The sequence below is a fragment of the Eschscholzia californica genome, unplaced genomic scaffold (assembly GCF_041429995.1).
Source record: "Eschscholzia californica isolate CP2 unplaced genomic scaffold, dmEscCali1.0.p SCAF_1, whole genome shotgun sequence".
In the NCBI taxonomy this organism is placed as follows: Eukaryota; Viridiplantae; Streptophyta; class Magnoliopsida; order Ranunculales; family Papaveraceae; genus Eschscholzia; species Eschscholzia californica.
In genome coordinates, this window is record NW_028238198.1 from 5780396 (window position 1) to 5841343 (window position 60948).

The 60948-nt window shown below is 34.7% G+C and overlaps 4 protein-coding genes across 6 annotated transcripts; all 4 read right to left on the reverse strand.

The window, feature by feature from the left end:
• Positions 1-4434: 4434 nt before the first annotated feature.
• Positions 4435-10126, reverse strand: LOC147563572 (uncharacterized). The gene is made up of 3 exons (XM_086664784.1): positions 9880-10126; positions 9582-9711; positions 4435-5113 (listed from the first exon to the last, which is right to left on the reverse strand). The coding sequence occupies exons 1-3, from the start codon at positions 10013-10015 to the stop codon at positions 4570-4572; spliced, it is 810 nt and encodes a 269-aa protein (XP_086520910.1). The 5' UTR covers positions 10016-10126; the 3' UTR covers positions 4435-4569.
• Positions 10127-41948: 31822 nt separating this feature from the next.
• PMEAMT (S-adenosyl-L-methionine-dependent methyltransferases superfamily protein) lies at positions 41949-47220 on the reverse strand. Of its 3 annotated transcripts, none has more exons than XM_086638731.1 (12): positions 46814-47220; positions 46608-46726; positions 45172-45309; positions 44923-45060; positions 44585-44728; positions 44008-44118; positions 43751-43892; positions 43279-43559; positions 42958-43119; positions 42818-42871; positions 42631-42705; positions 41949-42207 (listed from the first exon to the last, which is right to left on the reverse strand). In XM_086638731.1, the coding sequence occupies exons 1-12, from the start codon at positions 46824-46826 to the stop codon at positions 42109-42111; spliced, it is 1476 nt and encodes a 491-aa protein (XP_086494857.1). In that variant the 5' UTR covers positions 46827-47220; the 3' UTR covers positions 41949-42108. The 3 variants fall into 3 exon arrangements, with proteins under 3 accessions (XP_086494857.1, XP_086494875.1, XP_086494865.1); XM_086638749.1 differs by having other exon boundaries at positions 45172-46280; positions 46328-46726; positions 46814-47184; XM_086638739.1 differs by having other exon boundaries at positions 46608-46720; positions 46814-47166.
• Positions 47221-52135: 4915 nt separating this feature from the next.
• Positions 52136-56868, reverse strand: LOC147563574 (phosphoglucomutase, putative / glucose phosphomutase). Its single transcript, XM_086638719.1, has 8 exons — positions 55634-56868; positions 55081-55347; positions 54255-54564; positions 53833-54039; positions 53329-53528; positions 53105-53217; positions 52562-52702; positions 52136-52433 (listed from the first exon to the last, which is right to left on the reverse strand). Exons 1-8 carry the CDS (start codon positions 56165-56167, stop codon positions 52352-52354), a joined length of 1854 nt encoding a protein of 617 aa, XP_086494845.1. The 5' UTR covers positions 56168-56868; the 3' UTR covers positions 52136-52351.
• Positions 56869-57259: 391 nt separating this feature from the next.
• LOC147563575 (GTPase activating protein 1-like) lies at positions 57260-59461 on the reverse strand. The gene is made up of 3 exons (XM_086638758.1): positions 59204-59461; positions 58242-58337; positions 57260-57728 (listed from the first exon to the last, which is right to left on the reverse strand). Exons 1-3 carry the CDS (start codon positions 59312-59314, stop codon positions 57438-57440), a joined length of 498 nt encoding a protein of 165 aa, XP_086494884.1. The 5' UTR covers positions 59315-59461; the 3' UTR covers positions 57260-57437.
• Positions 59462-60948: the final 1487 nt, after the last annotated feature.

Consider the following 60948-nt stretch of genomic DNA (forward strand, 5'->3'; position numbering starts at 1 on the left):
TTTGGCCTTGTCACTTGGCAATACTGGGATTGGGTGATCATATCAGCTATGCCGGGATCAATGATTCTTTTGTCTCCTCTCTTAACTTATTTGGTTTTCATTTCCCTTTAGTTTGTTGAATCTTTCAACATCACATTAACTGCCAGAGCTCTTCTTAGGGGAATGGAAGTAAAAGAATAAAATGTGTGTAAAACTATTGAAATAGACTAAAGATTCATTTGAAATCTAATTTAGAATTTCAATTTCAGATCTCACTCATTTATAGAGATCCTTTTTTGAATAATCACCAAATTATAGAAACTTTAATCTTAGAAATTCTCAATTTCTTCACATATCTCTGATTTTCAGAAACCATAATTTCAAACATCTCTAAATCATAGAAATCCTAGTTTTAGGAATTTCCAGTTTCAAGTTTCTCCCATTTCCATATACCCTAATTTCTTAATAAGTTAACTCCAAATTTTAGAAACCCTAATTTCAGAAATCCACTTTCATACTTTTGGGGGCCTATCGAGCAACACAAATCGATTTTATTGTGAAAATCGGTTTTATTGTGAAAATTTATTTTCTTATCTTGCTTTCCCATGTAATAAACTGGCCTTAAAATTCACTTTTTATTTGATGATTTTTTTTGGCCAGCGCTTTGGGGAAAGCAACAAAATTTCCGGGGAATAAGGTGCAAAATCAAAAAAATGCAAACCAAACGCACCTCAGAAGTCGCCGGTCGGATGTTGCCGGCGACTCCATCATCTCTCTTCATCCCTTTCTCCCTCTCTCTATGTTCATCCCTTTCTCTCTCTCTCTCTCTCTCTCTCTCTCTCTCTTCTGCCTCTCTCTCCGTTTCCTCCACCATTTCTTCCTATCGTCGTTTTTTTTTTTTGCCCGTAGGTTTTCAAAACCAGAACAAGAGAGAGAAAGAGAACTATCCGAGAGAGAGAGAGAGAGAGAGAGAGAGAGATTGGAGATGGCTTACGCACCACCAGTACCACTAATAGTAATGGGTTCATCGTCAACTAAGCGGCAAGTGAAGTTAGAGAAAGAATGCGAACTAAGGATTGAAGTAGGAACGGAAAACCCTATTCGTCTTCGTCTATTATCTGGTACAGCTGAGATTTTCGGCTCCGAATTACCTCCTGAAATTTGGCTAACTTTTCATCCCAGACTCAAATTCGCTGTACAAAATTCACTTCCTCTCTTTTAATCCCTTCTTAATCATGTCAATTTTATGCATAAAACAGTGGGTTTTGATTTAGAGCAGTAATGAAATTGAAATTTTTGGACTTTTGATTAAGCAATGGATTCGGTACGAACTTCATTGGTTGTGTTAGGGTTTTCAATTGATGAGTAATCAGGGGTTTAGAGAGAGAGAGAGAGAGAGAGAGAGGAAGGAGGGAGAAAGGGACGAAGATAGAGAGAGGGAGAAAGAGATGAAGAGAGAGAGAGGGAGAAAGAGATGAAGAGAGAGAGAGAGAGGAAGGAGGGAGAAAGGGACGAAGATAGAGAGAGGGAGAAAGGGACGAAGATAGAGAGAGGGAGAAAGAGATGAAGAGAGAGAGAGAGGGAGAAAGAGATGAAGAGAGAGAGAGAGGAAGGAGGGAGAAAGGGACGAAGATAGAGAGAGGGAGAAAGGGACGAAGATAGAGAGAGGGAGAAAGAGATGAAGAGAGAGAGAGGGAGAAAGAGATGAAGAGAGAGAGAGGGTCGAGTGTTAATGGCAGAAGTTGCCGGAATCCGGTGGAGATTGTCGGAATATTAGTTGAGGTAGAAGAGAAGAAGAAAAAATAGAAAATAGAAAAAGTGATGTTTGGAGGAAACAAAAAAATTTTGTTTCCACCCAAAATTTATTGCCCCGGAAACTTCGTTGATTTCCCCAAAACACTGGCCTTTTTTCTTTATTTATTGGAAATTGACAAAACAACCAAATGGTAATCCTAAAATTCATTCATGTTTACCCATGTAGGTGATTATCTCATTTGAACGAATAGATTACGGCTTTCAACTATTATTTAACTAAGTATAGGGCAAATTACTAAATCATACAAATGATTATATCCCCTTTGTTTGATAAGGGGTGATTTTGCTTCTTACAGTAGTGAAGTTTTGATTTTAAGATATTTTTTCTTAATACGTCTTCTCATAATGACAAGTCAAAAATCGATATGTTCTCCAAGCAGAGTTTCACAAAATCTTCCTTAGTTGCCTTCAATTATATATGAAAACGATTTGTAATCTTTACTGTGACCGCTCCTCATTGGTTGTCCGCCAATTCCATTATCAAGAAAGTTTATCTACGACTTCATCTTGCACTAGCTAATTTCTCCTCCTCAGTCTGTACGAACGCCCCCGATTAGTACAATAGATTGTGTCTATTTTTCATTCTCTTGACTCGAAATGAGACTCATTGCCTCGTTCTAATATTTCAAACTTTAAAAGAAAACAAATTATATCTTATCATGTGCTTTAAAGGCACATAATAGACAAATTATTTACCCAAAATAAAAAATGGAAATTAAATGAAGTGTACATATAATATATATATATATATATATATATATATGCTTTTTGGAGATGAACTAGAAGAATTATCATAAGGCATTGATACATCGTGAAGAGAAAATATATCAAGATTTATGAATTCAATGAGCGCTATAACAACCTGATTTGCATTTAAGGACCATATATCAACTCTTACATACTATTAAGGAACGTAAACCCATCTGATCTATGTTTACTTTATTAATACTCAATTTCAATAAATTCTATATTCGCACTTCCGTAGAAATGAATTTGGAACCTCCGAGTTGCAGAGTGAGTGACCAACCATGGCACCTGAAAATGGTGGACTAGTGGTGCGTACACTTTGTTAAGTCGTTCAGTAATTAAATCATGTAAGACCATGATATAAAAGTGGAGCACGTAACTGCCTCCACACCTATCACTACGAACTCCAAAATATAATTTCCAAAATTTAAAAGCAGATATTTTAACAGGTTGTATAATTAATTTAGAGGTTGCAATTAATTATCATGTTTCAACCTCCTTTTTCTTTTTTCTTTTCTTTTTTTGAGAATTCGACTACGATCTAGTTGTTACAAGGTATTGATACATCATGAAGATGTGATAAGCACGATAACCGCCTAATTTAAACCATGAATGAAAGAGGTTTAAAGCCCAACAACATGAAAGAGGCCTAAAGCCCGAAAAGTTATTACAATATTTACTTTATTTATAGCCCAAGTTACATGAGATAAATCTTGATGGCAAACTGCTTCCACCAAAACTCAATCCTACGACCTCATGGGCTTAAGAGGGGTGTCCAACCACTACACTAAAGACAGGTGGACATTTCAAATTCCTCTTAATTGGATAGATTAGCGTGATTCCTTGGACACAAATATGGTGCCAAAACCTAATTGATTTGCTATATAAATATTTGATGACTGAGATATTGATGGGGTATCTCTTATTCAAATATGGTCAACACTTGATTGTCCGAGTGGTTAAAGTGTTGACATATACTCCAAAGGTTCCTGGACGTCCCGGGTTCGATCCCCATAGAAGGTGGAATTTCTGGATTATTGAACTTGGGGTTATTAAGGCATAAATAATGTAGATGGGCTTTAGGCCATAGTTAGTAGGGTTCAGGCCATAGTTTAGATGGGTTTAGGCCATTGTTTGATTTGACAGCTACCGCGCTTATCACATCTTTGATGTATCAACGCCTTGTAATGACTATCGTACATCGAAGTCAAATTACCAAAAAAAAATGGTTAAACATGTAACCGTATCTCTATCTCATTTCATAAATTAATAATTAATTAATTAATAATATAATGAAATAAAATTGTTATCTCCTCGCATAAATTAAAGAAGGCCCCCTGCTAATTCTCCATTTGCCTAAACCGAGCCTCAACCTACTGGCCTAGCTATTTGTCTAGGGGTGTTGCCCTCGCCTATTAGACACCACACAAATAGCTTACGTCTTTTTCTTCGGCCCATAAAGCATTTACCTTTTTTTGTTGGAAGGAAAATACTATTAATAGCAAAATGTGGGATTACAATACAATTTACATATACGATGTCAAATGTATTTCCAGAATCTATTTTTCCGTTTCTTCTTGATCCATTTTGCTAGCTTGTCTGCTAAATTATTTTAAGCTTTGTTGATGTAGGAGAACTTGATTCTACTGAACTGCGGGATGAGATTTTTGACCAGTTGAATATGATTCGTTGATTGTTATTGCATCATTTTTCTGGGATCGTGTAAGTGTTGGATCAGACTTCGATTGTCACTTTCTATAATAACAAGTTTATAGTTATTTGCAGCACACCAAATAAAATAGCTTTTGCTTGAGCATAGTCCTTTTACTTTTTTTTTTGTTGAACTATCATAGTCCTTTTACTTGATCACCAGGACTATAATACGCATATATAGCTCTTATTATTTTTCTTTTCAATGGTGAAGACAATATATATGTCATTATGGAATACTAGCTAGGTGAAAACCAAAATAAATAAAAATAATACTAGTTTATTAGAAAAGTACCATTAAAAGAACATACATTAATATCATATCTCTTGATCAAGATTTTCACTGCTCCCAGCTAGAAAATTCCTTACATAATCATCAAAATGAAAGTCATTACTCCAGAAGTCATCGTTAATATCCTTACTTTCGGTATCGTAAAAATTATTTGGACGGCTTCTATTAGTAATGTCCCCCTGAGTAGCAGCATCTTCATTGGTTTCGAAAAGAATACTTTCTAACCAAAGAGAATTAGTACTAATAGTAGTATTAGTTTCTTCATTTCCTGAATTACTACTATTTCTTGGAAGCAGTTTCTGATCAGGAGAGGTTATTAGGACACTCACATTATTATTATTATTATTATTATTATTATTATTATTATTATTATTATTATTATTATTATTATTATTATTATTATTATTATTATTATTATTATTAATGATGACCGTTTTATTACAATAATTAGTTGATCGGTCACATCTTAATCGTGGAGATGAAGAGAGCCTTTTCTTTATGTGAGAGTTGCAGTAGTTCTTGATATCATTTGCTGTCCTCCCTGGTAATCTTCCAGCAATCAATGACCATCTGTACAACAAAATGAGTGAGTACGTGGATAAATTTGACAAAAGTGAAAGTATTAGAAATGAATACGGATTGACAAAGGCCGAGCCTTAGCAGTTAGAGCTGCCCTTTCGCTATAAACTTGCAGTATATGAAGAAGGCAAAAATCAATTATAAATAGCTAGGTAGATGAGAAAGTTATTATAACGATGATCCGTGCTATAATTTAAAAAAAAATAACCAGATATTTAAAGTTAAAAATGGTTATAATCTAAAAACAATCATTATATTACCGAGCTAGAGATGCTTTTTTCACTTAGAATCTTACTCTGCATTCATCTTAGAAGTTGTTGTGATATTGTAAAATAAAAAGATATAGTTAAAAAATGGAATTTTTTGGTTCCTAGTCCAAAAATCTACCCCTAAACACATATTTAGTCCCCCCTAATATTAGTATAGGATTTTAAGCCAAAATAATAATTATAATTGATATTTAGTCCAAATTAGTTAAAGTATGTCTATACTTTAAAGTTACAGTATTTTTCTGTTTAAAAGTTCTTGTTTTGTTTCATAAATTACCTGTTATTTATTGTTAAAGTTTCATACTTTATTTCATGTTTTCCATACTTTATTTCATTTTTTTTTTATATGTGTCATACATAACACGTTATTTATCAACAATGTTTCTTACAAAACGAAAAGGACTAAAAACCTATTTTCTAGGAAGATTGGACCTTAAATTTTTTTTGAAATTTATTTTGGACTTAAAACCCATGGACCCAAATGATTATAATTAAAAATAATCATTATAAAGGTGGGCGATTAGCCTAAAATAAAAAAAAATATATATTAGATTTAAGGTCTAAACTTAATATAAAATAGATAAAAATCCCATTCTTTTAATATTTTATTCTTCGTACAAGTACAAAAATGTAATGGTAAGGTGTTAATTGTATCACCAACATGTTGCTGGAATGGGATAAGTGATTCTTTTAGTGAATGTGTAGATATGGATATTAATAAGTTTGTTTTGTAACAACAAAATCCAAATTGCATGAAATTTACCAGTAAAATGGATAAAGTAATTTAGTTTTTTTTTAACGCAATAAGATAACGATGCTATACTAGAATGATTTATTTAGTAAATACCAAAATATAATATGCACCAAAATGATGTATTTTGTGAATTAGACTCATTGTATTAGGAAGGCCTGGATTTTGTATCTGTCATAAAAATTTAATACTTATTTGAGTTGAAATATTAAAATCTAAAAAAGATAGTACAAGATGTCATTAAGTCCATTATGTGGCTGGATCCTACCCAATGGTGGCTATTATATAGTGATGGGGGTCAAATCTGTAGACTTACCCCAGTAATCATTATCAAATAATTAATACAATCGTACACTGTGGGTAGGACATGGGATCATAGGATGCCAACGACAGAAGATTCTAGTTCCCATTTAATCACAAATTTGAAAAAGCTTGAGTTTTCCTTATTAGGGGAGGCCAAAAACAATTAATTGCACCTTACGTAATATGACTTGTGTATGTTATTTTCGTAATAATAATTCTATTTTAATGAAATATGAGACAATAAGTTAAGATGTAGATCAGTGGTTAATTCATTAGATTTTGAGCAAGAGGTTAATAGTTCAAGTCTTTTTCTAGGAATAATTGAAATTTTCGTTATTCTTTCTTATACTTTTTATAAGGTCCCAATTTTAATTTCGTTGTGGGTCCTCCCAAATGCTTGGGCCCGCTCTGTTCTCTGTGTTATATGCCTATCTATTATATTAAAACAAATCAGTCGGTTATCCAGGAGATAAGTCTGGCCGTCTATTTTAGTTTAAAGATTTAGTTGGGAACATATCCTACGGATAATATAAAATCTTTTTATGTAAATACACTAAAAAAAGAAGGGTATCTATGTGAATCAGTCAAAATTGGTTAGAATAACTACCCACATATTTCTCTCCCTATTTTTATTTTTTTCTCCCACGCATTACATCTTAGAAACTACCAATTTATAGTAGAAAATCGTGGGAGAGATAACTAACCCACTCTCCCATATCTTCCTAATTTCTCTCCGAATTATTTCACTTAAAAATACAGTTTTCCCTCTCTCCTCTTTAAACACACATTTTTTTTCTCTCATGCATTACATCTTAGAAATTTATTTTTCTTTTCTCTCAAGACGGGGAGGAAACCTAGTATCAACTAATGTTAGACGCATTGTATATCATAAATTAAACATTTTTCATTGTAAACGATCCAATTGTTATTTACCATATATGCAATTGATGTTTTTTACTTTTTGGCAGTCAGAAGTTTGTCTATTGTGCATCTAAGCAGATCCATAGACCATAAGTATCATTATATCGAAAAATAATAGGGTTATTTCCCTAATGGTCCCCAACTTTGTGACCAGCTTCCCGCCTAGCCCCCTACTTTACGAGAAATACCCATATGACCCCCAACTTTGTGACCAGCTTCCCGCCTAGCCCCCTACTTTACGAGAAATACCCATATGGCCCCCTTCCGTTATAACACCGTCACTCTCTCTCCTCCATCATGTTTTCTCTCTCTGCCAAGTCATGCCACATCATCTGTTATGCCACCTCATCACTTTCTCCGGCGAGAGTCGCCGGCCGGCGACTTCAAACATAAAAAAAAAATTTCTCTCTTCCTCTCTCTCTCTCTAGAACAGTTCTAGAGAGAGAGAGAAGAAAGAAAAAAAAAAAATTTTTAGAGAGAGAGAGGAAGAGAGAATTTTTTTTTTTTTTTTTTTTATGTTTGAAGTCGCCGGCCGGCGACTCTCGCCAGAGAAGGTGATGAGGTGGCGTAACAGATGATGTGGCATGACTTGGCAGAGAGAGAAAACATTATGGAGGAGAGAGAGTGACGGTGTTATAGCGGAAGGGGGCCATATGGGTATTTCTCGTAAAGTAGGGGGTCAGGCGGGAAGCTGGTCACAAAGTTCGGGGCCATTAGGGAAATAACCCAAAATAATATTATCGTATATAATATCTTTTCCATGATGTGCATATGTCATATGGTATTGAACGTCTGACATAGACTACGAGCACATAACGTATTTTAGTTCTTAACCACTGAAGACGTGACATTTACACATTTAAATTTGACTTCAACCATTTGAACATGACTTCTTGGACTAAGAGGAAATTAAGAAATGTCTTTTTTGACCTAATTGCAAACTTTGTGTTTTATTTTTGGGAAAATGCTACAGTTACCTAGAATTTCTTACTTATAGGATGACATGTTGACATATCCAGGTAAAAGAACAGTCCAGATTGTGGTCAAACTTTAAAAAAATTTTGTCTTTTATTGAGAATGAGTAGGCATGTCTTCCTCTAAGTAATTATAGTATCTCCCTTTTCCTATTTTTATTATTTTATTTTTTAGTCGAAATATCTCTTTTGTGAAACCTCACTAAATGTTACAAAAACAAAAAGAACGCGTACGTGGCAACAAGTTCTTATTTAGTTTTGCAATCTGATCGCCATTCCAAATCTTTTGAGTAAGGAAAATTTATCAAACTTCTTTATGTACTCTTATTTTGGTGAAAAATATCACTTATTTTTGGCCAGCGCTTTGGGGAAAGCAAAATAGTTTCCGGGGTGTGAAGACTTGGTAAAAAATTGGTCAATTTTGTTTGACAATTTTATTTAGGGGGAAAGCAAAATAACTTCTCCACCTCAGCTCTCTCTCTCCACCTCACTTCTCTCTCTCTAGCACCTCATATATTCGCCACCTCATCGTCTTCACCGGTGAAGGTCGCCGACCGGTCAATTTCCGGTCGGCGACCTTCAACCTTAAAAAAAAAAAAAAAATTATGGGTGAAGGTCGCCGGCCGGAAATTGACCGGCCGGCGACCTTCGCCGGTGAAGACGATGAGGTGGCGAATACATGAGGTGTAGAAGTTACAAAATATTCCCCATAAAATATGTTTCCCCGAAAAATTTTCAAAATTTTGCATATTCCATTTAAAATTTGACACCCCGAAAATTATTTAGCTTTCCCCACAGCGCTGTCCCTAGATATTTTTTAATTTGGAACTAGTTGGGCACATGAGTTGAAATAGATATTGGTAATATTGGTGGCATTGTATTTGGGTTTTAGCTCTAGTAAAAGACAAATACTTGAGGATTTAACCAAACTAAATACATAAATAGGGATTTTGACCAAATTGAATATAACTTAGTCTTTTTGACTAAAAAAAAAAACTAGAAATTGGGCCTTCAACCCAGTGGTATTCTACTTCACTTGAACCTTGTAGAACTCCAACGACTTGGGTAGAATTCTACCTGTCTACAAAGGTTGCTTGAGGTTTGTCCGGCCTAGGGGTCTGGGGAATAAACCTATCTAGAAGAAAGAAGTACGTACCCCAAACCATGATAATTGTGGTCTCAAATTAAGTAACATAAATTATATAATATATATATATATATATATATATATATACACTTGCCTGTTGCCTAAGAGCTTATGCATTCTGATGATGAGATCAGTTTCATCTGATGAAAACTCTCCTCTTTTGATATTTGGTTGAAGATAATTCAACCATCTCAACCTACAACTTTTTCGACATCGGTTTAGCCCTGTCCACTCAACAGTAAACAAACAAAGAAGTTATATCAGTTCCTGATAGAATGCTCGGCCATTCTCCCTATTATATTCCGATCAGATTACGTGTCTGGACAAGATTCAGATTTTTTGTATTAGTGACTTAGTTGGGTTCAAATTATACATATATATAATGTGTGTACCTGCTTTAAGAGGAACTTGACGCCATTTTCCTTCACCAAAATTTTCAATACATTTCCTTAGAAGAAGGTCTTCTTCTTCAGACCATGCTCCTTTTTTTACACATCTTGAAACAGCAGCCATATTTGAAACATGCATGGGTAATATTTACTTTTGTAATATACTATAATTTATTTCAGAAAGAGAAAGTGCTAGTGAGAGAGAGAGAGAGAGAGAGAGAGAGAGGGTTGTTTACTAGTTTTTGTGTAGAGGGAGTGGGACTGAAGATGCATGGTATTTATCTTATGTGAAGTTTGTATATTAGTTGTTTGGTTACTTTGGGTTCAACGTGTCTATTTTACGTGCAAAGTTGATAACCACACAAGAGAGTTCTACTTTTAGTTTTTTTTAAAGAGAGTTCTACTTTTAGTTACTTTCTAGTTTGTAATTATTCTAGTATTTTCTTCCACCAAGGGCAATGTGCTATCTTTCAACAAAAAAAAAAGGCAATGTGCTATATATATTCTTATATATGCAAGTATTTGATAAATATTTACATATATTCAAAAAAGAAAAGTATATTGATAAATATTTTTCATATTTTCATATTTTCAAAAAAACGAGGAAGCATATAGATAAATATACGAAAACAACAGAAGGAAGCCGAAATATATACATGCGTCTCATAGGAGACATGTCAAAAGCTTTTAACAGAATTAAATAGAGTCTCTGATTAACATAATGACCAACATGGGGTTTTTAATGGACTTTATACACCTAATTTCTCAACGCACCACTTACGGTACGCACACGACCCTTATCAGTGGGCAACCCACAAAAGCTACACACCAACAAGAGGACTAAGCTAAGAAGATCCTCTTTCTCCATTTTTGTTCATTATTTACATGGAAGGTCTAAGCAGATTGTTTGAACAAACGCAACAGATAGGTGATATTCAAGGATTTAAGAAATCAAGGCAACCCCCCATAATAACACATTTATTATATGCGGGCGATTCTCTTAAATTTGTCAAAATGGACCTCCCATCAGTAGACAAATTACTAGACATCCTGACTAGATTCAGCATACTCTCAAGACTGATGATCAATTTCAAGAAGTCAAACATATTTTTCAGCAACAATGCACATCCAAGACATTGTAAGATGGTGGTAGACTAATGAAAGTGGCTCACATGAAAGAAGATGACAAGTATCAGAGAACGCTATTACTATGCAAAAAATAAAAGGTAAAAAACTTTCAACCATTAGTCCATAAATTACACACAAAACATACCATTTGGAAAAGTAAGTTATTATCCCAGGCAAGAAGAGGAGAGTTCATTCGACCCTCCATCGCTTCTGCCCCTCGTTACCAGATGACATGCTTTGATCTATCAAAAAAGACAAAACAAGGCATTACAACCTTGCAGAGGGGTTTCTGGTGGGGGGGAAAGGAAAACACCAAGTTATATTCCGAAGCGCGGAATGTTATCACATAACCCAAACATAAAGGTGGACTAAACTTCTAAGATATCAATGCAGATAATCAGGCAATGCAAGCTAATCAAATCTGGCGACTAATAGAATAATCAAATAGGCTCAACAACCAGATTCTGAAAATAAAATACTTCCCCAACAAACAACTCAACCTAGCCCGCAGAAACAATTGTTCATGGGTGTGAAAAATTTTGACCAAACATATTCCAAGACTAGCAAGACTTATTCAATGGGCAGTAGGAGACGAGAAATTGATAAATATATGGGAGTATAAATGGATCCCAGGATTTGACAATCTAGGACAATCAAGTAGCGATACAAATGTACAATGGGTGGGTGAATTAAAGAAAATCACAACCAGTGGAACTCGGGACTTCTAGCACAACTGTTTCCTTCAGAATTGGTTAGTAGCATTCACACAATTCCGATCAGACGAGGAACGGACACACCTCGATGGGCTAAAACTTCAACAAGAGAATATAGCGTATCATCTATGTACAAATACATCACTCAGACTCAATCAATTGATCAAAGCAACGATAACTTGTGGAAGAAAATGTGAGACAAAAAATCACACACGAGGGTTTAGCTATTCATGTAGAAATTAGCTCAAAATATAGTTTCATTCAAATCTATCCTAGGTCCATACATAGCACTGGAGGACTATCCAACATTGTCTGGTAGTTCATTGAGTTATGTTTGCTTTAACATACACAATTAGATATCTGATGCTGTCAAATACAACATTTATTGAACGGTTCTCCGCAATTAATTACCACCGCATAATAATGATCCAAGGGAACCAACACTATCCTTCATCATCCCAATCACACTTTGGTTTATATCAAAACATCGATGTAAAATAGTGTTCAATAGGCAAAGATTGAGCATCCCAAGTATCATACAGTAAGTTATGGCTTTCATTCAAGTCCTTCACAGTCTCGAACCCACACAAGGGGCTACATACCAAACTCAAACCCAATAGCAGACACCGTCCACATACTACATAAAGATAAATTTCGATGCCTCGTTTATTGGCATCCGAAAGTCAGCAGCAATAGGTTACACGGTATATGACAACTTCGGCAACTGCATTGCGGGGAAAACTCAGGTGGTTAGAGTTCGCTAGTGGACGAAGGAGAAGCAAAAGCAACTTTGGAGGGGCTACAATGGGCAATAAACAAGAACATCGCCAAAGTAATATATTAGAAGGAGATTCAAAGAAAGTCATCGACGCACTGAATTGGAAGAAATCAGATCATCACTGGACGGCGAGACACATAATCTCGATCATCAGGAACAAACAAGGACAGTTCGAAGACCTCAAATTCTCCTTCATAGGAAGGCAAACAAATCAAAAGACGGATAGATTAGTTAAAGAAGAAAGAAAATATGTAACTATTATCTGTTTTGATGAGACAAATACAATTGATCACCTGAATGTAAATATTAATAGATCTAATGAATAAAAAGTGATTATTTCAAAAAATACTATATATTTTTAAGAAATTTGGTAAGACATAGAGTTGTTTGTCGAGTTGTGTTGGCCCGACCCGGAAGAGAATGGGTTGGGCTTTTGGGTTTGGTCTAGCCAACCAAAGTTAAGATAATACAGGGTTGGGTCAGCCCAGATCAATAGCCGAACAAAAGGATAACTAAAACTCACTCAACAAACATATAGCATAACAATTTGGTTTACTCAAAAGGGAGATTCTACAATTAGTTAGAGGATGTTTTAGAGGATGACATAATGACTCATTTCTCACTAAAAGACAGTTTATTCAAAATTTGACTACGATGTGGACCGCATTTTTATCCAGATGAGGAAACATGTCATCCTCTAAGTAAGAAATCCTAAGTAATTTTAGCATTTCTCTCCTCAAATTTGAATGACCTTGTAACTTGGAAAGTTTCCCAAAACAAAGACCAACGTGAGAGCGTTTGTCAACGTAGTTTCGTTAGATTAACAATATGATCTTCAAAGCATTCTCAACTTTGTATTTGGTACATATGAAAATAATTATTTGTTGTAGGATGATGAAGATCAACCTTCTAGGATACCAGTAATATTGTCTGGTTTTTGCACTTTTGAGTCTCACGATATTAAAACACCTCACTAGGAAAGGGTGCTTAACCTCGTAAGAGGAGCACCACATTCCGTCTCCCACCCATATGATATTATTTTCTACAACATACCCTCCGAGACCACATCATAGTAGAACAAATCGTTCTGATAACATGTTATAAGATGATGCAGACCAGCCTTCTAGAATGCTAGTGATATTGTCTGATGTGGCACTTCTGAGCCTCGCGAATTTAAAATGCCTCACTAGTTCTTAACCTCTTATAAGGAACACCACCTCCCTCTCTTATTGATGTGGAATTATTTTCTAAAACATGCATTGTTATAGAGTATTGGTTGTATCTTTAATTTAGAAATACAAAATGTATATTAAATTTATTATCACATTATAATTTTATTGATTATTTCTATTTGTTTGCTAAATGGCAAAGTTGTCCGTCACGATCAATTGAAAAACAAAATTTTAATCTATCTTGCAATGAATTAAAAAAATTGAAACAGGGCAAGTCAGGCCTGTCGACGGACTTTGTCCAACGGGTGCTAAAAAATTACTTCTTTTTATATCTTACCCCGCATGCATGACTGAAATGAACTCATCGCCTCAACTTTGTTCATATAGTACCATTCTCAGTGAGTGGAGAAAGAAAAAATAACTTTTTTTTAAAAGTAAATTTCTTATGTACAATACGTTCTTTTAATTGATAGAAATGAATCAGAAACAGCTCAATATGATGTTATTTATAATTATCTAGGGTCGCGAACACAATTTCTATATTTATGTTATACAAAATTACCAAATATTTTGGTCTTATACAAATATTGAAGTAATAAAAATATATTTAAAATAATAACTGAGATTATATTGAGTTGTTTGAAGGAAGAAAAGAAGAAAGAGAGAAAAAGAGTTTGAAAGTTTTTACGAAGTGGGTAGTTATTTTGACTGTTAAATATCTATTTTTTCAACGGGGGATGTGTTTTAAGTCCAAAATCGCATGATCAATGAGTCTAGAGACCAAAGATAATCTGAAATAGAAAATAAATCCACTCAAAGTAAATTACATGTCTATCCTCTCATTCTCTTTTACTGCCTAACCTATCCTAAGTTAAAAAAAATAACCTAAAATAATATATACCATAATATTTAGAGATTCATTAAATGATTTCCTCAAAAACAAACTTTCCTTCCGAAAAAATAGTTGCCTTTACCGTTTAGCAGAATACTTTCTTTTATATTTCTAGTAGAATTGGGGAAAAGCAAACCGAATTAAACCGAGTGAAAAAGGTGAAAGCATCGAGTGGGAGAGAGAGAGAGAAAATCGATTGATGGTTTCGTTCATCATCTACAGTAGTGAAGAGTAAGAAAAAACAAACGTTAAAATAAAATGTTAAAAATGTTGTTAGACTCGATAATATTCTACCAGCATAAAATTTTATTAGAATCAACCTATTGTAACAAATTCATATCAGATGGTAACAGAATCAAGAAAATGCTAGTAAAATACTGAAAATGTAACAAAAACAATTTCACATAATATATTTTAATTACTAAAAAGTATTTGTTAACCTATTGTAACAAATTCATAAGATGCTAGCAAAATATTCTTGCTTTTTAAAGTAATGTGTTCAAATTTATTAAACCGATGCTAATAGAATGTAAAAGTTGTTATTAGAATCAATAAGATGCTAGCTAAATAGTATTTGCTTTTTAAACTACTTTATCAAATTCATTCATCAGATGCTAGTAGAATGTAAAATATGCTAGTAGAATCAGTAAGATGCTAGCAAAATAGTTTACTTTTTAACCTCACAAAAGAATTTGTAGATGTTTAATTGGATCGAGGTGGAGATAAAAAGCAAATCACAAATTCATACTTTCTTGAAGTTCAAAGAACATAGAGTTACAAAGAGAGAAAATCGTTTTTGGGAGAGAACATCTCGTTTTAGGTAAATATTGGTTGAATTGGTAGGTTAATTTAGACAAATATCAGTTTTGGAAATAATATATTTTCTTGAATTCAAAGAACATATAGTTACAGAAAGAGAAACTCGTGTTTGGGAGAGAGATAACTAGTTTTAGATAAATATCCATTGATTTGGTAGGTTACTTTAGAAAAATATAAGTTTTGGAAATAAAGATTAACATTAAATATCCACCATAAATATTCTTTCATAAAATGACTAAAAAGTATTTGTTAACCTATTGTAACAAATTCATAAGATGCTAGCAAAATATCCTTGCTTTTTAAACTACTGTATTCAAATTTATTCAACCGATGCTAATAGAATGTAAAACTTGCTATTAGAATCAATAAGATGCTAGCTAAATAGTATTTGCTTTTGAAACTACTTTCTCCAATTCATTCATCAGATGCTAGTAGAATGTAAAATATGCTAGTAGAATCAGTAAGATGCTAGCAAAATAGTTTGTTTTTTAACCTCACAAAAGAATTTGTAGATGTTTAATTGGATCAAGGTAGAGATAAAAAACAAATCACAAATTCATACTTTCTTGAAGTTCAAAGAACATAGAGTTACAGAGAGAGAAAATCGTTTCTGGAAGAGAGCATCTCGTTTTAGGTAAATATTCATTGAATTGGTAGGTTAATTTAGACAAATATCAGTTTTGGAAATAATATATTTTCTTGAATTCAAAGAACATATAGTTACAGAAAGAGAAACTCGTGTTTGGGAGAGAGAGAAACTAGTTTTAGGTAAATATCCATTGATTTGGCAATTTACTTTAGAAAAATATAAGTTTTGGAAATAACGATTAACATTAAATATCCACCATAAATATTCTTTCATAAAATTTATGGAAAGAATAATTGTATTAACTCAACCATTATAAACCTTTGGTTTACTAATGGTTAAAAAATATTTATGAAAGGGCAAAATTGAGAGAAAAATAAAAGATTGATGCATGGGGCCCACCAAATAGTGAATTTTTGGACTTATTTTACATTTTCGGTTTATTTTGGTTTTATTTTATTTATTGATTTAGGAGTGGATATATGACTAATTACCCCCCCTATTTTTGGACCTTAAACTCAAAAATCCTTTTTTCAAAGACTCTTTAAAATGAAGGATCGCGATTTACGAAAAGAAAATTGAACGACCGAGATTTATAAACAACAGTTATGACATGGCACCAAAACCTATATCATTTGTTATATAGACTAGGGTATAGCCCGTTTCTCCGCCACGGGATAATTTGTCGATCATGTTTGTAGATGAAGACAAACTACAATCATAAAACAAAAAAAAGTGTCGATCAAACCCCTACTAAATTTGTTTCTTGAAAATCAAAATAAAATTATTTTTTGCCTAAATATTAACATGATCAACACAAATTTAAGATGAAAATTGTAGGTAGTTATTGCCACGGGATAATTTGTCGATCATGTTAGTAGATGAAGACAAACTACAATCATACAACAAAAAGAAGTGTCGATCAAATTCCTACTAAATTTGTCTCTTGAAAATCAAAATAAAATTATTTTTCACTTCAATATTAACATGACCAATACAAATTTAAGATGAAAATTGTAGGTAGTTATTTTAAGAATAAGTAGGGAGTTATATGTTGAGTAGTAGTTATATTAGTGAAAAAAAATCCAATGGTGAAAATTGAACTATGGATATTGACAGATGAGATTTATGATTGCAAGTCATGACATGACACTAAAACCTATCTCATTTGTTATATAGAAGATATTTTAGGAATAAGTGGGGAGTTATATGTTGAGTGGTAGTTATATTAGTGAAAAAAATCCAATGTTAAAAATTGAACTATGGCTATTGACGGATGAGATTTATGATTGCAAGTTATGACATGACACTAAAACCTATCTCATTTGTTATATAGATGTTGCTTAATATTTACATTGAGCATTACATCATACGATCTAAATACATGAAGATCCACATAATTGACTCATAAACTACAATCTAAACAACATGAAAGCCATAACCACATCACTAACAATCATGAGCCATATAACCACATCACTAACAATCATGAGATAAAACGACCCTTAAAAATCATTGATTGCTCACGTCAAGTTTACGGCCTTCGAAAACCATCCATTACAGTTTTGTGTGATTGAAAATATATTTGTTGCTGCTTGAACAATAGTAAGGAAATAGGAAAGGGATACTAACTAAATAGGTCAAAATAATGTTGAAAATGAATAGAAAAACACAATAAAATGTTATTCAATTTAAAAAAAAACATATAACGTTTAAAATATTCTTTTGTCATTTTGTGTAACTAAATTTTAAGTTTTTTTTTTAACTTTAAATCTGTATAACTTTTTTTTTTTGAGATGTGGAATTTCTACGAAACTTATAATTTAGAAAAGATTTTTTTATTAGTTTCCTAACAAGATCCACATTCAATACTTGTTCTCAAAGAAAAAAATTCATAAAAAATGACGTTTTTCTGATTGTTTTTTCTGCAATTTGGGTTTGACATTCTTACACATTGGATTTGCAAAATGTAAATTGCAAACTGAGGTTGCAAAATGTAAATTACAATCTGGAGTTGCAAAATGTAAATTGTAAACAAGTTTTGCATAATGTAATCTTTCGGGTTGCAGATTTTCCAAACACTATTTGCAAGTCAAGAATAAAAAAAAGTTTATTCTTCTTAATCAATCAATATTAGTATGCAACTGGATGGAAACGCCACCTGGATCTAAAATTACCGAGGAATAAAGTCATAATAACATCAACAACAACTAAAAATTCATAACCAACATCATAACAAATTAGGGAAAAAAATCAAAATTAGGGCTTGTTCTTCATTTTTATTTCAATTGATTGTAGTTCTTAATCTATCGCTGTGTAATACTCCTCCCAAATCTTTTTGCACCAACTAACGAAATCAATCCATGAAATTTGAAGAGTTGTTATCATCAATTGAGAACAAGGTGAAGACATTCTAGATCTATAAGGAGCTTAAATCAAATCACTATGATCTTCTCATTCTGCATTCATTTGATCTGGATCGGTTTATTGATTTAGTGGAGAAGAAGAAGCGGAAGATCAGAAGAAGAATAATCTTAAAGTCGAAGAAGAAGATTAAAGATGAAAAATCAAGAGAATAAAGAAAAAAGTGGAAAAAACCTTAATATTTATGGTTTTTCTAGAGAGAGATAAAGTTTTAATTGGTAAGGATATTTTAGAAGGAACAAATCAAAAAATGACCTAATTGATAATTACTTATATTATTTTGAACTTTGTGTATCATTACCCACAATATTTTGGCAACTCTTAGTTAATAGAGAAATATGTAGGCTTTTTTAGTTATTATGATAATTTTTTCAATCCAAAAAGTCATTTCTCTAATAGGAAAAAACCATTAAAAAACAAAGGCGTAATTCTAATGACACTAGAGATGTCAGAAATAGTTACGAAACACTGTAACATCCCATGTTTTCGGAAAAAAAAAATAAAAGACAACGGTTAGAAGAAGGACTATTTGGTATTTAGAGATAAATCAAATTGGGGGTCAAATGGAAACCAAAGGAAGTGGATTTAATTAGATAATAATATAGAGGGACTTATGTTTGAGGTCTATGTAAATGGAGGGTTTAAAAGGAATTAATTTCATGGCCACTTCTTTATTAAACATGTGGCAGCTCAAATTTCCTTTAATTGCCACCACCAAACCACTTATGCTTCCACGTGACAACCAAATTCCAGCATAATCCCACGTCCCCACCTGATTTTTTTTCCAATTTCATTTCTGTTCCAAACCAATTTACAAAGGGGGTTGGGCCATTGGTCCAAAAAGGGGGCCAAAATGAAAATTTCACCCAAAGTTACCTAAAAATGAAAGGGAGGTCCAATGTGTCAGTTTGGGGGTCAAAATTACGTAAAGTGCCCTTAGAAAATAAAGTATTTACCGTTCATGCCATCGAAAATTCTCGGGAAACGATTTTTTTTCTGAAAAATAATCTGACAACCCGTCCATCAGAATCTGTACTATTCAGAAAATTACGGAACAGTCACCGAAAAATTCCCGGGAAACGAAAATTTTTTCGGGAAATTATTTTATTTACTGGAAATGTTTTTCTGTACTAGACATTTTTGCTGGGCGGGAATTTGAAATTTCGTAAAAAAATTTGAAAATTTGGGCGGGAATTTGAAATTTCGTTTGAAAATTTCAAAACTTCGAAAAAAAAAATTTGTGACCGGGAAATTATCTTATTTACTGGAAATTTTTTTCTGTACTAGACACTTTTGCTGGGCGGGAATTTAAAATTTGAAAATTTTGCCGGGAATTTGAAATTTCGTTTGAAAATTTCGAAAAAAAGATTTCTTTGAAAATTTCAAAAAAAATTGAAAATTAGAATTTTTTGTGTACGGAAAATTATTTTATTTACCGGGAAGAGATGGTTTGCTGGGCGGGAATTTGAAATTTCTTGAAAATTTCAATTTTTCAAAAAATTTTGAAACATTGAATTTTTCGTGTACTGGTAAATTATTTTATTTACCAGACATTTTTTTTTCAGGAAAACGTCAACATGTCCCGTCCATGGGCAAGAGGGGAATAAAAAAAACAAAACTGACATTTGGACCTGCAACTAATTTTTGGGCAAGAGTGGATTTTTTTTGGGTTTACCCCCCAGATTTTGGACTGTTGACTCAAAAATCCATTTACAAATGATGAGAGAAAGGAGTAACATTTGGGAATTAGGGCTTCAAAGGGATATAAACTTTATTCGGTGATTTCTACGCATTCGTTCGTCGGAATTCGATGAAACTTGTTCCAGGTAATTCCATTCGTCTTGTTCTACATATGTAGCAGTTTAGAATTTTCTATTTCGTCCGTATTTGGTGGATTTATGATGATTATTTCGATAACTGTATAGTTATACTAATTTCATTTGGGATCGAAATTTGGAGCTATTTAGACGATTATTATTCGATTTCTTCTAATGGTTTATGTTCAGGATCATGTTTAGAATGTTATGGACTACTTTGGGGTGACCATATATAGACGGGGTGCTGCCGAATTATTTTACGGCTCGAATTTCATATTTGGAATACTTTGGAAATGAATTGGAATAGAGATTGTTACCCAAATTTTGTCGTATTTCATATAAATGGACAATTTCGGTTATAGAATTATATTATAAAGTTCATTATATGATTTGTCAGCTTATGAAAACTCTAAAATGAAAAATAGAGTTTTTTGGGAAATTGGTTAGTTGGTTTCTATGCATTTCAAGTATTCAATGGACTTGGTTATGAAAGTTAGAGATCGATTCGACAGATACTTGAAGTCTTCCGAATTTAGCGAATTTGCTTTTAAGTTTTCATGGTTTTGTTTTAATGATTCTTTTTATTTATGAAGGTTCTTAGTATAAGAACCTAATGTTTCTTTTCGGTTTTGGTTATTCTTCCTTATCCCAGAGTATGTGAATGAGAAGGAATTTGGTGATGCAAGGACTGAGGTAGGGGTTCTGAATCCTTTATCCAACATGGTTTTATAGATAATGAATATGCTAGATTATACAGTTATATATGCGCCATTATAACTAGAGTTTAGGTAGCATGAAACTCGATTTATGTGATGAACTGAAATATGCTTGAAATGTTTTGATGCGATATGAGAAATGTTTTCGAACTGATTTTACGATGATTGTGAACTACTGGGATTTTCTTGTATGTACCCGACTGCGGATTATGTCAACCTACGGGCACGTAGCCATTGAGGGTAGGATGTCATGTGGACACGGTTGTGATCCGTGTGAGACCGGTGAGGTGGACGACACTAGTCATGAGACCTATGGGAGTAGAGTGCTTCACTTGCTGGCCATTGGTGCTCGTGCCTCCAGTTCGAGGCTCAGGGACGTACTCCTGACCGCTCGTCTGGGAGGTGACATTGATTGGAAATCCCTCTGCTTTGTGTGTGATATGGCTATTGGTTGTTCCACTTCCGTGTTTGATAAGATAATGAATTGAATATGAATATTGGTTTTGATATACGAATGAAACTGATTTTGAAAGATCGCATTAGATGCATGACAGGGTACCGAAGAGAATGAGGTTCAGGTCCTTCCATGGGTATTGGGGGACGGCTCTCTTATTCGAACTCGGTGATCAAAAACTTATTTTGATACTTAAGGTATATATGTATCATGAGGTAAACTCTTCAATGATTGCGGAGTCCCTTAGTGAGAGATGGACTTACCGGCTAAGGGTAAGTCTCTAACTCGAGGAGACGTAGTGCATTAGCTAGTGCCTAAATGGGCTGGTACTATCTAACGCACTCTAGGTTCTCCTGAAGAACTCTCCTCTTATTGGGAGCGCACCATGGGTGGGCAGCTAATCACTGCTATTGCTTGATAAATTAAGGAAAACGTTTTGTATATAGTATATACAGTAACTGGCTTGATAACTCATTTTGTCATGATGTTTACAACTTATTAAATGAACCTTTGAAAACGTGATGGTTTTTGGATTGGTCTTCTACCAGAATAACTCGTGTCGGTGAGTATTCTGATCCCCTACTAGTTGTCAGTGTGCAGGTGCTTTGTCGCAGCCTCGAGGCGAAGTGTGTATTCCAGCCGGTGATCTTGTCTGACGAGGCTAGTGGAGTTATGTCGTTTTATATGGTTTTTCGTTATTTCCAAGTTATGTATTTATTGCAGGTAACCAAACTCTAATATGTATATACGTAACACTTAGAGTTGTTTATAAGTTGTATCGGCATTTTATGAGGCGTTTGTATTTTTTGTGGTTCGGGTTTCGACCCGAAACTGAGTTGAGTTTGTTTAGCTTCCCTTAATAGTTTATTCTTGTTTATGCGAATGTATGGTTTGCATGACAGATTTTGCAGGTGCGACCGGTTCGATTTACAGAGGAGACTCTGCCGGATTTTAGTCTCGTCTGTGAATTGTCGGGCGTGGTCGTGTCTATTTTGGGACACAGGGCGTCACAAACACTATTCCCATGGCTTGAAAAACAGAAATCATCGTACATAGTAAGGGTATTGGTGGAAATGTACTTTCTACACCTCTATAACCAGCGGGTCTCATCATTTTCTTCGGTCTTTGTCTTTGTCAAAAAAATGTTTTTGCGACGGTTTTTTACTACTCTCAAGTCTCAACAGTTTTTCCCATCGATAAGTTTCATTTATTCAGTGACTACCCATTTATTTTGTAGATTATACATAAAAAAAACTAGGGAGAAGTGTGGATGATAACTCATTGCCTCGAAACATTCGGTCTCAACTCAAACAATGTTTAAATGGAGTACCACTCTACTACTAGGTTTTAGTACTGTTGCACGGGTCATTGTTGAACGGACTCATACAATGTTTAAATGGTAAAATATTTAGTTGTAGATTTTTCTTCATTAGTACATGTTTAAAAGGAAGTTCTGGCATTTTGATGATGGATTTTACTTCGTATTTGAAAATTTCATTATTTGGTAGGCATTTAAGTTGTGGGCTTTGGTTTTGATTTTTTTTTTTTTTAAATTGTCAGCGTGTCTCGAATCCTTGACCTCCAAAGTGAAAGACCAAACCTCTTACTACTCCAACCAAGAGTTGCTTTTCTTACGTTTTGTTACTGTGATTTGTCATGTAGTTTTGCTATTTATTATGTTGTTTTTTTCAAAAATAATACAAGTAACTTTTTGGTGACTCCATCACTTTTGATTTTTCTTTTTTGCCCTCCTTCTCTATTCTATGCAATAAGCATGGCATGTTATTGTTAAATTTCTAACCCATGATAAGTAATGAGGTAAATAGCTTCTTGTTCTTTTACTAGAAACACGACAGTAGTAAGTTATCGTCTCACAACATAATGTTTAGCATGGGACGACCATGTATGAACTTACAAAACGGTCATGCATGATTCCAACCAACATTCATTATAAAAGAATTTAGAAAGAGAAAATTCATTTGTTTAGAACTCAAACATCCAAAGAAATTAATAATCCTGACACATGTTGGACTTCTATCAGAGATTTACTACTGGATATTTTTTTTGGGCAAACAAATTTAAAGGGTGTCCAAATTTACTCATAAAAAATTAAGAGATATTTCTTGATTTTTTTTTTTTGTTGAAATAAAGTACAATTAGGGACCACTAGAACTGAAATAATTAGCGAAATCCTGGGAAGAGTGCTAAGAACGACGACACTAGTTTTGCCTGCCCCATTTTACTAAGATGTCTGCCTGACTATTGTTTTGTCTGGCCGTATGCGTGAAGATGATGCTTTCAAACTTGTCCTGGAGATCGAGGATTTCGTCCACATGCTTCCTGGATTGCCATTGAATGGAAGTGTTAAAGTTGTGGAGACATCTGATAAGGTTTTAATTATCGCTTTCGATTTGAATATGTTGGATACATAAGTCACAAGCCCATTGCATTTCATATAGAATTGCTCGACAATTCGCATTCTTCTGGATTTTGTCCTCTTGCAGTGTCTGCTATGGCCGCTACCAAACCTGCTTGTTCATCAAACATGATACATCCAATACCAGTTGGTTCAATGAGGGAGGTGAATGATGCATCTACATTGATTTTGAGGTACGGTGTTGCTGGTGGCGTCCAAATCATTTGTTTTGTCTCACTTGGAGTGGTTGTTTTGGTAGAATTAATGGTGGTCATGTCTTTGATTCTATTGATTACCTGCATTGGGGATTGTTCCTGCAACGAAAAACATTTATCACATCTAGCTTTCCAAATAAACCACATTATTCCAGCATATAAGTTAACTACAGTCGCTTCAAGATCGTTCTATTAGAGGATCTAGTTCCTAATATTGGCGATATTATCCGTCATAATTTGAAAATAAAACCAGATAGATCTCGCATAACAACATTGAAGTAATACATGAGTGATCGTTTCTGTGTTGTCACAGTATGGGCATGTGTAATAATTACCGATATATTTATCAATTTTCTCTCTGACTGGTAGACTATGTTGGGTTATGGTGTCTACTAGAGTTCTAAGCGGAATCTCAGGCATCTCATGTCTAACACTAGTATTCCCAGGATCTCATGCATAAGTTAATGATGATGAACTAAGAAAACTAGTTGCATAAATACCTTTATCGCTAGTTTTTCCTCGAACCTTTCCAATCGCTTTTGAGAAGACCAAGAGTTCAAATTGTAGATCCTCTACTTGGGACTTCGAGCAATCACCTTGATCTTCCACCTTGTTGCTAGCTAGAACACCAATGGTGGTTAGATAAAGAACACTTTCTTCTTTGACTAGATGGATAGTTGAGAATTTTCTCTCTTTCTTTCTCTACTTGATGTTGTAGAGGTTGAAAACTTCTTGAGAAATTTTCACACCTTATTCAAGTCCCAAAGAGACATTATACAGAACCCTAAATTAGAGTCCTACCTGTTTTCAAAAAGTCCTTTTGAATAAGATCAAGGAAAGAGTTAAAAATAGAAACTACTTTTTATTTTCCTTCTTTCCTCAATGTGGCCATGCAAGGGGTCTTATTCAGATCTGGCCGGCCCTTTATGAGCACCCTATTATGCATGTTCGGCCCTCCTCTTGGGCCCAAAACATCCCGTTGGTGGCCCGGTCCAAAATCCCTCCTTTCGCGCCTTTTGTACTATTTTTGCCTAAATTTCTTTTAGACCTTTTGGACATACCTTTATGGGTCTCTCCATGTATATATGTCTCATCCCTCTAGTCATATCTTTTGATCAAGTTGACACTCTTTGTGTAACCCATTGTAGAATCCGGTCGAAGTTAGCCGCGAATTACTTCGTAAGATATGACTAGAGGGACATCTACTTTGTAAGTCGACGATCATAGTTGGTTTCTAGCTAAACACTATGACCCCTAAATCGTCCGGACTTGATAATCTTCTTCATCAATTTACCTATCCGACAAATTGCTCGCATTGCATTCTTGGTTGAAGGACATCTCCTTCAGACTATTTGTACAATATTTTTATAAAAATAGTTTGATTCTAGGGGTAGTGTTGATGTTCCAAATGAAGTTCCATTCCATCATTTCATACATATTGTTGTTGGTTCTCAATTTATATTACATAGAGTTGATCATAAAGTTGCCTGATTTGGTTAATGGCCATCTGACTGTATCTTCCTTATGTTCCAGTAAAGTTATGCTTTGGATAGCATTGCATATATCATTGGTAAAACATTAAGTTATAACATTCATATTCCACTCGTTATTATTGATAAGTTGTGACACTTTTGTCAATGGACTGTTAGTAGAATTAATTAATGGTGGAGGGTGGTCCGGAATCCAGTATCATGGCAAATGTCATCATCAGACCCCTTTATTAACATCCCATAATATAAGGCCCGACACTTGATCAAACTGTTTGACAATGGATTTCCAAAGCCAAGAATCGTTCTGTTTCGAAGACGAGGGTTTGAGCGTTTTGGGAAAGTATTTAGCTTTGAGGAGTTTAACCCAAGGTTTTTCAGGGTGTTTTAGAATGCGCAAACCAGTTTTCTTAGAAAGACCTGGTTATCGAGGGTTGGGAGACGGAAGCCCATCCCACCAAGTTTACGAGGGAGGCAGATGGTGGACCAGTTAATGGTCTGAATGGATTTTATTTTTCCCCACCAGAAAGACCTTTAAATGGCCTCGATGCGATTGCATATGCCTTTTGGGATGACGAAGCACTGCATTTGGTATCGAGGAATGGCCGCTGCAATTGTGGAGATTGCAATGGAGCGGCCATCTTGGGAGAGGAGATTAGTGTGCCACTTGGAGAGCTTATTTTGGATTTACGCGAGAAGAGAGGAGAAGGCATGTTTCTTATTAGCACCAATGAAGAGATGAGTACCAAGATACTTGTCTAAGGAGGAAGATTGATGCACTTTAAGGTTTCGAATGATCATTCACTTGAATTTGGGGTGAGAGTTTTTGGAGAAGAAGATAGTGAATTTCGCATAGTTAATCATTTGGCCCGAAGCTTCACTGAAGGTATTAAGGATTTGTTTGAGGTTGTAAATATTCTCCATTGTATTCTGGCCAGAAATGATGCAGTCGTCCGCGAAGAGAAAAGGAGATAGAGGGTCACCCTGGCGAATACCTCTGCTAACATTAAAAGTATGTCCAGGATGGTCGTTGATAAGAACAACCATCGATGAAGTGGTAATGCAGGAGTAAATAAGTTGGATCCATTGATTGGAGTAGCCCATTTGAGCCATGATTCGCTCTAAAAAGGCCCATTCGATGCGATCAAAGGTCTTAGACATATCAAATTTAAGTTCGAAATAGCTTTCTGATCCACGGGTTTTTGAAGGAGTGGGCTAACTCCTAACTGGTGATGATGTTGTCTGTAATCTGCCTCTCCTGACACAGGCCGCCTGAAATGGCGAGATAATATTCAGGAGCGTTCTTTTGAGTCGATTAGTCAGAATTTTGGTGATGCTCTTGTAAGTAGTGTTAAGCAAGCTGATCGGTCTGAAGTCCGCAGAGGTTTGAGGTGATTTGGTTTTAGGTATAAGACAAGCATTAGTGTGATTAGAAAGAGGAGGTAGATGGGAGGACTGAATAAAGTTGGTCACCATCTCTAAGACATCAATTTTGACAGTGTCCCAGTTAGGTTGGTAGAAGAAAGGTTGGTAACCGTCTGGTCCCAGGGCTGCATCAGGTTTCAGAGAGTATACCGCATTTTTTATTTCTTCTTCTACCAGAATGGCCGTAAGAGAAAAGTTCCGGATACTAGTAATCTGAGGTTGGAACAAGTCTAAGAGTTCCTCATCTATGTGTGTGCCTGGAGAGGAAGAAATTTTGATGAGATTGGAAGAAAAGATCTGGGCTATTTCAGTAATGTCATTGGATCATGTCTCATCTTCTCTTTTAATGGAGGTTCTTTGGTTTTTCGTGTTCCTGTTGATCGCCATGGAGTGAAAATATTTGGTATTGCGATCTCCTAGTTGAATGTTAGCAACACGAGATTTCTCTTTCCAGAGGCTCTCTTGCTGGAGATAGACCTCTTCCAGCTGGGTGTACAACCTTAAATAGGTCTCATGATCTTGAACCTTTTCAATGGTACTGGTGAGCTGATTGATTTTGGTTTCGAGGTGCCCAAAGACATATTTTTTCTTTCTCGTTCTTTACTTTTTTTTAAGTTGTAGCCCCTTATACTTATCTCTTTTAATTTTTTTATCTTCTCTGTCTCTCTCCATAAGAGATTCTCTACTACAGGAGATTCTTAGGAAGGAATTTCAAAATTAGAAGTTATAAGCACATACTTCATTTTCTCTTAAATCTCTCCCTCTTCTCTGTTGCAATTTAGTGTAACTTATTTAGTGGTACATAATTAGTCTTTGTTGATTTAGTCTACCACTAATTTAGGATTTGAAGTAGTCTTGAAGTCTGTTATGAGTCATAGTAGTTGAGTTATTTTAGGAAAAAAATTGCCACTAATAAAACTAGTATAAGTATGGGTGCTCGACGAAAATTAAGAGCATCAAGTTTTGTAGTTTGTTCTTTACTTTGTTGATTAATAAATAAATCTTTCTTCGTCCCTTGTCTTCTCTATTTGATAATAAATAGCTGCAGATTTGTTACATGGCATCAGAGCTAGGTTGCTTGCAAGGTCTTTGATTGTTTTACTAAGCGAAGTTAGACTATATTATTTGGTGTTGAATTGTTATTCACAAGATGAATGGAGGAAATGGTTCCTCTCAAGCTGCACTTGACAAGCTTGTTGGCAGTAACTAAAACTATTTGAGGTTGTGTATGGAAGCATATTTACAAGAACAAGACTTGTGGGAGCTTATATCTGGTGTTGATTCGATAATCTCAGAAGATACTCCACAAAATGCAGATATATGGCGAAAATAGAAGATTATGTGCGGCAAAGCTTTATTTGCTTTGCGAACGTCGATTAGTAAGGAATGTATTGAACATGTCTGTGATGAAGATTCCCCAAAACAAATGTGGGATACACTTGGACGATTATTCACTCAAAAGAACACGATGCGGCTGGAAAATGGACTTGCTGGAATGACTCAATATAATCTTTCTAAGTACTTTTTAAAACTGATAAATCTGGGTTACGAAATCTCAGAATTCGATATAGAAGAACCCATTAGTGATGAACTTTTGCGTCGCTATCTGATTCATGGTCTGCAAAAAGAGTATATGCCATGTATTTCCTCAGTACAAGGATGGGTAAACCAACCCTCGATTATTGAGCTGAAAAATTTACTCACAAATCAAGAGGCTTTAATGAAGCAGATGTCTAATAACAAACCTCAACCTCAAATGTATTATATTCTCTACACAAAAGACCAAAGGAAAAAAATTAATTTTTAGAACAGTTCAAATGATGGAAAGTTAATCAGAAGTGAAGAGGATGGCAGCAGTAGAACTTGTTACAAATGTGGAAAAATGGGTCATTTTAAGCTTGAATGTGGGGTAAAAGTATTTTGTTCTAGATGGGGCAAACCTGACCACATAAAAAAAATTGACGGACACAACTTGACAATATGGAAGTAAATTTAGTTAATGAACCAAAATTCGATGATGAACCAGAATGGGAACAATGTTTTTCCATTGAAACTATTTAGGCTGACAATGTAGATTCATTTATACAAACAACGAGACCCGACTTAGCATATTCTGTGGGGTATCTCAATTCGTGGAAAAACTTGGTGTTGTATAATAACCGCAAAAATGATTCTTCGGTATGTGAAAAGCATTCTGCAGCTTGGTCTTTTCTATAATTCAAACGTATGTTCCTCGTCATGTGGTTATACGGATGCTGATTGGGTTGGAGATGCTATAGACCGACGCTCAACCACAGGTGGTGTTTTAATACAGTTTCTGCAGTAGTTTCCTGGTGTAGTAAGAAGCAACAAACGGTATCCCTCTCAAGTACTGAAGTTGAATATGTAGCAGCCACCATGGCAACACAAGAATGTATTTGGCTTAAGCATTTACTTAAAGAAATTGGAGTTAATTTTAATTATCAAGTTCCTATCAGTTGTGACAATGAAAGTGCAATCAAATTAGCAGGAAACCCAGTATTTCATGCTCGCACAAAACACATAGAGACTCATCATCACTTTGTTCGTGAAAATGTGCTAAATCAAGAGATCGTATTGCAGAAAATTGATACAGATGATCAAGTTGCTGACATATTTACGAAAGCTCTTCCAGGAGTTAAGTTTGAAACTTTTCGTAAAGCTCTTGGTATTAGTCATCGTAAGTTTCCACTAAGGGGGAGTGTTGCAATTTAGTGTAACTTACTTAGTCGTACCTACTTAGTCTTTGTTGATTTAGTCTACCGTTAATTAAGGATTTGAAGTAGTCTTGAAGTCTGTTATGAGTCATAGTAGTTGAGCTATTTTAAGAGAAAGTTTTGCCACTAATAAAACTAGTATAAGTATGGGTGTTGTTGGAAATTAAGAGCATCAAGTTCTGTAGTTTATTCTTAACTTTGTTGATTAATAAATAAATCTTTTTTCCATCTCTTGTCTTCTCTATTTGATAAGGAATTGCGGCAGATTTGTTACATTCTCCCCTTCTCTCTTTTCTTCAAAAAGAAAAATTATTAGCTCTCTTAGTCTCTCTAATATGAGGTTGAAGAGAGAGATTGTTATTTCATTTTGATTTGTAATTAATCAATGGAAAAATACAAACGAGGGGCTTAAGAGGTCACGCGAAAAGCTGGTCATACTTTAGAGTGTCAATCAAACTATAATCCAATTACTAACGGGTTAGATGAATATTACACATCTTTTTTCTTTTTGTTGTTGAGATAAATGTTACACATCCTGGGTTTATACTTTCTAGTTCATTCGAAAATGAGAAAGTACCACCCAAAGACCATAGATGGTCGAATAAAAACAAGGGTAAAACAGTAATTTTGCACAGTGAAATTACTAATTTAGTCCTTTTCTGTTGGATACGTTTAGACGGGTCACATATCGAACTCGTGGATTTAGTTCCCACCCTGTAAACTTAACGGGCCAGGTGGGCCTTTAACTGCCTCGTCCGTACATAGCATTGAAGGAGATATGAATTTTGTGCTTTCATCTTTCCTTTTTTGAATTGTTGTATACCCAAGCTCTTCCAGTTAGAGAACGAATAGGAAAATACATTGACAATAACACTTCTTGCCCTAATTGCACGTATACAGAATCTTTTGAGCATGCTCTATTACACTGCGCTTTGGCAGAAACAATATGGTTCCACTACAATATCATCTCTGAAAAGATTACAGCTATTTCAGATTGGATATTCTCATGGGAAGAGAATGGTAATATGTGCTATACCAATGAGAATATTCACTTTGCGAATATATTATGGATCATATGGAAAGTGAGATGCGATCACTCTTTCCAACACGAAATCAATGATCTCAATAAAATCATCAGAATGATTGAAAACTTTCCAAAAATCAAGAAAAAACAAGAGAAAGTCAAACAAAAAACGAATCAGAAATGACAACCCCCGACTCAAAATTTTATAAAGATTAATGTTGACGCATCTTTTCTTAATTTAACATCCAATATTGGAATTAGTTTAATTGTTCACAATGCAGAATCAAAATTTATAGTAGCGCAAGTAAAATTTACCAGAACCAGAAATAGTGAAGAAGGAGAGGCTATGGCGATATTATTTGGAATTGAATGGGCAAAAGAGAACAACCACAAGAATATAATTATAGAAAGCGACAATATCAATCTCATCAAGCATCTTCACAATAAAAATCACTCGATCCACTGGCAATCACTGATTCATATCCGAAAAATTCGAGAAAGTAGAAAAGAATTCGAAATAGTGAAATTTAAGTACACAAAGAGAGAATGCAACTCCAGCACCAATAAATTAACCAAATGGGCGAGGAAGAAGGAAGCAAGTAAAATGTGGAGGAATGTCCCTTGTATGTTAGTTAATATTTATTATAATAATTTTGTTATTTAATATATGAATAGCTTGTTCAAGGAAAAAAAATTGTCTTTCTTGCTTTGGACAAAATAGTAATGCGACTAAAGCTTTTGATGGAAGCCAATTAATAGTAATATAAAGTCTGATGTGATAGTTTGTAAAAGTCTGATGTGGTAGTCTATATGACAGGCCTCTAGTCCCCTATCACTCATTCCTTAGTCCATCCTCTCCTATCTATTATCACTTTCAAAAAGTAAAAATTTATTTGGAATACCTATTTATTGGGTTTGTGGTCCATCTAACTTAAATATAACTAGGGTATAGTCGGTAGGGCACAAAATTTTTTATATGCATGTTACGCCGTTATCGTCAAATACCTTGATCATTTTTAGATATTCAAGTAATAAAAATATATTTCAACAAAAAAAAATAGTAAAAACATATTAAAAATAATAAGCTATAATTTCTAGAAAAATAATAATTGAGATATATTAGGTTGTTTGAATAGAGAAAAGAGGAAAGAAGAAAGAGAGAGAAATAATGTGAGAAGTTATAAGAATTGGTAGTTATCTTTTTTGGAAATTAACTACGATTTAGGATAGTCATTACAACGGCATTGGTACATCAAAGATGTGATAAACACGATAACTGCCTAATTCAATGTCTAACAAGACCGGGCCAGGTTCAATAAACCATGGAATTCATCTCTTTTAAAGACTCTTTCGAAAGAATGGTTAAGATTTACAAATGAGAATTGAACGTCCGAGATTATAGATGCAAGTTATGACATGGCAAAAACCTATTCCATTTGTATACATAGATTTGTAATAAGTAAAGATTACCTAAAAGAGATAATAGAAAGATATATCTAGATTTATGAATTGAATAAGCGCTATGAGAACCTGATTAAAATATCTCAAAGGCCCTATGTATCAACTCTCAAAAGCAAATCGAAGGGGCCTAAATTGCAACTAATCTATCTTTGTTTTATATATACTCAAGTTCAATAAATCCTAGATTCCACTTCTATGGGAGCGAAACTGGGACCTCCGGATTACAGAATGTATGTCCAACTACTACATCAAGAGGTGGTGGTCCTGGTAGACCTTAGAAATTATAATATATATATATATATATATATTACTTGAGAGATTACTCTTCTCCCATGTAACACTAGTGTCATGTGTTTCCTCACGTGTGACGTTCTTTGAGTCGAACACATGTTTTTTTTTCGGGTGACTTGGAATATGTGTAATTTTTAAACCTATCACGCGTAGACCTAGCTTTGATATCATGTTAAATATGTGCTCATCCATCTTGATAATGTCAAAAAGTGGTCTTCAGATATCTCTCAGATGATGAAAGATCAACGATCAAATAATGCATTTTTCTTGGATGATTTGATGACACAAAGCCTGCAAAAAACTCAAAATTCACTACGACGCTCAAGTGACTAGGTGTTTTTGCAGTTATAAGAAATGAATTCAAAGTCTTATTTTAGAAGATTAAACTTCGATCCTTAATAAGATGAACATGATATATTTATCAGGTCCGGTAGGTTGGCCGTGATGACCGGTTGAGATGATGCGGCGGCAAGACACCAGATTAGATGAGAAACACATGTTAATGGTCGTTAGGATAATCATATCACATGAGTGCATATCTCTATAAACTGATATACCCTCTAGCCATTACCAGATCGTGCATAAAAAGTGGGTTGTTGCCATGTTTTTGCCTTCCATGTCACGTAGTCATGTTCAGGCCTTTCTCGAAGTTCGGGGAACTGAGCTCATATGTCTAACCTCTCTACTCCAGACCTCAGATCAAGTCAGGGTAAATCTAGGCTCGAATCCACCTTCCCGTGGCTCGAGGCAAGACTAGGCTCGAGGTGTCGAACTGACTTTCGCAGACCTCCCTTACCGTTCTAAGACCTATAACAAAACACTTGCTACGACTGAACTGGTTAACTCTCAAAGCCAGAGCAAAGCTCAAGGCGCTTAGGAAATTTGTGTCGATCTCCCATGTCCGGGCTCGGGTCGACTCGTGTATCTCTCGATCAATCTGTCGTCTTGTTGACTTGGTCAAAGTTGACTAATATTTAGCTCAGCACATCTCAAAATCAATTAGCAATGAGTTGAGAGGATTTGGACATTATATTATTATTTACTGGATACCAATCTCCCTTAGGGGTGGGAATTTAACCTGCAGGTTCGAACCCGCCCGCGAGTACCCGATACCCACTATGTACATCGGAGCCCATTCCCCGATATCGAGCTTTGCCCTCCCGTGTTAAGAACAACAGGCGGGCATAGGTGGAAACCTTGCGCCGGTTACCCGCCCGGCCCGTTTATAACTTGAATAAAGCCAGACTACTTAGGAGCTCTAATGAATAAAGATACACTCATGGGAAGCTTAGATATAGCACTCAAACCCCTCTCCAACTTTGTTACCCTTCCATGGGGGACTAAACAAAAGAAGGAAAACTCATACAATAAAGAAAAGATATTGTCCCACATTGTAGTTTGTGGGGAACTAAAGAAGAATGAACTCCTATAAATACCCTCAACCACTTTCCATCTCTTTAATGCATCATAACTTGTTATAGGCTTGTAACCTTGGGTTGGTTCACTCCTAGAATTGGGCTCTTTCATGGAAGGCTTCTAATTTGAGACAATAATGAATTTTATTTTTAATGGCTCATCGGGCTACCCGAATTAAGCCGCCCGTTGCCCGATGTGCCCGCTTAATTAAGCAGGCACGGGCGGGCAATGACGGACTAAGAAAGAGATTTTGCCCGACCGACCCGCCCGAAAAATTAAGTGGTCATCAACTTACGTTGCCCAAACCCGCCCGAATCGACTCTTGTTATGCCCGTACCCGGCCCGCCCGTCCCGAATCCCACCCCTAATCTCCCTCATCTCCTTGTTATGTAGAAGTTGAGAATTTGCTAACCCAAAAGACAAAAGAAATTTATGATGCTAAAACAACCTTGGCTCTTGAGGAACTTCAAGTTTCGTGGACCCTTGAAGAGAGAGAGAGAGAGAGAGACAATTTGGATGGAGTAATGGCACTAGGTATTACGCCATTGAAGTGCAGGTGTGGTATGGGTGAGACATGTTCTTATAGTTGCCCTAAGTTGTTGGTAATTGCACTTTGAATGTTGGTTGAAATGCTTTCAAGTTAAATAAAGGGAGAGTTATGGACTTTACGGATGTGCCATGGGGTTGGTCACCAAGAATGATTAGTTTGCTTTCAGAATATATGAAAACTTATGGGGGTGTCGGTCACGGATATCTTTTTATTCCCTTTTTAATGACCTTTCAGATCTAGTGGTGGTTTTGTCAACTGAAACATGTTTATTTCACATAATCACATGCCTGCCATTTAACCCTGAATTTCCTTCATCTTAGAATTAATGTTAACTGAATTAAGAGGTAACCTAACTACTACCCTTAAAATAGCTCAGTCTTTTGAAAAACCTAAAAAGCTTACTATAACTGTTTTTGTTATAGGAAAGAGTAATATGTTAACCAAGAGTTTAGAGTGCATGAAAAAGTATGATCGTCCAAATATTTAAGAGATTTTGCATATTAAAAACTACTTCTCAAGAATCTCAGAAGGAATACTTGAAGTATTTTGTCAGCATACTACATTTGTAAATGGTGGTCGTAATCGACACAATTGACTTTATCAGAGAAGTTTTTAGATCAAGTAAAAGATGATTATATCTATCTAATCAAACTCATCAACAAATATTGTCCACTTACTTATGGTCCGAGTATCTCCTGACATGGTAGAGTCATTTCACAGGTCGGTTAGGGCCCTAAGCAAGAGTTACTGGTTTCGACTGAGAAAAAGTGTTTACTCTAGTAACCTATAGTTTGCAAATTGAGTACAATTCTTAATTGCATGTACTTCATCTAAGAAAATGTAAGCCATTTTATATGGTTGTGGAAGAGCCAAATAGTGTGAGATATTGAACTAACTATGGGGTGTCGATCTGTACACATGAGCACCACCACTAGCTGCTGGCCACAAGAAAATGTAAGACCCATTTATTTACAAGCAAAGATCAGAATTACGTTTTCATTTTAGTGTTTCTAATTATGTAAAATATAGTTATTAAAATCATATCTTATATTAACAATAAAGCGACACACTCATTGCTTTTTGATACATCAAAAGATAGACTATGTTCGTAACTTTCATTAACTATTTTACTATTTTAATTGTACCCCCTAAAGACTATACAACAAACTACCCTCTAAGCTACTATTTATATCCTTAATAATCAAGTTTAATCGAGTAATCATAGATTCTACCTCCGCTCTAAATTGAAAATGGAACTTTCAGAATTTTAAAATAGATGAACTACTAAGTGAGCTAGGAGTTGTTGGCAAATTATACTAATAAAACATCTTTTTGATCCTCAATTGTTTAGATGTACAAGTTCTATTTTCATAGTGATCACTTTACGAATGTACATGTTGTAACTTTTACTCCTAATTCTTGAGGCTTTAATCGATAAATCCTAATTAGAATCAGACAAGTGATCAACCCACTTTTTCCTCTGTCCCTACTATACTTCTCTCTGCTTTTATTTCTTTGTTTTATTTCACACTGGAAACAAACGCCATTAACGGCCTCCACGTTTTATTTCACGCTCGAAACAAACACCATTAACAGCCTCCATTATTGATCTTTCCTGGTTGTTCCTTCCATGTTTTAGTTACAATTGACAGACTTTTTATTTATCTAATAAGGTATCTCAGTATTCAAAACCAAAAGCTATTGATATTGTTGGTTTCGACTTCTACTTGTTCCGGTTCTACTTCCATCTAAAATAGTCACATGTCCGTCAAGTAGCGAGAAACCATTGATTATTCTAAGACCTACACTTCGAGTATTCTTTTTTTGTTTTTCTGAAGGTAATATAGTAGTATATTTGAACTCGAGACCTAGAAGATAGAAATCAACTGGGCCACAAAAAAGTTCTACTATTTTGAGGGAAAGTCATGTAGTTTTCAGATTATGTGGGGATAGAAATGGCAGAGGATCGTCAATCGCCCTTATCTTTTCTTCTTTCTCCAAAAACACTGTTAGAGAGTCAATTCCACTCGGTCACAACCGAGTGGGTTGGTCTTCATTAATCCTAATTCTATTAGGATTACATTAGATAATCCTAATTCTATTAGGATTACATTAGATAAAGATAGAGTTTTAGTTTTTAGTTTTTATAAGACTCCTAAGTTATAAACCTATAAATATGTATCTCCATAGACAATGTAATCAATCAAGTTGTAGTATTAATAAACAAGGTATTTACCTAGCTCTCTCTCTCCCTCTCTCACGATCAACTTTTCACTAATCATCATCAATCATCCTCGGTTACAACCGAGAGCTCCATTCTTCTCTCTCTCGGTTATACCCGGGTATCCATACTATCACACTCGGCTTCACCCGAGAGTCGTCACATATCATCTCGGTTATACCCGAGACCATCATCCCTTCTCCATCTCTCTCGGTTATCAACGAGACGATCATCTTCTTCACCTCCACTCGGTTATATTCGAGTGTGTTTATCGTTCAAAGGTTTAACCTTTTCACATGGTATCAAAGCTAGGCCCACACGTGATAGGCTTAAAAGCCACACGTGCTCTACGTCACCCGTAAAGAAAAAAAAACACACGTGTTAGACTCAAAGAACGCCACACGTGAGGGGCCGTGTGAGAATAGTTCCACATGGGAGAATGGGTAACTAGCAACCAAGAATATAAAGTATAGGTCCTCTCCACTCATTGCCAATTGGTTTTGAGTTGGATGGCCACAAACTTAACATGGTATCAGAGCCATTATTTTTTTTTTTTGATCATGACTACTCCCGAAGCTTCCGAAACTTCTCAAGTTCACGATACCACTAAAGACCCCCACGTCAATCTTACAAGTAAGTACTATTCTTCTTTTCACCCTCCTTGGGTTATTGATTCCGGTGCCGCTAAACACATATGTTCCGTTTTATCACGGTTTTCTTCCTATTCTCTTGCTCCTCCGGATTTATTTGTTAGATTACCCGATGGATCAAGAGTTAAGGTTCTCCATATTGGTTCGGTCTATTTTTCCAATAGATTTTATTTACAAGATGTGCTTCATATTCCATCTTTTCAATTTAATCTCATATCTATATCTCAAATTTCTAAATCTCTTCGTTGTACCGTCTTATTTGACAATGACTTATGTCTTTTTCGGGACCGAACAACGAAGATGGAGATTGGGCATGGTAGTCTTCATGACGACCTTTACTTCCTTCGCACGGAGCGTCAAATTCTTTCCGTTTCCAATTTAGTTCGAGATACATCTAGTCATGAGTCTTTTTCTTTATGGCATTGCCGTTTAGGCCATCCATCTTTTTCTCGTTTTCAGTTTTTTAATTCTAGACTTCCATGTATGAATTTTAAATTCTTATCGAAAAAAGTGTCGTGCGATATATGCCCGCTTTCTAAGCAATGTCGATTGCCTTTTCCTACTAGCACTACTTCTTCCACTCATATATTTGAGTTAGTTCATGCCGATATATGGGGTCCTTTTCCGGTTCCCTCCACCTCCGGGTGTCGTTATTTTTTGACCCTTGTTGACGATTTTTCTCGTTGTACTTGGATATTCCTTCTAAGTTCTAAATCGGATCCTAAGTTATAAACCTATAAATATGTATCTCCATAGACAATGTAATCAATCAAGTTGTAGTATTAATAAACAAGGTATTTACCTAGCTCTCTCTCTCCCTCTCTCACGATCAACTGTTCACTAATCATCATCAATCATCCTCGGTTACAACCGAGAGCTCCATTCTTCTCTCTCTCGGTTATACCCGGGTATCCATACTATCACACTCGGCTTCACCCGAGAGTCGTCACATATCATCTCGGTTATACCCGAGACCATCATCCCTTCTCCATCTCTCTCGGTTATCAACGAGACGATCATCTTCTTCACCTCCACTCGGTTATATTCGAGTGTGTTTATCGTTCAAAGGTTTAACCTTTTCACAAACACCTCTTCCGTTTTCAATTTTGGTCTCTAATATGTGATCAACTGAAAGATTTGGCCTCTGTATTTGTGTAACTTTTTGTATGACCTCGAAAACAGTAAATAAAAAATTCCTTTCAGTTTTCAAAAGGTTTCTTCTCTGTCTTTCTCTTTCTTATTGCCAAAAAATGTTGTCGGAACGGACTACAATTGTTGGATGAGCCTTACCAAATTTTAGTCTTCCAGTCTCCTTCTTCATGTTCCTCCCACCACAAGTACCATCATCGGAGCTTCATAAAAGGAGAAAGACGAAGAGAGAGAATGATGACGATGATGGCGGTGGTGAGAAAAAGAAAAAAAATGAACAAAAAATTGAAGGTTGTTGACAATGAATAATTTATCCTTGTCGACTACACATTTTGGCAAATAAGAAAGAGAACGTGTAGAGAAGAAAACATTTTAAAAAGAAATGTGAATAGAAAAAGAAAATATCACTTGTGAAACTTCACTAACAAAATCATGTAATGTTCTGGATTGATTTACATATGAAAGTAATTTCTAGATTGATTTCCTACATGTGAATGTAATCTCAAAATCATGTAATGTTCTAGATTGATTTCGTATAATTTCTGGTTTAACTTAAAAAAACCGTAGTTCGGAATACCAAATTATAAAGTTGAACACATTAATATAGGAGTCACAATTATGGGACCTCCAAAGACTTTTGGAGTATATGTCAACACTTTAACCACTCGGACAAACAAGTTTTTTACCCTACTTTTACTTCTAACTTCTATGTCTTAAAGGAAGTAACTGTGATTTTTGTTATACTCATCATTAAAGTCAATTTATGTAAAGGAGGGGTGAAGTTGGATTATTTCCTTTTTTTTATTTTTGTATTGATCATTGGTAGCCAAAAAAATGTAACAATCACATGCAACAATGCCATGAAAGTGGGACACGTTATGCGAATCTAATCCATAAAATTGGCAGGTGAGAGCTCCATTTTGTCCTTGATAGCTTCCCCATGGGGCCAGGAGGTCACTATTGCCTCAACTCCAATCATTATTGGTTTAAAAGAAGAAACAAATGTCCCTCTCAAAACAGTGTTGTTTCCCACGATCTCTCATCACTTTAGTAGTGGCCGGCGTTTTGTTGGTTAAAGGATTGTTTAGGATATTACCTCATACTTTATTAGTTGATTGCACAAAAAGTCCAAAACGACTGGATTAATTTGGGTTGAGATTGACAATTGCTAGGATATTGCAGCCTGAGAGCATCTTCAACTTCAGACTGTGTTAGGTCGAAAAAAACTATTTTTTTCACCCAAAATTTTCAGCTTCAGTATAGTTTCAAAAATTCATCTCCAACCTCTGTCTCTCTTGAAGTCGAAAATTTGGATTTCTCTCCTTTCTACCCATCCAATGTTGAGGGATGTGAAATGGTCCGATACATCGTGGAGGAAATTTACCGGACGAAGTGCTTGAACGTATTGATCGAGTTAGAAACCAGAAAATCCATACTCGGTTGAAAGCAAATCTTGTTGAACACTTCTGGATTACGAGATCTAACGATGACAAGGAATAGATTTTGGTTGTTGGATTGTTAGTAATGTATTTTGGATCGTTGGATCATTAGTAATGTATTTTGGATCGTTGAATTATTAATGCAAAAGTTGGTTTGTTTTAATGTATTTTTATTATTAATGATTGAGTATTAATTTTTTTTTTAAGTTAAGATAATTTATATTTTGTAAAAAAAAAAATAGGAAGATCAGGTTGTTGGATCAAATCCAACAACCAAGATGAAGCCCAACATGACCGTTGGGAGTCCTTAACGGTCATGTTGGGGAAACTTCAATCGACCTCCTATATGGCTAATACACATTCCAGTGGACCGAGCCTAATTCGAATTTTTTTTGTTCCGAAGCAAAGACATATGGATCCCTACGTCGTTACATTCCATTTAGGATTAGGAATAGGCGTAATCGGACCTGCTTTTTACATATCTCTCGTTATTTGGGTACCATATTCACTTCTTTGGGCTTCTATTGAATCGAGAAGTAGGTTTGATTGTACATCTTTTTGATATATCTAAGGTATCCTCCGAATAATTCAAATCGAAGCAATTGGATGTCCGACTCGGGCCTATATGACACTAATGTTAGGGTCGACTGAAGTCGTCACTGACTGACGTTGGAGGGCCCGGCTGAGGCCAAAATCTTGAATTTTTTGCTTTAACCGGGCTAGGTTGGATTTGCTCTTAACTAATTAGTCATTCAAATGATTTTAATACATGTAATTTTTTTATATATAGACTCCTAAAGTCGTTACATTCAATAGGGTAAGGTACATCGTGAATAAATACATGAATTGAATAAAGACGATAACTATCACCATTAATTTCAACAAAAAAAAAAAAAAAAAACTATCACCATTAAAGACATCTTTGATCCTAAAGGTCATGTAAAGACCCTCAACACAAGTCAACAAATGATGGATTTCACTTATACCATAAATCGAACCTGTGACCTCCAGATTTTCAAGGTAGATGCACAATCAACTGACCAAACAATTGTTGGCAGTAAATGAATTTTAGTATAACTAAATTTTCTACAACAATTTAGTTATACTAAAATTGAACAATATTTGTCAAGCTTTAGACATCTTTCATGTTGTCGGATTTTAGGCTTCTTTTATTATGGTTTAAATTAGGCGGTTATCGTGTTCATCACATCTTCATGATGTATCAATGTCTTATAACGATTAACGTAGATCGTAGTCGATTTCTCAAAAGAAAAGGAAATTGAATAAAGACAATAACTATAATCATTAAAGACATCTTGGATCCTAAAGACCATGATGGATTCCACTTCTACCGTAAATCGAATATGTGACCTCCAGGTTTTCGGGGTAGATGCACAACCAACTGGTTGTTAGCTGTAAATAAATTTTAGTATAACTAAATCTTCAACACCAATAGCGACGTGTATTTGAATTTGTTAACTTAAATTTTGATTTGATAATGCGGTGATCCGGTGAGTTTGGCTGTGGTCGGTAACGTGACCAACGACCATGAGGAAGAAAATAGTGTGAATAGCACAACTTGGTTATAACCAAGACAAGGGCAATGTAGATTTCCCTCTTTCTTTGTACCTTTTATAGGCACACTAAAAATTTCGCTTTCCCATTTAATGCTCCATAGGCACACGCCTTAAAATTTCCCTCTCTCTATTAGAAGCTCTTATGGACACACCTTTTTCTCTCCGATGCATCACCATTTACCAGTCTTTTGCCATTGGCTTAGTTCTCACTTTTTGGCGCTATTCCGATTAATTCGTAAATATACCTCATATTTCTTGTAACAATGCTAGGTACATATAAAGTCTATGGGCGGGCACGATTGTACATACAAACATCTCACATAAAAAGTTTGTTTAGAAGACAGGACACGAGTTTCGGGCAGAACTTCTCATGCGAGAGGTATGTACTCCAGACAGATTAGCTACAGGTTTTCATAGTTTTTGGGTGTTCAGATAATGAAGACCACACATAAGTACTCGTACCAGTTTAAGTTACCCGTGATCCGATTATTTGTAAAGAAAACAACAAGGGTTCAACTTAGGAAAATAACAATATCATTACCACACAATTCATGGATAATCCATGATTTCATTTAATTAAAACAAACAAAGTTCAGGATCAATAGAGCTAGACCGACAATAATTGATAATTAACTAGATTATTTAAGGTTCAAAGTAGTAGATTTGTGGAGAAATCACTATTTCTTCTTGGCAATGAAGAGTCCCCACCTCTGTTCACCTGATGCAGTTCTAACCAGTTTTGCCTTCCACCCACCAACTATGTCATTGTAGTCTTCCTGAGAATCATACAATAACCAATAAACAAATAATCGAATGAATATATATATTGGTAAGAAGGCGAATTTTCAGACTTGGTAAATCTGACTCGTGAAAACGCCCGAGTCACAGATATTCTGGGTCTATTGCAGTCAAATTTAGTTTTAAAAGTCCATGATGGGGAATAGATATCTGATTTCGGTGGTGTTTTTTTTCTCAATTTTAGATACTCAAAAGCCTGAATTGACTTGAGTCGGGTTCAGACTCAGTCGAGTCAGATTAAGACAGTTAAGAAAAACAAACACCACCTTAATGTAAATTTTGATTTATGATTGAATAAGTCGGATATAGATGAGTATGGCTAGATGAATCAGACTCAAACGAGCAGAACTGAATGAATCAAATTCAGACATTGGAAAGAAAGATCCCTAAGAAGTGAGTACCTCGGAAAAGTTGGCTATGAAGTCTTCTTTATCTTTCTCTGTGGCATTCAATTCTCTCTGCAGAACTTTAATGAACTAACAAACACAATCAAAAAGCAAATATGTCACTGTCAGCTTTCTGGAGGAAGAAACATGACCAAAGAGAACCAAAAACAGAGAAAGATTGCTAGTTTGATTATTTCGAAACCTGATCAGTTCGATCCTCAGCAATAACATCATTAAAACCAGCATCTTTAAGCATCTGTAAGTAATTCAAAGCAAACCAAACAATCAAACTGGAGAAATAGAAACTGAAGCTTAAATGGTGAACTTCGAATTTGAATTTACCTGGCCATACTCCTGCACGTCATGCAAATCATATCCCCTCTGCTTAATATACTCCTGAAATTCGACTGATGGAGGTCCAGCACTTCTGCAGTAATCGCTGATAAGAACTTTTCCTCCCGGTTTCAACCACTTGTAGAAAGTCCTAAATAATGCAGGTTTGTCCTGAACAAACAATATAAAGGAATTCCAAGTTAAAGTCGAATCTAGTAAGAAAATTCTTAGAGAAAAACTTGCATTGCTTATGTTTTACTTCTGTGAACAGAAAGTGATGAGAAAGACTTTTCTTAACATACCTAAAACTTGAATCTCGTAAGAAATTACCTGAATGTGCAGAATAGTGTCACGGCTATAGATAACGTCAAAAGATTCATCAGGATATGTTTTTGTGGTACAGTCAGCAACCTCAAATTCAACTGCGCAGTTACGTCCAATGGCACGTTCCAAGGCAAAAGAAATCATATTGACTGAAAGATCAATTCCAATGACTTCAGCATCAAAGGTTTCAGCCATGTAAAAGTCACCTCCTCCGATTCCACAACCTACATCCAGGACCTTCTGGCCAGGCTTGAGTTCTAGCTTTTCTACAAATTCTTTGGTAGTCTCTGCTCAAACACAATGATCAGTTCAGTGAGATCGAAATATTATCAAAATAGACAATTTAAAGATCACTTTACTCCGACATTCTCACAGAACAACCATACAGATAGTGATAGAGTATGCACGGTAGTAAGTAGTTACGCAAAATTAAGCCGCAAATGTAGAAATTTTAAGTAGAATGAACTTATGAACATACCAATCCCTCCTGTGCTCACAAAACCTTCTCCAAATACACGTTCATAACGCAGTATACCATTGCATTTATACTGTACGTTATCCAAGAAACGTTGGAAATCCCTATCATTATCTGAGCTGACCTTTTGGAATAGCCAACAAATCTGCATAAATTTACATGAGATTTTTTAGAACACTTTTTAGTTGATCATATTCAGTATTCTCATCAGTCTTGTTCTAGGCAAGAGAAAACGGTAAGTGGATTGAGAAATAGCGTGCCTGGTTTTGATTCTTCTTGTTCCTGACATAAGCGCCAATGCATTTGCAGCTCAAAAGTGAAAGTTCAAACGGATCTCCAGACCCATCGTGCATCTGGCAATCCTTAAATACCTGTAACAAAACTAGCATCAGAATGAGAGATTATAAAGAACAAATTAGTCCTTGTAGGTGAAACAAGATGCGTCTCCTGTGTAAGGTAATAAGGGAACATAGAGTAACATGAGTTGATGAAGATGAGGCTTGTACTACCAGAGAGTAAGTTTTTGCATCAAAATAACATTAAGGTAGCCCAATAACTCCAATGTGAAGGTAGTAAAGGTGGCACAGGACAAGGTTGTGAGGAAGGAATCCGTATATTATTCAAGTACTTGGTCAGATGTGATAAAATGATTTTAGAGCCAACATCATAATGGTTTGTTAACCCTCTAATATTGAAAAACGACTCGACCACTGTTGACTATAAAGAAAATGAATGACAAAACCATGAACGAAATACGGGAATCGTAATTCTATCAAAGAGATTATAAGTATGCTTACTAGTACTACAAGCCAAAATTAAACTAAATCAAAAGCAAACCTTTGTGTAAAATCTTGGTTCCCGGTAGTGGGTTGGGTTGTTTCTTCTCTTACAGTCTCCAGATTGATGAAAGCAGGATTCCCTGAAGAAAATAAACCCGCCAACCTTCAACCATTTGCACATCCTTTCAGCTAGCTTCTCGACCTGCAAATCACGAAATATAATAAAATAAACCTTACAGGATTAGAACAGAGTTAAGATTATGCAGTCTATATCCACAAGACAAAACCCAAACCGCGAGGCAAAGCGCAGCAAAACCTAAATTTAGTATCCTGAATCACTCGCTATTCATAGATTTGGTCAAAGGGGATTGAGAAATAAAACCCAAGGTATATTACCTCGTGATCGGAAAGATACATTAGAAGCCAGTTAGAGAAAATCAAGTCCACAGATCCAGGCGTTATCTGTAACTCTGGAGATGTTACATCAGCACACATGAACTTGACATTCTTAAAATGTCCATTGACGTCTTCATTCTGCAAGTTTCAAGAGATAACGACAATGAAGTCATTTAGGCTTTCACTAACAATTTTAATAAATAGTGGTTTACTCTTCAAGCATTGACCAAGAATAGAGTACCAAGTTACCTTCTTAATAACACTCTCAATGAAGTCCATTGCTATAACTTGTCCAGCCTCCTTAGCTAACTCACCAGTAAACCGACCAATACCTGCTCCTAGCTCCAAAACAGATTTCCCTTTTAAAGAGGGGAGTAACGAGAGCACCTGCCATATTCATAATAGTTCAGTAAAGATCAGTTTTAAGAACTTGGAGTGGACAAATCAATTGAGTACAGAAACTAAACAATAACTGTGTGTTCTATGTCAACAACCCTTGGTTGGAGTGGTAAGAGGTATAGTCTTCCATTCTAGAGGTCAAGGGTTCAAGATACGCTGAACAATTCAAAGAAAAACTATGTGTTCTATAACCAGAAAAAAGTGCCTGTTTGCTCAGAATGTTCAGTTGTTTAGTTAAACAAGCGGAGATTTGGGTTAGAAGCCCATTATTTACAACTATAATGCTTGGATTCAAGGTTGACAAACACCACATATTTATACAGTATCAATAACAGATACTGATTATCGAAATCAGGCAAGCATCAGATCTTAGCCAACGGACTAAAACTGATATCAGAGAATTCAAGGAGCACAAATTTTCGTGGGGTAGGTTCAGGCGCGTGTTTTAGAGGGTGCAATTGGCGCAGTCGCACCAGGCCCCCTCAAACCACAAGATTTTCTCAAAGAGCGAGAGCCCCTAAATACCAAGTTAAAAATAATAATTTGACAGTCTAAAATGCTTTAATAAAAACAAATATAGCTTAGTTCTTAAACATCTTATACAACAAGCATGAGGCCACCAGTTCACTACTCGTCCTTGTCAAGTCTTTGTGTATCTTCTCATTTCATTATCATCTCAAACTATGTAGTAAAACAACAATTACTAGTATTAGTTATGGATAATCAGTTAGTTTTAGGTTAGTTTGTATGCTTTAAAGACTACTTATGAAGTTCAATACTTATTAATATTTTTTTTTCATGAAATGAGTGTAGTTTAATGTGTATGGTTCTTGCTTAGATTCATTTGAGAGAAGAAAAAAAAACAAATTTATAACTTTGCTCATTTTGGGCTTTTGCTAAATGCATTACAAAAGAATTACGCTTTAACCGTCAAGATTCGATCTAACTTTCAAAGGGAGCTTGCCACATCATCCCGGCATAAAATTCGTCAAAAAATTTTGTGAACCTAGCATTTCCATATTTCATTTAGTATCAGGGCTCCAAATTCTCAACCATGCCACCACTGAGTAGGTTTTACGACGAAACATAATATAATATTTTATGTCTACTGATTATTTTGTGGTTTTATTTGTCCCATTATAACATTTATCTCTTTTTCTATGCGGTACAATTCTTGGTTACTAGATCACCATTAATTGTTCAATAAAATATATAATCAAAATAAAAATATTAATCTGCATAGAAACAATCACATTAACTGGTAGATAGAGAGAGAGAGAGATTACTTCAGGTCTCTCTTCTTTGTCAAGATCAGAAGCTTTAGAATCAAGCATCATAGCTTCAACAGTTAAATCAACTGAATGTTCGATCCAGTAACTCTTTTGGATTTCTCGTTCATCTGCCACTGATTCAGACAATGTAACTAAAACGTTAAAAATAAAATAAAAGAAATTGAAAATGAGGTTGAATAAATCAAGAAGAGGATCAATACCTTGAGTAGCCATGGTGATTTGAGAGATTTAGGTTTAATGAAAAAGGAAATGTAGGAAGAAAATAGATAGATAGATAAAAGAGGAAAAAAGAAAGAGAAAAAATTTGGGTTTATAATTTGATGAACTAAGAACCCTCAACTGCAATTCGAGATCTTGAAAAGCTCCTTGATCTTCGGTTACAAGCTCGACCTCTCTGTTGCATCACCTATTAAACCACCTCACTCTCTCTCTCTCTCTCTCTAGACTTCTCACTCACTCTGTTTCTCTCTCTAAGAATGGGATTTGGATTTGGACATGGAGAGATGAGAGGATTCTGAATCTCTTTATATAGCGGCGAAAAGCTCGTGATTTCTGTTGATTAATTCATTTTATGCCACCTTGGCTACATTTTTTTTAAGGTCAGCGCTAAAGCTAAATAGTATGTGGGGTGTGAAATTTTAAAAGAAATATGTAGAATTTAGAAATTTTTTCGGGAAAATAAATTTTAGGGAAATGATAAAGTTACAAAAGATTTTGACAAAAAAAAGGTTCCCAGCTGATGTGGCGGGTGTGGTTTCAAACTTTGACCAAATCTAGGCCGTTGAGAGATGAAAATCACAACCGCCACATCAGCTGGGAACTTTTTTTTGTCAAAATATTTTGTGATTCTAGCATCTCTCTAAATTTTGAGAAATAAAAAAAACACTCCACCTCACCTCACCTCTCTCTCTTCTCCGACAAGGTCGCCGGCCAGAAAATTTTCCGGCCAGCGACCATAAAAAAAAAAAAAAAAAAAAAAAGTGGTGGGGAGAAGAGAGAGTGGTGGGGAGAAAGAAGATGAGGTGGAGAGAGAGAGCTGAGGTGGAGAAGCTATTTTGCTTTCTCCCTAAATAAAATTGTCAAACAAAATTGACCAATTTTTGACCAAGTCTTCACACCCCGGAAACTATTTTGCTTTCCCCAAAGCGCTGGCCTTTTTTAATTGGGTTAATTCCAATCTGACCCCAATTTGTGGCCATCTTATAAATTTGATCTCCATATTTGTCCAACATTCCAAAATACCATCCCCCCCCCCCCCCCCAAATTAAGACTGCAAGACCCATATTTTTGTTATTCTCTTTCCGTTTTTCACTTTTCTGTGCATAAGTAGTTCTTTCATGTCCTTTTCTTCTTTATTCCTGGACGAAAATTGGTCGCTAGTAGATAATCGTCGGTCATTTGTCGGCGATTTTCAACAAAAAAAAATTTATCTTTTCTTCTTCCTCACTCCTTCCACCATTACCTAAAACTCTCTCTATTGTTCTCTTTCCTATTTCCCTCCCTCTTTACTCTTCCCCATTGGAATTTCCTCATCTTCACGAAGAAGAGAGATAAAACCCAATGTGATTTCTTGATCATTTTCATGAAATCCCAACCGGTTTCATGATTTATGGCCCGATGTGTTTTTCTTGATCGTCTTCACTAACTCCAATATGATTTCACGATATGTATCTCCAACAGGGTTCATGAAAAAGATTAAACTCCAATGGGATTTTATAGCAATATAGACGAAGAAAAGTAAAGCAAAGTAGTGGGCATGGTGGTGGAAGGAATAAGAAGAATATAGATGAGAAAAAAATTGTTCTTGAAGGTCGCTCACCGATGGTTAGACGACCATCGAAGAAGAAAGAAACATGACAGAAATACTTATGAAAGTAACTACTAAAATAAAATTGACTTTTGAAGTTGATTCAGCAAAGTATGTTTTAAGGGCCATTTCAAAATGCTTGGCATATACAGGGTTAAATTTTTTTAGTTGGTCACAAATTAGAAGTCAAACTAAAACTCATCCTTTATCAACTGATTCCGTGTAATATAACATTAGATCTCTAGTAGTCAGTTTTAATAGAGTTGTGGCGTCGTTTCTCCTAGTAAATGAAACTAAGCAAAATCACAACCTCGCGGTTTTAACCCAAGTAGCAATTTTATTGCTGGCATGCCAACAATTGATTGGTCAGTTAGTTGTGCACCTATTATAAAATTTTAGAGGTCTCAAATTCGATTCAAGTGTGAAAAGAAAATCTATCATTTAATGACTTGTGTTAAAGATATAAATAAAATAAAGGTACGAATATGTTAAGGGCATAAATAAAGTAAATGTATGAATGAGTAGCGTCATCCGACCACTTCTTCTATTAAGTTACAGTTTTTCCTTCAAGTGTTGATCTTCCTTTTCCGTTATCTCCATTTGCCTCCATTTTTGCTCACTCTGCCTCTCCTCTCTAAAAAGAGATGATTTGTCGTAGACATGGTTAATTGCTCTGCCGACATGTCTCGCATGTCTCTCTCTAATTTCTAGAAAAGCCAAAAAGGGAACTACGAGTAAGAAAAATTGAAAGAAAAAGACAAAGGGGGTATCGAGAAGACTAACTCATATCTTCATCTCTTTTGTTTTGGTCGAAGAGATCTAATTCTCTTTTTCTCGCTTTATTTTCTATCCAGCCCATTTAGAGGAAAAAAATATAAAAAGAGGTGAAACTCGAAAAATAAAATAAAAGCATCTTAACAGAACCCCAATATGTTAGGGGTCAAAATTTGAAGTTTTTTTTTTTTTTTTTGTTAAGGAGGGTCAAAATTTGAAGTTGATAAATTGTAGAAGTGGAAAAGATTGATGACTTTGTCACAATTTGGACCAAATAGAATTAACCCATATATTACTCCTGTGAGAACAACAAACATCATCTTTCTTTCCTTTCTAAATAAAAATATTCATTGTAAAGATCTACTTGTAAATATAATTGAATAATTTACTAAAAGCATTCAAACTAAACAGAATATTTAATTTAAATAATGTACAAATTAGGTTAAGATTTTTATATTAAATAATAGTTAAACAAAGAAAGAAATCAAAGATCAAACATTAAGTTGGATTCATCATACAATTTATTTGTGATGGGTCCAACTTTCTTCTTTACCATTCACTATATTATGTTAAGTAAATATTTCTAACACTCAAAAACAAACTCCCAACATGAGTAATTGGCTCTTTGTCTATGCTAATAGCTATATGAAAAAAGAAAAACACTATAAAATTAGAATAGGTTTTGAGCCAATACCCTTTGCTTTCTTGAGAAGTTGGACCAAATGACTAATTATGGAAATGTTCCTCATCAATGAAAAGTTTAAGCAATGAGAATTATTGAGATTGAATTAGAGAGTGACAAGAACACTCATTTCACTACAAATTTCATGTTGAGGTGAATATTTTTTCACAGCAACCAAATAAATTCAATTATGCATCCTCACATACACATTAGTACTTCTCAGAGAAATATATAAAGCACTAGTTTCTATTACTACAAAAATTGAACCTCCGTTTTCAGCAATAAAGACAGACCTGACACAGACTGCCACCTAAAGAAGTTAAATTGAAAAAGAAGGTAAGGTTTCATTTTATTTCATTTCTGATAGTGTGCGTAGCTCCAAAGATCCATTAACATTGCTAATCCTATGTGTTATCAAATTGTCAAATCCACATTGATCCGATCAAAACTAAATACATTTTACTCTGTCATTCGCACAATTGCACTTGGCATAGATTGCATATTTCTTTCTATGCAGTTGCAAATTGTAATCATTTATAAAATTGTGGGTGGAAAATCAATAGAAAAATATAGTGACCGAAAATTATGTTGGGGCCGACCACTATCAACAGAAAAATTGAGTATAAATCAATAGAAAAATTGAGTATAAATTTTATTACCAATTGTGTACTGTGGCCACTAATGGTGGTGGATACAAGAGAGAATCTTGTTTTAACTTTTTCAACAGAATTTTTTTATTTTAACTCTTTATTCTCTCTCTATATGGTGAGCGTGAGATGTTTTAAAATCTGATTTGAATCTTAGAAAAGAAAAAAATGTTGTTCTAGGGGCTAGGTGACACCTTTACATTATTCGTGATCCAATGCAGTCACACATTTCGATACTATATTTCATGAACACGTATTGCATTTAGTTTTTATACAAATTTTAGTTTAGTATAAAATCATTTATGTCAGAGAGTAGGTAAGAGTTCTAGCTCGCAACCAAAAAAAAAAGGTAAGAGTTAATAGAGACTTTGACACTGGTCCACTAGTTAATGACAATGTATGAACTACTCCGTTTTTTTAAATAATGTACAGTATATAATTTTATTTGAACAGAAATTGCCTCAGAACTCGGTTAAATGGTTGTGTTTGCTAATGCCATGGACGACATGTAATCAAAATACAGTTATATATTTTATAATATGTTGAAGATGGGGAAAACTAGTTCTTTTTTTTTTGTTGAACTGAAAACTAGTTGTTCTCTTCATGAGAAAATATCTAGAGCGGTCATTTATGATTTTCCTTAGTGCAATTCCCCAAGGAACAATTATAAGAAAAATAGATAAATATCAATGGAGGTATTATTAGCTGGCTTCGAGTAGCCTCGTACCTCATTGAACTTCATGCCCTAATTTCATCAATAATTCACTTTGTTTTTTGCCCATTGGGCATATTTTGCATTCTTTATTTCTTTTATAGCCTTTCATTTTCTTATTTCAATTGAGGGTGAATGGTCCCTCAACAAAAAAAAAATTTGAGGGTGAATGGAATCTCAAAAAACAGCCAAAGAGACCAATCCAACACGTCAAATTGTCAATTATATAATATACAGAGCTAAACATCACACACATACTTTCAGCAAAAAAAAAAAAAGAACTACAAAGATTTCTTGTAGATGTGGGCCTATAACTAGCAATATATCCATTTCGTGGTATGTCACTATATAGGGTAGGGGCACAGGGAAAGAAAATATCAGCACTAGCATTTTAATCAAGAGCTCAATCAAGATATATTTTAGGGAAGCACTGGGAGATTGATCGAACCCTAACTAAATTGCAAAACACTGATAAAATCCATTACGTTAATCACGATTAATATGGACTAAATCATAAATATAGATGATCTCATGATTGAGTTTAACGAATATATACTTTAGACCTCCAAACGAGAATATAGTAGTAACGAATTATTTCTTCCTGTGGTTTTTTAGGATGGCTATTAGTATTCGATGTTGTAAGTGGCACGCCTTTCATTTTTATGGTATACGGTATACCTGTGTCATATGATAAATGTCATGGTATATGTAACAATCCTTATATAATGGGGCAATTTGAGCCTAAACCCTATAAGGAGGTCATATCATCGAGTTGCTTGGACCCTTCAATTACCAAATAGACACATACTTCAAACACTAAAATAGAAGTTACTTTTTTAGACATATCAATATGATCTCATGATCCACATTAGTCACCAATGTTGAAAATAGCTTTGAACATTTTATCGAATAAAATTATAAATATTCACATTATATTCTGTAAAATATCATATAAGTTTAGGCAACTATATGACATAAACGCTATTTTTGTAAACATATCACGACTTGTTCGACTACGATATTAAGTTTTATAGTGATAATTTGACGATAGTGGTCTACATTAGGACAAGATCATTTTCTATACAAACGTCTTATAGTGGGAGGATTAATCAATTCTCAAGGGACATTTCCACTTTGTGCATAGAGATTAACTTGATTAATGTCTAAGAATTTATCCATGCTACTTGCCAGAAGGAACCTGCATTTTGCATACAAAAATATTAATTAAACATGCATGATGAAGATCCAGTTAGAGCTTGTTTAATTGGAAACATGAAAGCACAATTATAGATGTGAATATGTGAATTAGGTTAAAAATGAACATACTTTTGTAGTAGAGTTGTAGCCATGGATTGACAACCACCAAGGATAGATGATTGCATATTTATAGCAATATTTGGGTTGTGAATGCTTTGTCTAATGTGTATCCATCCATACTCTCCCCGCTCTTCGTCCGACACTCTTGCCCTACACATATTATACAAAATCAGAATACGGACTTTGAGCTTGATAAGAGCTCGACATTTCTATTAGCATGATCTCCTATCATCTGAACACTATAATTATCAAAATAGACAAGTCTTGGGTAATAATTTATCTAGACGTTTGTTCGATGATTTAGACACAAAAAACTCTAGTATAGCACCAAAGTTAGTGTGTTAAAGATGTATTAGTGACCCTAGTCTTTCACAGACGATGAAAGGCTAAATTATCCAAACTCTACCGGAATATGGGCCTTAAGTCTGAATCAGAAATCCGATATTGAAAACTTATAATGGAAGCTCTATAGACTTCTCTGTTATTGCTAAAGGCGCTCCTCGGACGGCTATTGAACTTTCCAAGGGCTAGCTACGACGCTAGGTATAGTACCTGTACATGTTGGCATCAACAGGAGCAGGGGTGTCATTTGAGTCCACAAGGCAACCTTCACTCACCCAACAATCTCCACAGCTATCTAACTCCCATCCTTTTATTTTTCCTTCCTGAATTTCAAATTATTCAAATCTCAATTTTTTTTAAAATAAAAATAATAATTTAATTGTTCATATTTAAATCAATATATTAAAAGAAAACCTAAAACAGAGAGCACTTACCTCTATGTAGTTTCTAAAGGTCTCAATAACTTCAACACCTTTGGCTTTGGCTTCTCTAGGCTCAGAAATGATGTTCATTCTCAGCTCAATTGCTTCCACTGGATCTTCAAGTTCTTTAATTAAACTACCTATACCTTCTTCTATTCCTCCTAGCTTCATTCTTACCATTTCTATTATGATCTTTACCACCATATATGCACCTAAAAAGTCATTCATGTACTTTAATCAGCTTCTTTTTATTAAACTACTTCGGTGTTCGTATTTTTTTTTCATTTTCTGAATGTGATTTATCTGACTTGTCTGAAACTAGCTCGTCTGGATCAAATGGGCCCAATACCAACCCAAATTGGCTATTCGGACGAGTCAGTCATCTTGATTTGGACAAAACAAACCGTCTGAAATCTAACTCAAGTCAATTCAGATCTGACATAGAAAAAGACAACAATATCTACATTAAATGGTCAACATATAAGAAAAATTCATCTTCAACATTACTTTACCCACCGTCATCGAGGAAATGATTCTCTTTGAGAGCGCCATGGCCGGATGTTTCCATCATGAGGTGAGTTTCAACACCATCTTTGTTGAGTTGAATGCCTTTATCAATGACATTTCTATAGCCGACTCGATAGAGGCAATGGTGCCCACCTCTTTTTGTTATGAATTTTGTTAATGCCATGCTGGTTCGAGCATCAGTGACAATTGTTGTATCTGCCAAATATTAAGCTCAAATAATTTGTCAGTGTCTACTTATCGTCTTATCCTAACCCTAAATCCTAATCGAGATACAGTAATTTTCTTAACTTGGTTATTTCGATTCCAGTTCCACTATTTGGCTATATATTGTAACTAGAACCGAAAAGTACCCGAAAAAAATTGTTTAAATTTAGCACATTACTATCTACTTGAGTATTTAGAGTCCATACCTGGATGTTCCTTTAAAACAATAGCGGACATAAGAGCAATCAATCTATCACCATTAATGGCATTGCCTGAATTATCGACAACTCCGCTTCGATCAACATCAGTATCGAAAACGATACCTAAATCAGCTTTATTTTGTAAAACAGAATTCCTAGTAAGAGACATGGCAACTTTATCTTCAGGATTTGGGATGTGATTAGGAAACATTCCATCTGGTTGAAGATTTAATGACCCAAATGTATCTGCTCCAAGTTTATCTAATACATCCCATGTAAAAAATCCTCCTGAACCATTTCCTGGATTCACTATTATCTGCAATTAAAAATTCAAGTTAAGTCAACATTAAAAATTTATCTCCTAATTTTATTAGATTTTAGGGTTCTAGAAAAAGTTGGTTATCTCCTAATTTTATTAGATTTTAGGGTTCTAGAAAAAGTTGGTTCTAGTTCTAATGAGTAATGGTTCTTGTACTTTTAAACCCAATTGTTCTCAAAACATCATCTATTCGTACAACTAAATTACAATAATTGTACGACGATATTCATCTTTTATAGACACACTTTTTCAATTCATTTGTAATTATTGTTTTTGTAATTCCAAAATTTGTTGAAAACAATCTGAACCACATAAATGAATTTGTTGTGTAAATGTTAAATATTGTTCAATCAATATAATCACTCTATCCTTCTATCTTGAAATTAAGGTCATGGGAGTCAAAATGGGAATTGATCTAGCTTTATTGTATATGAAACAACAAATTTTTTTTTTATATGAAAATGCATTGTCTTAGTTATAATCACCATGTTTTGAAGAGACCAAGATTAAAACCTTGAAACCTTCGAGGGGTTTGTCGAAGTGTGTTGGATGATTTATTCGTTCTTTAATGATATCTCGTAAGTGCTTGGAGTAGGCATTCATAAAATCAACTTTTGTTACTGCCACCATGTTGAGAGTTGTTGAAGCTTTTGCAAGTCTGTTTGCATATTTACGTGCTGCTCTGTCGCAAATTTCTTCTACATCAGTTGAGCGTAACCCGCCATTTCGAGTAAAAAATTTGAGCCCGTTACGAGTGTATGGTAAGTGAGAAGCCGTCATCTACACCAATGAAATTCATTAAAAATTTGGTGTGCAGTCGTTCCTTTTATCATATAGATCAAAATCAAGTATATAGGTTCCAAATACCAGTGTAATTGTGGTGTAAAGATAAGCAAGATAGTAATTGAAAGAAAAAAGTAAAGTAGGATGTGATGTTAACTGTAAAGCATGCCCACAAGCCACTTCATCTAAAACAATGCCACTAACATCTTAACCATTGACAGACCTAGAAATAGTAAGAACTAACTATATTAACTAACAAAAATCTAAGTACTAACTAACTTACCATAATTGAAGCATCATAAGAAAATGGAGGAAGCAATGTACTCATAAAACAAGCAGGAGTAGTAGCAAGCCCCATATCAAAAACCAAACAACCTGCATTCCTCAAACCAGCAAACACGGCGACACTCAAGGAAGCTCCCGATATTCGGGGATCTCTACCAAGAGAAACCTTAATTTCTTGTGTAAGAACTTCTCCTAGTTCTTTCTTAATTCCATCTATTACCCACTCTCCAAAACTCTCAACTATAGCTTCCACAGCTGGTGGAGTAAGATCTACTCTTCTATCTTTCTCACCTTCAACGGCTACTCCTCGAACGTCCGATCCATTTTGAAGCCTCTTTACTCTCTCTACTTCTTCATCAACCACAACTTCATCATATTTTGTACCATTACATGAAATCTTAAGCTTAGTGGGTGTCAATCCAGATGATAAATGTAGTTGTGAATGTTTGAATGTTGAGGGATTCGGTTGTGACGGCGGGAACTTTGTTTTTTGGGCATTTTTGGGTAAAGATAGTGAAGATGTAGTGGCCATGAAAATCCTAGTTTAAGTTTCTCTCTAAATTATTTTTTTAAGAAATTTAGATATTTGAGTAGAGAGAGAAGAGGAGAGAGTTTTCAAGGCTAGATTGCTTGATGGGTGAAAGATAAGATTACTTCATTAAACCATAACCTTACAAATTTGATATCTTCCTTACAAAAGAAATATCTGTCAAGGATAGATAGCTCCAAAGTGAGTAGTTCTAGTTCAATTGTTTGTTTTAAAATTTGAAACTTGTTTGTGGTTGTAGTGTTAGAGATGAGTAGAGATGAGAGATATTCATATCAAGAGGTATATTTTAGGTGTTAAATGACAACTCCCACTTATAAGCCCAAACTCAAGGATGAGCCAAGCCCAACTTTGAGCTCAAGCCCAACTTTGAGCTCAAGCCCAAAAGACTTATGAGCCCAGCATTGAGAGTGAATTCCTGGTTCCATTAAGGTCTTAAGGGTTTCAATGTCCCTAAACACATAGGGAGGATTTTTTTTGTTGAACTAATGGGGAGGTTATATGGGCAAACATGGTTTCTTCCATTCCCACACAAATCAGACTTGACTTGGTCAATTGACTATGACGAAGTTAGCAAAAGAGAAAAGGTATTCACCTCTCTTCATCTTCATCTTCTCGACCATTCATCACCACCACCACTACCACCACCCTTGCCGCAACTGTCAACCCCATCTCTCTTACCCATCTTATTTTGTTTTAGGGGTTTTCATGATTTGATAGTTGACCGCGTAATAATATTTTCTTGTCCTCTATTATTAGACAAGTCCTTGGAGATAATTATGTGACCAACCATATAATATTGTTAACACCATCATCAAATATGTCTACAAGATAAAGTTCAATGTATTTCATTTTTGGATTCTTTTTAGTCTGCCCAAATCATGCACTCTTCCATTAATTGATTGGATAACAAAATTAGGGCGGGTTTTGTTTAAGTCCAACCCACATTAAGGTCAAAAACAAAGTTCTTGACTAGGCCAGTCAAGAGTCTTTTCGGCTTATAATGAATGAAGTTTATAACAAGTGAACCAATTCTTTGAACAAACTACAAATAAATAATGGCAGAAGCCTTTTGGATTGAAAAACTTGTTTCTTTAGTTCCAACAATATTAAATATAAACACAGGTCTAGTGGTTCCTACTAAAAATCACTTACCTATAAAAATCTCATCAAACCAACCTATATTTTCATACACACACTCTCTATATATATATATATATATCTTATACATAAAATATATATAGAAGCAGATGATCTAAACATGCCTAGACCCAGGAATATCAATCCATTGGAGTTGAAGTTCAATTTCACCAGATTCAACATTTTTCAACCTGAGACATAAATCTTGAACAACTTTGTTATTCTTCAACATAACCCGGCTTTCTTCACATAAGCAATTCTCTCTGGTCGGGAGCACTCTCCTAATGATTGTATCACTTGGAATTCCTTCTAAATGCATTTTTACCGCTTCTATAAATGGTTTTATGTCAAACTCAGCTTCACCCATTTTATCATCAAATGTAAATGTATCATGGTCGTATACTGTCTGCAACAACACCACATCGAACAAAACAACAACAAATAAGTATTACAAAATCAAATGAAACAAAAAAGGCATATATATATTTAGATAGCATATGTTTTTTCTTGTAAGTCGTGAAATCTTAGTAGACTGGGAGACAGATTTCAGCATGTTTGTTTTTGTCTAACTTGTTTGAATGACCGATTTGTGTCATTAGGTCAGTTTTAGTCAGGGAGGTCAGATTCGGGCGATTAGGAAAGAGACAAACATCATCTAAGATCGTATAAAACAAAGATATAATTTAAATCCGACAATGAAACTTATTATATATCCACATCTACCAAACAAAACAAAGATAAGTTCAAGTCAACTCCGACTTTGAAATTTGCACATATATATAAAATTTATTATATGCATAAAGAGAAACTAAGCGTCAATCCCGCCAATTTCAGCTATGTTTTCACTAGCAGGCTTGTCACAACTTGTAATAAAACTAATCAAATTTCCATCAGGTTAGCTAGTAGAAGAATAACTTACAAGTTTGATAGGAACATTTGGATCTTCAATACAGAGAGTCAGATCTTCGTTCCACTCAGGATTTACGTTATGTTTTATCACACGGGTCCGCAATTTCTGCACATGATTTTGACACAATTTTCACAAGATTAAGACACAAGTAAAAAAAAATAAACTAAATTTTCAAGAAAGAACATTAAAAATACATTATTAACGTAAGCCCCAATTACTAATTTGACTAAACTATCATCAAATATATTTGCTTATTGTACTCATATTGACCAAGTCCAAATTGTATGTGGTAGTAGAATAGCCCACCGATAACAAAATGAATCGATCAAATTTTGTTTGTATGTAAGAAGTCTAGACGGCTGGAGCTGAAAATCATAAGAAACTACTATGAAACATCCCTTTGGTTGCTTCCTTAAGGGAGTGTTTGTTTGTGTTTCAGCTACTGATAAAACCCAATATTGCCGAATTAGATATTGGTTTAGTTGAATTTCGTCTCTTTAATTAGTCTTTTGCCAGCTAAAAAGCACACTACCTAATAGTCTAAGAATTAAGATATCATGAAGAACAAATTAAACCTAAAAATTGCTTCTTTTTTTCTTGAATTGACCAAAAAAAGATGAAAAACATTGTGAAATGGGTTTAATACAAAATTTATAGAGAAGTAAAGCCATTTAAAGAGTACTATTTAAGTCTGAAACTGAGAGATAAAAGATATCTGGCTAAAAAAAACGTTTTCTTTGAGTCAAAACAACAAACATATGAAGAATATAGTTCGATATGGTTAATTTTTTTAAGAAATTTCATGAATTAGGGTTTAAGTAATGAAATTTTATATGGGTTCAACCAAAAGATCAAAATTAACAAGAAACAGCAAAATGATTAAAGAAGAGAGAGAGAGAGAGAGAGAGAGAGAGAGAGAGAGAGAGAGAGAGAGAGAGAGAGAGAGAGAGGGGTTTATGAAAACAGATTACCTGTTTACCCATTCTAATGAAAACATAAGGATCGCTGCTGCGAAGATCACGGACGGCTAAATTGACTCCCCTAATGACTCTGATTCTGAGAAGACCTAACAGATTTTCCATTAATTACAGGAGGTGAACTAAAAGAAGAGAGAGATAGAGAGAGATGAAGTAGCTAGGAGGAGAAGGTAGATAAAAGTCTTTTGAATTTTTGTGTCTGAATTTCTTAACTTCGAAGATTTTTCATTTATATGGGATTTAACTGTTGGAACCAAGTTGTACTACCGTTGACTTGGTAATGTAGTTTGACTGCACTTGGTTAGGAGCACCCTAAAACGGATGGACTCGATATGAATTTTGTTACAAAATGTTATCTTTCTTATCTTCCTCTTCTTCATCACCACTAGGTTCTTCCTCAATGCCAAACCCATCAGTCGAGAAATTGGTTGTTGGTGGATCTGTTGTGATGGTAACTTCTGGTTTATCTCTAGGTTGTTAGTTTAGCTGTTTTTTTTTATTATTATTTGTTTTTGTCTCAGATTTATTAAATATGTGATGAAATAGCTTATTTTGTAGCGTTAGATTGTCCAGATGCTTGTCTTCTGTGACGATCAAGGAAGGTAAAATAACAAAATATCTAGCAAAATAATAATGTGTTGGCATTAGAAACCTAAGGATTCAATGAGCCATTCCACTCATTACATAACAACGAAACGACAAGTTACGAAATATCATACAATGTTAAGATACAACAAAAGTTGAATAAATTGACTAACCGTTATAATTACTATAATTAAATCTTGAAAACTACATAAAAATTCTTAAAACTTGTCATTAGAGGTCTTAAAGTCCATTTCGAACACTAAAATCTTAGGAATTTGTACTTCACTCGGCTATATTTTCCAGGAATCAAAACAAAATTCTTGTTTAAGACTTTATTTGTCATGTGAATAGAAAGAAAAATGTGATCACATTATCTCTAAGGTTCAAAATTGCTATCAAATATAATTTTGTCTTGACTCATCGGTCATATCTGCTTTATATTTCTATAAGGGCCCCACCGTCTTAACTTTGAAATAAAGTGTTTTGCTTAGAAAAAAGAAGATTCTAATATTGATAACCAATTAAACAACTTAAGTAATTTTTATTTCTTATATATATATATTCTAAATTTAAGAACATTTTTACGCGCAGATCATAAATATGTTCTAGATGACGAGAATCAAGTATATCCCGGAGTATCTTGTTAATTTGATCACAACTCTTGTTCTTTTTCTATGCAACATTATGGGGGTTGTGGCCAAATTTTTGACAATATATGTGATTATTTTCAACTATTTTATCTGTATATTACTACCACTACCAGTGGATTTTGATTTGAATTGTATGATATATATATGTATATATATGTCTAATCACCTCTTTTCTTCTTTTCTTCTTTATTTAGATATTAGAACCCAAACACAAGAAGTCTATAAGCACTCTCTTTTTTGAAACCAAGCGAAACTATATTTCATTCATAAGTAATACAATTACAAAGTTACATGAATGATATTGTTATTCCTCTGAGAACTATATGAGAGTTACATAAGATAAGTTAATAGAATTTTCGAATGTAAAGTGCCCCGTGAAGGGAAAGAAATTGACCAGACACATACTCAAAAAAACCCTAAAAGTCAAAAGAGATCCTAAAGATCGAGAATTAAAAGACCCTAAAAGTCGACAACATAAAATAATATTATACAAATAAAATTGAA

Coding starts and splice junctions, on each gene's coding strand:
- LOC147563572 (XM_086664784.1), bottom strand. CDS start 10,015: ATGCATGTTTCAAATATGGCTGCTGTTTCAAGATGTGTAAAAAAAGGA. Junction 9,712..9,879: donor TCAAGTTCCTCTTAAAGCAG/GTACACACATTA, acceptor TTGAGTGGACAG/GGCTAAACCGATGTCGAAAA. Junction 5,114..9,581: donor CATAAGCTCTTAGGCAACAG/GCAAGTGTATAT, acceptor TTTGTTGTACAG/ATGGTCATTGATTGCTGGAA.
- PMEAMT (XM_086638731.1), bottom strand. Junction 45,310..46,607: donor ACAAAGAAGAGAGACCTGAA/GTAATCTCTCTC, acceptor TGAATATGGCAG/GTGCTCTCGTTACTCCCCTC. Junction 44,119..44,584: donor AACCAAGATTTTACACAAAG/GTTTGCTTTTGA, acceptor GTTTTGTTACAG/GTATTTAAGGATTGCCAGAT.
- LOC147563574 (XM_086638719.1), bottom strand. CDS start 56,167: ATGGCCACTACATCTTCACTATCTTTACCCAAAAATGCCCAAAAAACA. Junction 54,040..54,254: donor TGTTTTAAAGGAACATCCAG/GTATGGACTCTA, acceptor AATATTTGGCAG/ATACAACAATTGTCACTGAT. Junction 52,703..53,104: donor GTTGATGCCAACATGTACAG/GTACTATACCTA, acceptor TAATATGTGTAG/GGCAAGAGTGTCGGACGAAG.
- LOC147563575 (XM_086638758.1), bottom strand. CDS start 59,314: ATGGAAAATCTGTTAGGTCTTCTCAGAATCAGAGTCATTAGGGGAGTC. Junction 58,338..59,203: donor TCATTAGAATGGGTAAACAG/GTAATCTGTTTT, acceptor AATCATGTGCAG/AAATTGCGGACCCGTGTGAT. Junction 57,729..58,241: donor CAAATGTTCCTATCAAACTT/GTAAGTTATTCT, acceptor GTGTTGTTGCAG/ACAGTATACGACCATGATAC.